This window comes from Poromitra crassiceps, assembly GCF_964638095.1.
Source record: "Poromitra crassiceps genome assembly, chromosome: 3".
Lineage (NCBI taxonomy): Eukaryota > Metazoa > Chordata > Actinopteri > Beryciformes > Melamphaidae > Poromitra > Poromitra crassiceps.
The window spans coordinates 75,767,499-75,839,587 of NC_139625.1; the positions used below are offsets into that span (position 1 = coordinate 75,767,499).

At 42.9% G+C, this 72,089-nt stretch overlaps 4 protein-coding genes and 1 pseudogene across 6 annotated transcripts in view; 3 read left to right on the forward strand and 2 right to left on the reverse strand.

Annotated features, from left to right (window-relative positions):
* Window positions 1-10,578, forward strand: part of LOC310774228 (high affinity cGMP-specific 3',5'-cyclic phosphodiesterase 9A-like) — a gene marked incomplete at both ends in the record, with an annotated part of 17,019 nt that extends 6,441 nt beyond the window's left edge. Inside the window, 7 exons of the mRNA XM_083634278.1 lie at window positions 305-427; window positions 5,448-5,540; window positions 6,841-6,908; window positions 7,215-7,317; window positions 7,926-8,030; window positions 9,368-9,514; window positions 10,486-10,578. Coding sequence (XP_083490404.1) covers window positions 305-427; window positions 5,448-5,540; window positions 6,841-6,908; window positions 7,215-7,317; window positions 7,926-8,030; window positions 9,368-9,514; window positions 10,486-10,578 — 732 coding nt within the window. The remainder of the gene's footprint in view (window positions 1-304; window positions 428-5,447; window positions 5,541-6,840; window positions 6,909-7,214; window positions 7,318-7,925; window positions 8,031-9,367; window positions 9,515-10,485) is intronic.
* A 7,242-nt stretch (window positions 10,579-17,820) lies between these two features.
* Window positions 17,821-32,419, reverse strand: clcn4 (chloride channel, voltage-sensitive 4; the record flags this gene model as incomplete). Of its 2 annotated transcripts, XM_083634350.1 has the most annotated exons (10): window positions 32,255-32,419; window positions 31,155-31,277; window positions 28,040-28,246; window positions 26,745-26,825; window positions 23,712-23,968; window positions 23,177-23,465; window positions 22,438-22,624; window positions 21,138-21,536; window positions 19,803-20,019; window positions 17,821-17,911 (listed from the first exon to the last, which is right to left on the reverse strand). In XM_083634350.1, exons 1-10 carry the CDS (start codon window positions 32,402-32,404, stop codon window positions 17,821-17,823), a joined length of 2,001 nt encoding a protein of 666 aa, XP_083490476.1. In that variant the 5' UTR covers window positions 32,405-32,419. The 2 variants fall into 2 exon arrangements, with proteins under 2 accessions (XP_083490476.1, XP_083490477.1); XM_083634351.1 differs by lacking the exon at window positions 26,745-26,825.
* Window positions 32,420-41,353: 8,934 nt separating this feature from the next.
* On the forward strand, window positions 41,354-42,022 carry LOC310774230 (putative claudin-24; the record flags this gene model as incomplete). Its single annotated transcript, XM_083634280.1, has 1 exon — window positions 41,354-42,022. The coding sequence occupies one exon, from the start codon at window positions 41,354-41,356 to the stop codon at window positions 42,020-42,022; it is 669 nt and encodes a 222-aa protein (XP_083490406.1).
* A 15,164-nt stretch (window positions 42,023-57,186) lies between these two features.
* On the reverse strand, window positions 57,187-60,377 carry LOC310773655 (E3 ubiquitin-protein ligase TRIM39-like). The gene has a single exon (XM_083633580.1). The coding sequence runs from the start codon at window positions 60,374-60,376 to the stop codon at window positions 58,703-58,705; it is 1,674 nt and encodes a 557-aa protein (XP_083489706.1). The 5' UTR covers window position 60,377; the 3' UTR covers window positions 57,187-58,702.
* A 4,662-nt stretch (window positions 60,378-65,039) lies between these two features.
* The window catches only part of LOC310773268 (programmed cell death protein 6 pseudogene), a 15,580-nt pseudogene continuing 8,530 nt past the window's right edge, over window positions 65,040-72,089 (forward strand). Inside the window, exon 1 of the transcript in view lies at window positions 65,040-65,050. The product of the transcript in view is annotated as a programmed cell death protein 6 pseudogene (transcript). The remainder of the gene's footprint in view (window positions 65,051-72,089) is intronic.

The following is a 72,089-nucleotide window of genomic DNA, read 5'->3' on the forward strand; positions in this document are numbered from 1 at the left end:
TTACAGCCTGTTTTTAGCTGAAATCTATACCCTGTGCACCAAGAAGGTGTGTGTGGGGGGGGGGGGGGGGGGATACTGTAGCCTGTCAAGCAGTAACTTGACAACGTGACAAAACCAAATGACACAATTGAAGGCAGGGGGAAAGATAAAAAGTCATATTATATGAACTCCACTTCAGTGCCATGTGATGTCAGTGTATGGGTCTCCTTTGGTAGATGTACAGGCTGTGACTGATGTCAGTGTATGTCTCTTTGTCAGATGTACAGGCTGTGACTGATGTCAGTGTCTGGGTCTCCTTTGGCAGATGTACGGGCTGATTTGGCTGGCAGACCTCAGGAGTAAAATAGACAGAGTGGACCTGTTCATCATGTTGACGTCCGCTCTCTGCCACGACCTGGACCACCCCGGCTACAACAACGTCTACCAGGTCTGCTCCAATCCTCTGTTACTGCTCTATAGGCTCTTTTCACAGCAAGCTTGTAAGGTGGCAAAGCCGGAAGTAAAGCCGGAAGTAACCAATAATATAGCAATATTATATATTACTATATTAATATACCAATAAAGTAACCAATTAAGAAGGGCCCTGGCACTGGAGCACCTAAACGGAATGGAACCATAATTAAGGTCACCTGCTTTACTTCCTGCTTTTACCACCTCAAAACGGTTGCTAAATGGGTCCATAGAGTGCCACAGGAATGAGGAAGTTACCATCGCCTGGTTCCCTTGTCTCAAAGGAAATGGGATTTTTGTGTGAGCACTTTAAATACAGTAAATGCCTGAAATACTGTAATGTCTGTGGTGAAGTGGAGCTGATCAGTTGCCAGCAGATCAGACTGTGGTTGTACTGGTCAGCTTCCAGGTGTGAATGTGTGTGTGAATGTGAACAGGGCGCTCCTGAAAAAGAGAGCATTGCTCTCAGTGAGACTCCCCCTGTATAAATAAAGGTAAAAAGAAAAAAAAAAAAAAAAAAAGGTTTATGAAACTGCGACCTTTGTGTTCAGCAATATAATCTGCAAAAATTAACACCACTTTTATGATGTAAGGTCCCATCACGGGTCCTTGAGGGGGTTCCAGGGGTTCCCCAAATTGGTGAATTATTAAACTTCACAATTATTTAATTCACTAGAAGTTAACACATTTAGAGAATGTAGAATAATTTGCTGTTTCGATCATAGTTCACACTTACAGTAGGAGTAGGCTATAGTCACTTTATCACTCTGTTACCTACAATACAGACAATCATGGGATTCTGTGAAAAATAATCTCTAGCTATACAAATATTGTCAGATTTGGTTCAGAGAGACAGCTCATCATATGGGGCTCCTGATATGGGGAAATGTTGAGAATCACTGCTCTATACATTAACATGAAACAAAGCTCACGTGCTACTGCTTTAGAATCATGACATGAACCTGTCTGTTGTGTGTCTCCTATCCACCACTGAATCATGACATGAACCTGTCTGTTGTGTGTCTCCTATCCACCACTGAATCATGACATGAACCTGTCTGTTGTGTGTCTCCTATCCACCACTGAATCATGACATGAACCTGTCTGTTGTGTGTCTCCTATGCACCACTGAATCATGACATGAACCTGTCTGTTGTGTGTCTCCTATCCACCACTGAATCATGACATGAACCTGTCTGTTGTGTGTCTCCTATGCACCACTGAATCATGACATGAACCTGTCTGTTGTGTGTCTCCTATCCACCACTGAATCATGACATGAACCTGTCTGTTGTGTGTCTCCTATCCACCACTGAATCATGACATGAACCTGTCTGTTGTGTGTCTCCTATCCACCACTGAATCATGACATGAACCTGTCTGTTGTGTGTCTCCTATCCACCACTGAATCATGACATGAACCTGTCTGTTGTGTGTCTCCTATCCACCACTGAATCATGACATTAACCTGTCTGTTGTGTGTCTCCTATCCACCACTGAATCATGACATGAACCTGTCTGTTGTGTGTCTCCTATCCACCACTGAATCATGACATGAACCTGTCTGTTGTGTGTCTCCTATGCACCACTGAATCATGACATGAACCTGTCTGTTGTGTGTCTCCTATCCACCACTGAATCATGACATGAACCTGTCTGTTGTGTGTCTCCTATGCACCACTGAATCATGACATGAACCTGTCTGTTGTGTGTCTCCTATCCACCACTGAATCATGACATGAACCTGTCTGTTGTGTCTCCTATCCACCACTGAATCATGACATGAACCTGTCTGTTGTGTCTCCTATCCACCACTGTGTCTGCATTTACCCGGGAACAAAGAAAAGAAACACTAATGCTGCACAGTGCAAATAAAAGGCTGGACCACAAAAGTTGCTTTAGTTCAGAAACTATTGCAAGGTGCAAGTGAAAACATCTATTTTTTTTCTTCCCCGGATTTTTTATTATCCCATTTTTATCCGCCATTAGTGCTAATTTTAATTTATTTATCCTGGTTGCTGCTCCACCCTCTGCCGATCTGGGGAGAGCCGAAACTGGCTCCATGCTTCCTCCGAGACATGGGCAGTTAGCCAGCCGCTTCTTTTCACCTGACAGAGGAAGCTTCACCGGTGGGACGTAGCACGTGGGAGGATCACGTTATTCCAACCAGTTCCCCTCCCTCTGAACAGGCGCCTCGAATGACCAGAGGAGGCACAAAACATCTCACTTAAGGGTGTAACAATACGCACTATGGCCCCTATCGTTGCATCGGCGCAGTTTCTAGGCCGAGCGGCAGGCGCAGATCAAAGCAGTGGGCGTGGAAAGGCGCACTTGATATCGTCGTGCTGGCGCTAGATGCAGCCCAAAGCATTACAACCACGCCTTTTAGGCGTAAAATTATGCACCGTCATGCTCATTGGATAAGTGCAATAAACGAATCGCACGCTTGCCTTTTTAGCTCCAATTCCAGTGATCCCGCAAAACCAGACGAAAGCCAAACGCTCTGGCCCCCCCCCCCTCCCTTCATCCAGCCTGTCTGTCTGCATTATAGGCTATTATTCCATATTATTATGCTTCTCAAACCAATCTAACTGCAGTTTCAATACTGCAAGCATGTAAATACGCTACACTATAGCAAGATCAAAGTGAAAATAATGTACTAAACGCATCAGCTAGAAAAATATAGCCTATTAGATTGGTGAAAGTTTGTCCAGAAAGATATCGTTTTCTCTCCCCTGCTGCAGGTAGAATGATGCACATAAATATACCCTACATTATGTCAAGTCATTGCATAAATGTGTTTTTATTGTAAAACTAAATGTGGAGTAGGGCGAAGTTATTGGAGCGCACATCACAGTATAGCAGATGACAGTAGAAGCTTCCGAAGCGCGTTCCGCTGTCACTTACCTAAATCACGTTAAATCCACACAGGGTATATATAGGCTCAAGAGGACATATATGTTTCACATAGGGTGGTGTTTCATTTCATGTTTTATTTGGTCCAATATTGAAATGTTCGACAATTGCAGGTTGTCTTACCATTACACATTATTTTAGATCTACCTTTTATATCTATTTCGGCTCTATTTAGTAGCGAAATGGAGGACCCAATTGCATGCTGGGAGTGGACATTCACAGGCAGTAAACTTACAACTGCTATTTCCTATGGGAAGCTGGGTGCTGCTATGTGTTGTGTCTGTTTGAGCGAGGGAGTCAGAGAGAGAGAGAGAAGGGTGACTCAGAGGCAGAAGAGCACTGGCGCACTGAATAGGCCTGGTTTCAGAGAGAGACAGAGAAGGGTGACAGGGGAGAGGCACAAGTGCACTGGCGCAGTGAATAGGCCTGGTTTTCAAAGGCGCAAAGCGCTAAATTTAAGGCAGGTGCCAAGATATCAGTACGCCGAGATTTAAGGCCGACACGCCCACTTTGGCCCATTCTGGGACTGCGCCACGCCCATTCGGCCTAAAGCGCATTTGGCAGCGTAAAGCCATATTGATATCGTCCCAAAACAGGCGCAAGGCACGTTTTTTTGCGGTTAAGGCCCGTTTTAGTGCCGAAGGCCTGTGGGAGAATAGGGCCCTATGGGGCTCTATTCTCCCACAGGCCATCGGCGCTATTACGGGCCTTAACCGCAAAAAAACGTGCCTTGCGCCTGTTTCGGCAAGATAGCAATAGGCTTTAGGCTGCCAAATGCGCTTTAGGCCGAATGGGCGTGGCGCAGTCCCAAAGTGGGCGTGTCGGCGCTAAATACCAGCCTAGTTATATCTTGGGAGCTGGCCTACATTTAGCGCTTTGCGCTTTTGAAAAGCAGGCCTATTCTTTGCCTTCACTGCTTCTTCTCTGTCACCCTTCTCTCTCTCTCTCTCTGAGTTCCCAGCATGCATTGTGTTTCTTCATTTCGCTACTAAATAGCCACCAAATGAGCCAAAATAGATATAAAAGGTAGTTCTAAATTAATGTGTAATGGTAACACAGCCTGCCATTGTCAACATTTCAATATTGGACCAAATAAAACCTCGAAATGAAAACACCACCCTATGTGAAACATATATGTCCTCCTGGGCATATATATACCCCTTGTCGAGTTAACGTGATTTAGAGAAGTAACAGCGGAACGCGCTTCGGAACGCGCTTCTAATGGCATCTGCTATACTGTGATGTTCCTCCAATAACTTGGCCCTATTTCACATTTAGTTTTACAATAAAAACACATTTATGCAATGACTTGACATAATGTAGGGTATATTTATGTGCATCATCCTTCCTGCAGCAGGCGAGAGAAAATGATATCTTTCTGGACAAACTTTCACCAATCTAATAGGCTATATTTTTCTAGCTGATGCATAGAACATTATTTTCACTTTGATCTTGCTATAGTGTAGCGTATTTACATGCTTGCAGTATTGAAACTGCAGTTAGATTGGTTTGAGAAGCATAATAATATGGAATAATAGCCTATAATGCAGACAGACAGGCTGGATGAAGGGAGGGGGGGGGGGGGGGCAGAGCGTTTGGCTTTCATCTGGTTTTGCGGGATCACTGGAATTGGAGCTAAAAAGGCAAGCGTGCGATTCGTTTATTGCACTTATCCAATGAGCATGACGGTGCATAATTTTACGCCTAAAAGGCGTGGTTGTAATGCTTTGGGCTGCATCTAGCGCCAGCACGACGATATCAAGTGCGCCTTTCCACGCCCACTGCTTTGATCTGCGCCTGCCGCTCGGCCTAGAAACTGCGCCGATGCAACGATAGGGGCCTATATCTACAAGTTGCTTGCAGTTAAAGGCTCTACTACGTGTAGCATTTTTAAACAATCATTTGTCAAATTAAATTGTGATACCATGGTATAAAATAAGGTAATATATAGGACTAATAATGATTGATTGATGTTAGTAATTCTACACGCGGCATCTTTAATTGTTAGCTGGGAGTTGAATATGGTTTCTGAATTGTTACTTTATTGTTGTACTTTGTTACATTTTTCTTTCACCTGACAGATCAATGCTCAGACTGACTTGGCCCTTCGCTACAATGACATTTCACCACTGGAGAACCACCACTGTGCCATCGCCTTCGGTATCCTCTCTAAGGTATCCACATTATCTATTAGCTTAGCAATGACTGTAATACAGGATAACCATACTGTATGCTGCTGCTGTGGAAGTAAAACAGGTGTCTCAGGTGTATTTCTGAAATTATACAAGGTGTTTGATCTCAAGGGTCATGAGACTCAACTCAGCCTGGTAAGCCATCCTGATCACATGACTCAGCCTGGTAAGCCATCCTGATCACATGACTCACGCTGGTAAGCCATCCTGATCACATGACTCATGCTGGTAAGCCATCCTGATCACATGACTCAGCCTGGTAAGCCATCCTGATCACATGACTCACGCTGGTAAGCCATCCTGATCACATGACTCATGCTGGTAAGCCATCCTGATCACATGACTCAGCCTGGTAAGCCATCCTGATCACATGACTCATGCTGGTAAGCCATCCTGATCACATGATCAGCCTGGTAAGCCATCCTTATCACATGACTTAGCCTGGTAAGCCATCCTGATCACATGACTCGGCCTGGTAAGCCATCCTGATCACATGACTCACGCTGGTAAGCCATCCTGATCACATGACTCACGCTGGTAAGCCATCCTGATCACATGAACTTGTTCCGTTGTTCTCATTCTGTTTCCTTCTACAGATCAGTCTGGACTTCTACCCGCCCCCAGCGATTGTTTTTGGCATGTTTTTTTTATCGGGGGGTTCCTATCTGGAGGAAACCCCCAGGGGAGCACGAGGAAAACATGCAAACTCCACACAGAAAGGCCCTTTTTGACAACCCCATCTGGGTTGTAGGCACTGAGGACATGGGAATGGGGACACACCCTCAGCACCCACAGCGTCCCAGGCGGGAATCGAACCCAGCACCTTCTTGCTGTGAGGTGACAGCGCTACCACTGCGCCACCATGCCCCTAGCGATTTGCATAAATTACAAAGTGCACGATTCTGCACTTTATGGAGCATAAAGTGTCCCAGATTGGCCATCAGGGACCTGCCTTGTAGTTGAAAACGTAACCAGCCAATCAGGGCAAAACAGTAGGCTGGCAAAACAGTATGGCGGCTCCCGAATTGGATTGGATTTGGCGATGCTGATTGGCTGAAGGAGTTGTCTGTTAAGGCAAGTATTCCCGCCCACTGAAATTGCTGGGGGCAGTTTGGAGTCCAGACTAGTAGTAGTAAACAGAATGTGAGATCACGTCATCAGGATGGTTTTTACAAGGCTACTCAACTCATAGAAAAACATGCAAATATTCAATAAAAGTAAAATATCTCAACTGTGTCATGCAAGACACATTCAAAGGGCCTAAATTGCCTTCCTCTTACAGCCAGAGTGCAACATATTAAAGAACCTGAGCAGTGAGCAGTACAAGCAGATACGAGGAGGCATGATCAAGTAAGAGCACCTCAGCTCTGTATGAGCTGCTACTTAACACTCCTCCTATCCATGTGATATTATATATATTGGATTGTACTTGCAATGTTGTGATTTTGTCTTTTAGATACATTTTTTTTTATTTCTCAATATTGATACGACTGCTACGCTGCATACTTACATTAAGACAAATTCCTCATAAGTAAGCGTGCATATTGTGGCAATAAAAGTGATAGTGATTCTGATTCTGATGATATCTTCATAAACTCACTCAGTCACTTCCTTCATGTTGCTGGACAGCTCCTTCATCCTCTTCTCCATCTTCAGATGCATCCTGGCGACTGACATGGCAAAGCACAACGAAATCTTCAACAAGTTCAAAGTCACGCTCCCGGTGTTCAACTTCAAGAACAAGGAGCACAAAGAAGTGGTAATGACACACCAACACCTTTTGTAAATTGTTTAAAGTGTAAGGTGTTTTCAATCACGTTTAATCACTTGTAGTCACTTGGAGTTGTATGCCTGCCATATTCTCTAAAACTTTGAAAAGACTCTGAAAAGACTTGTAAAAGACTAAAGTCTGACACCCTCTCACATCCAGCTCACATCTAAACACGAGTCATAGTCACTGAGTTTTTAGTCACAGACTATAAAATTTACAACTCCAGAAAAACACTCATGATTTCATTCAGACATTGGAAATGTCTCTGCGACAGTGAAATCGCTTGAAAAGTCCTTTGGTGTGCCGTAATGTCAGCATAGATTAAGGAATCCTATGAGGGGAAAGTTTTCAAAATCACCTAAATATGATACTTACATTAAGACAAATATATAATATAAGTTTTCTGAAATTGTTTAATTGTGCAAATGAGACATAAATATGTGCTAATTGAATAACGGAAATCTGAACATTGGATTAAAGCCAGGTTCTAAATTCTTGCTGACATTTCTGACTTCCAACTCTGAATGGAAGGCATTATTTGTTATGTTACTGTAGAGCTGATGATATGAAGTGCTCGTGCTTCTGTGTGTTGACAGCTGATGAAGATCATGGTGAAGGTGAGTGACATCTCCAACGAGGCGCGGCCCATGGCGGTAGCTGAGCCCTGGCTGGACTGCCTGCTGCAGGAGTTCTTCCAGCAGGTGACCCTCCCACCGCCATAAATGTAATATTGACTCCTCCCCCGAATGTCCCAAGTGCAAAATAGAGGGTAAATTACCCTCTTATTTAAAGCGTAAGTTTACACCCTTGGAAACCACCCATAACCTTAGGTCACATCGTTGGTTTCAATACAAAGTGCCTCCTGTCAGAACAGAGGCTGGTAAAGCAAGTCTGTTCTACTATGGTCCTTGGTCCTGGAATGATCTGCAAGCCAAACTCAAACTCGAGACCCTTATCTCCTTGCATGATTTTACACTTAGAATTAAGGAAGTGGCTACTTTTGGTTGCAATTGTTTCAACTAATATGTCAATACACAATTAAATATTGCTGCCCTTTTATTTCACTGTAGCCATTGTAATTTTAGTTGTTTTATCTACATTGTAACATAATGTTGTTGCTTTTAGGTGCTTTCGTTGTAACTATTGTAGCTGTGTTGTGATTGATGCAGTCCTGTTAATGTTTTGTTTTAGTCCCATCTATGTTGCTGTGTGTCTGTAACTTGATGTTGTCATGTTACGTTTTTTCACGTTGCTGACCCTGTCTTGGCTAGGTCTCACTTGTAAAAGAGGTTTCAACCTCAATGTGACTTCCTGGTTAAATAAAGGTAAAAAAAAAAGAAAAAAAAGAGACGGGTAGTCTCGCCCATTGTCTATGGTCATGCAGGAAAATACAGCATATAGGAGGAAATGAATAACACCCTATAGAGTGTGATCCGCTATACATGATACTTGGGATACCGATTGGCCTTATTACTGATAAATATAAAGGGAAACTCTACAAAATGCTAACATTCTGTGCAAGAAAGTGCATTCTTTTGAACTAAACAGACATGGTTCCTTCCAAAACATATTGGCATAATATGATCCTTGAATATGTATAATTCAATTATCTGACATGCATGTTACATCACAAAGACAATGTATTTCACAAGACGTGGGAACCTTTTGTCATATTGGTCTAAATATCTCTGCTATTCTTACAAGAGGGTTTGTGTAGTATGGGCCTGTGCGATACCTGCTATATAACAATTTCTTTTCATTTGATGTAACTCCTGAGTCATTTGCCTGTTTGAATGTGTGAGTTTATGAGCTGAGATGTAAAATAAACACACACACGTTATACTGCATCGCCTATTACTCACTAATGCTATAATTAATAGCTTACCATAATATTAGTTATACGAATTAAGGCTATTTTCAAGATAATAATGAGAAATAAGAAAATAATAAGACATAATGAATGTTTTCCAAAATGGTTATATAACGTTTAGGAATGAAACGTGTGGAGAACGTCTCCTTTCTGTTTGACCCCCTGCAGAGTGACACAGAGAAACTCAAAGGTCTTCCAGTGACGCCCTTCATGGACAGAGACAAGGTGTCCAAGCCGTCTTCCCAGACCAACTTCATCCGCTTCGTGCTCCTGCCGCTCTTCACCGAGCTCACCAAGCTGTTCCCCTGTCTGGAGGTACAACATAGATAACAGTTTTCTGTTGCATCAGTACTATGCCAAGCCTGTACTGGGCCGATGGGTATTATACAGTAAACAACAGCTGGTATTAAGCTAGATCAGCGGTTCCAAACCTTTTCCAACTCAGGGTCCACTTGAAAATATCAAAAACCTTTCACTGCCCACCTCCGACGCCATGAAAAATACAGAGGTCAAATAATGCGTTCTCAGAGCACTTTTTATCCACAGTCACCAACACAGCATCTGAAACATGTTGCAGCATTTTCAGTGTTACAGTTTTCAAGGAGCTGTCCATCAGCAAGGTTATTTTTTAATTTGTTTAATGTAAAAACAAACAAAAAAACAATTACAGTGTAATGATTTGGCGGCCCACTTGCCACTTGCAATACCACCGCGGCCCATCAGAGGGCCACCGCTCACAGGTTGGGAATCGCTGATCTAGATCATGCATCATGGCATGCAAATATAACATGTCAAATGAACGTTTGCAGAAAATGTCGTAATATGAACCCTGGAACACAAAAAAAACTTTTTTCCCTACTTTGATTGAAAGAAACTTTACTCATTCCATGGAGAAGTCATAGAAACCCCTGTATTAAAGGTTAAAATCTTCCTTAAAACACCTATAAGACTGTAAGAAAGCTAATGATGATAATAATAATAATTAATAATAATATTACAGTAACAACACTGGGTGGGTCTAACAAGGTACACTTCATGATGTACCTTGCATTTCTGGGCATCTTTTGTTGTTAACTGGTGTATTCCCATGAAAAACTGGACAAAGTTGATTAGAGAATGTTTCAGCATTCTAAAACATAAACAGCATCAGTCCTTCAGGATCAAAGAGCGGGGGCTTATCTGCAGGTTGTAGCCTTGTTTGATGTCAACTAGGAGTTCAGGGTAACTTGTGATGGAATGCTACTTTTTTTAATGAATTGAGATTCTCCTGTAATGTCGTTGTGCAGCAACATATTGTGGATCCGGTGCGAAAGGCCTTGGAATATTACTCTGACCTGGAGAGAGCCGGCCAGGAAGATGCAGGAGCAACCAAGCCATGAGGAGGAGGAAGAGGGAGTCTGATCCAAAACATATAATTATTTTAAAGCGGGGGTTTTCAAAGTGTGAGACTGTGGTGGGCCTTCCCCCCAGATGAAGTTTGGAACCCCCCCCTCCCCCTTGAGTTTTTCCCATTTTTCCAGAGTCAGAATCAAATAAATGCCTTCAGACAGACCTTTTTTGTCTGAATTATGTCAAACAGCAATATCAGGCTATCGTGGCTCAATTGTTGAGTGTCTATGGGATGAAATAACATAATCATGATCCCATAGGCATCCAGGAATTGAGCGAGGGGGGCTCCTTTGTCCAAGCTGTCTGGGGGAGGCCCACAGTCTCAGACTTGGAAACCCCCTGAACTAAACTATTTGTAATACAGGTAATCGTGTTTATTTAAATAGGTGTTTTGGATAAAAGCATCCACCAAATTGGATCAAGTTGTCAGTGTGAACTACAGTATGTACGCTTAAATAATTAAAAAGAAAAACGAATGCAATTGAACCGTCTTTATTCAACATCTGAAGAAGGTAAATCGCAAGTATTTATTTTCTGCATAACTTAATTAACAAATCAAAACAAAGTGCAAGTACTGTATCAGTTTTCTGTACTGGCACAGAACAGTAGTGTAATTTAAGACAAAATTATATTACAACAAATCTTCAATATATACACAATTATGTCCTTCAATACATTCTCTTGGCATTTAAGAACAAAAGTTGCTTCTACAACAAGGAGTGAGTTTTGGGTTCCTTCATATGCGTTTTCCCATTAGAAAATTGCAGACTTTTTCCAGACTGTATTTGGAGCAGGAGATGATACAGATCACACCAGTGGGTCTACAAATACAGAAAGAAGTCCTGTACACTGGCAACACAAAGGACACTAATATAATTTTTTGTATTTTCCTTCATTAAGATGCTTCCTCCCTGGAGCAACTACCTGACTTCTGTCTCCAAGTCTCCTTTATTTATTTGTATTACATTTTTTTGAACATTTTAAAAACAGAAATGGATCAAATGAAAAATTAAAACAAAAATAATGTCCAGGTAGAGACAGGAAACCCTAGATGGGCTTATTCTGGGTCTCTACCTCAGAAAATCAAATAACATTAATCCGTACAATACAAGAGAAAGGTAACAAGAAAACAAAAGAGCAATCAAAATGAGTGCGTAGACAGTTAGACATCGTTGTTGGAGCAACAGTTAGCTTTTATGCTGCATTCGTTTATGGTGAGAGGTGGGAAGTTGGAAGTGAGAAACGCGTCATCTCCGACCTACATGCGTTCGAGCTACAAATCGTAAAAACATGGATGCTAATATTAGCATCAGCTATTAGACAGCTAACAACGAATAACAACATTAATGTTTAATTGTATGGGTTTAACCAACTACTGTATTGGTATGCTGATTAGTCTGAAAGCACTACGTTGAAAATAAAAATTCATACAATCTTATTTTTCTCACTGTATACAATGCGTGTGACCATGTTGTAATGATATCAAATGACGAACTGGGAGCAACTGGGGCTTGAGAAATCATACCCGAGTTTTCGACTAGGAACCCCGAGTTAAGGCGCCGTTTTATTTTATTTTTCCTAGTAGGAAGTGGGAATTTCCGACCTCCCAGTCATAATCGAACGCAGAATTAGTGTCACATACAGTAGAGTGCTAGTATTACCACAACAACACAGTTTAGTTGAGTTTAGTCAAGAGTAGTTAGCGTGAAGTCAAAGTAACAGCAGCACACAGTCCAACTGGTGCTAGGGCTAACGCATACAGTACATCAAATTCCTTACTGCTTCTAAAACGATTCTCTCTTCGTTACATTTTGGGTTGGTTGAAGAATGCAAATTTCATTATGTGAAAGAAACCACTGAGTTTTCTGATGAACTTGTGTACAAAGAATATGTGTTTCTGCATATTCCTTTAAACAAAAGGAAAACTTAAGTTCTCATCTTAAGAATTCAACCTCTTGAGGCTTTTCAATACCTTTTAAATTAACCCAAGCAGCAGAAATCCCTACAGTAACAGTATTGATGATTTTTCTATACCCAATTGCTACAATAATAATAATATTGATACAGGTTGCTTGCTTTAGCCTTTTTTAAATAGTAACACACAAAGGATTGTACCAGTATTCAGTCAGTTCTATAGCATTTGTGTCTAGTCAGAGTAACAGGAACATGTCCCATAGTACCATTGGTACTTAAAATTAACATTGATACAGTTAACATAAACATAAATATGGCAGCAAATAACAACTGTTAGTCCAAACACAAGGTGCAGCAGTCCCCAACTCTCCAACGCATCAATAAAATCAGAGGTATACAGTAGATACTAGATTATATACAATATCAGGTTCTCCCCAAAGAGGTGTAACAGTGGCACCTTGCCATCCTCCAGCACCCTGTTTTGTTAAATGTCATAATACGTATTCTGAACCAATCACTAGTGTGACAGATGTATCTGAACCAATCACTAGTGTGACAGATGTATCTGAACCAATCAAGTGACCGACGTATCTGAACCAATCATTAGTGTGACCGACGTGTCTGAACCAATCACTAGTGTGACCGACGTATCTGAACCAATCACTAGTGACCAACATATCTGAAGCAATCACTAGTGACCGACATATCTGAAGCAATCACTAGTGACCGACATATCTGAACCAATCACTAGTGACCGACATATCTGAACCAATCACTAGTGACTGACCAATATACCTGAACCAATCACTAGTGACCAACATATCTGAAGCAATCACTAGTGACCAACATATCTGAAGCAATCACTAGTGACCGACATATCTGAAGCAATCACTAGTGACCGACATATCTGAACCAATCACTAGTGACCGACATATCTGAACCAATCACTAGTGACCGACATATCTGAACCAATCACTAGTGACCGACATATCTGAAGCAATCACTAGTGACCGACATATCTGAACCAATCACTAGTGACCGACATATCTGAACCAATCACTAGTGACCAACATATCTGAAGCAATCACTAGTGACCGACATATCTGAACCAATCACTAGTGACCGACATATCTGAACCAATCACTAGTGACCGACATATCTGAACCAATCACTAGTGACCGACATATCTGAACCAATCACTAGTGACCGACATATCTGAACCAATCACTAGTGACCGACATATCTGAACCAATCACTAGTGACCGACATATCTGAACCAATCACTAGTGACCGACGTATCTGAACCAATCACTAGTGACTGACCAACATACCTGAACCAATCTCTAGTGACCAATATACCTGAACCAATCACTAGTGGCCGACGTATGAACCAATCACTAGTGGCCGACGTATGAATCAATCACTAGTGACGACGTATCTGAATCAATCACTAGTGACGACATATGTGAATCAACCAATCACTAGTGACCGTGTTATTTTCCAATACACTGATGCTGGGCATATTTATTAACTTTCCAAAAACAATTGTCATTTTTGACAAATATTGTATTGCCAAAGATAACACATTGGTTAAGGAATGATTTCAATAAATATTATTCTGATGAAAACCATTGCAAGAAGAACGGTCCCAACTTTAGTCCCGCAAGTCCCCACAAAGCCGGCGCTGATTTGTTTTTTTCCGATTGCCTTTGAAAAGAGCAACACCAAACTGAATTGCAAGAGGAAATCTGAAGAGCGGGCGGGTCACACTTCAGGAGTCTGGAATCACTAAACCCTGAGGAGAAACCCGGCCCTGGGATTGTTCATCACATTTTCTTTCTTTCTTGAAGCTGCAAAAAGGCATTTAAACTTGTCATATCAGGAAAAGCACAGGTTACTGATTACATCAACACGTTCTCACTGCCAAACTCGTACAAGAGCCACGTTTTGTCAAGAGCCTTTTGCGTTGTGCAGACCGCTATGGAAAACCTTAGCTCCCATCCCCCCCGCATCAACTGTTTTTCTAAAAGGGCAAAAAACCACCTCAAGCAAATGTAAGAAGCTTTTTGCGAAATTGAGGATGTTTTCCCCCCAAATTGTGCAGTTTCCATCAACCTTTTCTAATGCGATACTTCGATACATTGATGGAAACACGACTGTAGCACTGGAGTTCACACTGAGGTCAAATAAAGGTGCAGTCTTTGAAACATGACAAAGTGTGGTTTGGTGTGAAAGCTTTTCGTGTGGAATTCTAGAGGCTTTTCAGGGAATTGTGTGAGGCTGTGGTTTAGTGAACAGCTAAGAGGTGTTGCGGTGTGCCTTAAACACTCTTAGCCATTGTAAAATCACTGGCAAACCATGGCCTCTTGGGGCGTATTGCTTCATTTGAAACCTAGCTTATTGCCTGTCAGCTATTGTATTAGCAAACACTGCAACAGGAAGTAAGCTAGGGGCAATTTAGAATGTTTATGTTGTCAAGTTAAAAGCGGCTATTGATCAGGCATAGACTCACTGCCACATTCATCTTGCCTGGGGCCACACCTTCAAATCCACCCACTCCTCAGAGTTGCCTTTTGGCTGCTTCTGGTCTGGCATCGTTATGCCTTTTCCTTGGTTGACAGAGTGCCCAGGGGGACTAATGATTAGCCAATCAGCGTCAATAAACAGCGCAATGGGCGGGACTAAGCCATTATCAAGCGGTTGTCAAGTGCACTGACAGCAATGGCAGCTGCTATAGATGAGAGATGATGCTATCGAGGCTGTTTTAAATCGATTAAGAGAACCACTTACTTTGAAATCCGAATGGCAGTCTGCTTTAAAGCCATATTTTTTTTATATATATTTTTTTGCGTTCTCTCAACTGGATTAACTAACATTAGATTGTTGGTCTCTAGTGATTGGTTCATTGAAATGGAATTCACCTGGAGGATTCCCCTCATAGAAATCACTTAAACAGACTACAATCTCAAACTAGAAGATGGAAATGAAGTTTAACGAGTTGACAATTCAGTCTGATATCAGGCTAAAGGGCACTTTATAGTGCAGTGATTTATGATGGTTGCGACCTACCATGATCAATGTTGATTTCCATTGGACATGATATTCTATCATCAATGTCCATTGGACAATAATAATTGGCGTTCAATAATTGACGTTCAACAATGCATCATAAATTGCTGTACTATAAACTGCTCTTAACATTGATCTGTTAGTATTAGAAACAATATTTGCAGCTGTAGGCATAACTGATGAATGGTAATTGTAGTTTATCCACATTTTCCTAAACAAATCCCCTACTTTCCACAGATCTTCATTTCTTAACTAGGTTTGTTTGATCTTTAAGAAGACGCTTCAAATATCACAATGTACACAATAGAAGTGCAAATGTGTCGCCACAGGGTATCAGGACTGAACAACAATATTTCCCTGTACTTTTCCTGACATATTTAGGCAAAATCCAAACTTTTCAAGATATGGGAATGATCAAATTTGTTTTCTATAGTTTTCCAGACTTAAGTTCAGAGTAGCAGCAACCATCCTAAATCCATGTATGCACTTCCCAGAACTTCCAAGGTATCTAGGCAAAAAAAACATCAGCAAAAATGTCTTAAATCGTTAACACTGCTTACAACTACAGCTGAAAAAGGGTTTAGTGTATTTCGTCTCCAGTGTTTCCTCTTCATATGGTTTTTACTAGGGGTGTAAGGGTTCACAAAATTCACGGTTCGGTTCTATACGACACAGTGGTGTCATGATTCGGTACATTTTTGATACAGCAGAAATGCAAAAGAAATGTCATTGATTTTTATATTTCTAATTATTATAATAATATTTTATTTATTTTACTTATTTATTTTATTATTTTCAAATTTACCAGTTTTTTTCCCCAACAATTTTTGTCTTAAAGCCTCTACATGCTTGTGCGTCAAAGCCCTCGACGAATCCGCCGCGGCTGGCGAACCTGCCGGTGCAGCTGCCGTGAAGCTCCTCGAAAATGTGACTCGACGCAGCTGACGTGAACAGCGCAAGTATAATATAATGTAGATGGGGAGATAACAGGACAGAGTGAAAGCTATTACCAAGTATATGCACTACATTATCTCCTTGGGTCATTGAAATCCTAGTGAAATCACACATTTTATGAATTTTGCTGGGGACTTCCCTGCGACCTCTCCAATGCTCTGTGATGTCCATATGAAATAAGCTTAACCTAACCCCTCGTCAAGCTAACGTTCGAGTATATAGGTCTAGCTGCTGCCGGCAAGGCTGCAAGTCGAGGCTATCGCACAAGCATGTTTTTCACTTTAGTTGACCATGATATCCTTGTAGAAGACTTGTACTGTTCAGCAGTGAAAGATTCATTGGGTTTGCAATGCGTATTGAACCTAAAGCCTCGTACCTAAACGGTTACGCGTATTGTTACACCCTTAGTTTTTCCAGCTGCTTTTTCCAGCCAGCATCACTAAACACATGATTGTGGGAAGCGTGGATCACGGCTACTTTTGGAACTGCAATGCTGCTAAAAACTAGTGTGCCATTCCATTTGTACTGGGAGCTGGGGGTTTCACGGTTCAAAGGTCAGGAACGCCCCATGTGACCCTCGGATTTTCTCTGCCGAAATCGGGGGAGCCTCACCAGCCTCGATCTAAAAAAAATCCAAGATGGCAGCTCTGCCCTTCAACTGTAGTTAAAATTGTAGTAGATACTGTTTATACACAGTACTGTCTAACTTCTATCAGTGGACATGTTGCTACACTGTTTGCACAAAATGTGTTGTTGTTATTGATAACAATGGCTAGCCTGGCTAAAGCTAACCCTGGCTGGTTTCCCGACTGTTTAAATGGAACGCCGACAACTGGGGTGTAACGTCACTCAAGTGGGATATTCCTAGTTCCCACTGCAAATGGAATGGACCATAAGACAGCTGTAACGTCTAGCGCTCAACAGCGCAGAGAGAAAGAAGCGATCACGGTGAGAAGATACTGGCAGACATGCAGCGTCAAACCCCCCAACCAGCTCTGCCTTGGTTTACAGTATGCCCTCTACCTTTTACTCCTCTGAATCACTTGAAATGTTCAAATGGCGATGAACCAAGATGTCTTTACTGCTGACCTAAAAGGAAGTCATCACTCGCTAACTTGACTTCAAAATGTTCCAGTGTGAGTACACAAAAAAAAAAAATCAAACACAGATGCGGTGCCGCCGTTGGCGCTGTAGGGTTGGGGCTTGGCTTGTCACAGGTTGCAGTACAGTAGCATCGCACCTACTTGGTTTATTTACACAGTCTCTGAGGCCGGGGTGAGAGCTGGCTCTGCCCACTAGTTAAACATGATGGACTCTGGGTCCTGGTTCATCATCTGAGCCATGTGCCGGAGCACGTCCTTCTTGGTGATGATGCCCAGAAGACGCCTGGCGAGACACGGGGAGGGAGGGAGAGAGGGAAGGAGGGGGGGGGGAGAGGGAGGGAGAGAAAAAGATATTAACCATGGATGGTTAATATCATTACGAAATCGACTGCCCTGCTGTTGGTGGTTCTCAACCTGGGGCTCTGGACTAAGGTTGTCAAAACTATTGATAGTATTGATACAGTAAGTATCGATAAAAACATTTTTATGGATACAATACTCATTTGCAACAGGTATTGATAATATTGATAAGTACCGATACTAAAATTTGAAACAGATACAACACTCATTTGCAACAGTATTCATACCAGCAGTGCTTTCTCTTTGAAAAATCAAACATACAACTGATTTTTCCCTCCTTATCATTGGTGGGTACCTGTTGCTTTAACAAGCTCAAAGTGTTCTGATAGGCTGATGACTAGAGCAGGGGTAATCTGCTGTGTAAGTGCAAAGTTTGTATTGAGTTTTATCGCGCTTAGATTATGGAGAAGCGTGCGTCTGCGTCTATCTGTCCATCTATCTTCGTTTATTTGTATGCCTCTTCATTCTCTGATTGCAGCTTGTTAAATGTGAAATTTTCTGGTTTCTTTACTCCTCTTTGACAGCAAACTGAATATCTTTGGATTGTGGACAAAACAAGACATTTGAGGATGTCATCTTGGGCTTTGGGAAACACTGATCGGCATTTTTCACTATTTTCTGACATTTTAGAGACCAAACAACCAATCGATTAAGATAATCAAGAAAATAATCGCCAATGAAAATGTTAGTTGCAGCCTTACCAGCATCGTTTTGTTTTAATGGGTTTCATAATAAAGAAAAGGTTGAGAATCATTGACCCACACACTGCACAATGCATTGAATGTGCATTGTGTTGATCCACCACATGAGTGCGCCAAAGTGCTCATGTTCACTAAATATAATTCTGTTGATTCACGATAAGACATTATTTGAAATATATATACGACATATTCTTCACATTTGGAGGAGCTTTATACCAATTGTTCCTTTTTGGGCTCAAATCATATTTAGTCGACAGACTATAATGTATCAAGCTTTTTTCCACTGGTTTAAAAAGAAAGGGGGGGAGAGTGATATTTCAATTTATGTAAATTTTTTCCATTGTTCAAAAAAAGTGAAATTTTTATTTTCTAATACATCTTTTTACATTGAAATGTTGAAAAAAGTGTGTTCTTGATAATAAAATATAAGAATAGTTTATTTAAGACTTTTCATTTTTCCTCTGGTGGTATTTTGGATCGACTGTTGTAGATCTGAAATGATCATTTTTGAATAATCTGACCCTGTTTGGACTCTTCGTTATCAGCAAGATAGACTGTTATGTCTCGCTAAAATCTGTTTTTGTGTGTCTTGTGCTCTTCCTGATGTTTATCTTATATCACTTTGTTCTATGGTTGATTGTTGTAAGTTAGATTTAGACATCTAGTTATGCTCATGCTCTGTACAGTCCTTTGAGTTATGCTGTGATAAAGGCTAAACTTAAGCAAGCGGCTAGCATAAGAGCTCGCCATTTCAACCGACAGCTGACTGCAGCCAATATTCTCTGTGGATCTGAGACAAATTATATGTCACTGCCCGTTTGGACACCCCACATTTTTCATTATTTTCTTATTATATGGAATTATTTATGCAGCGACCAAAACATTGTTAAACAAATCAAAACTCTTATATTTAAAATTCTTAAAGTAGCCTTCCTTAACCTTGATGGAAAGGCAACGGCTTTGGAAAGAAATTAATTCATAGGATCAACTTCCCTATTTACAATTGTCTAAGAAACTCATTTCAAGCATTTGAGCAGAAGCCTTCAATCAAAACGGCTTTAAGAGAATGAGAAATACAGAACATTCCATCAGGTATCCATCTCCAGCTCTTACCCGCTCCTGGTGACCAGACACTGGCGGAGGCCCAGCTTGCGGAAGATATCCACCACGGTCTCCATGGGTGTGTGGTCAGTGACGGTGAAGGGGCTGAGGTTCAGGACACGCCGCAGCTTCAGTGGCTGCGGGTTGCTGGCCGGCAGCTGGGGCGCGTCCTCGGTGAAGTACACCACCGAGCTGCTCACCACACCATCCTGCTTCTGACGGGCGTTCTCTGTGAAGGGGAGTAGAATAGACCTTTTTCACAGCGGCCATTTTGTGTTGAAAAGGCAGGCCGGGTAAACACAGGTGCAAGCAAAACCTTAATGAGGGATTCCAACTTCCATTGAAGGCCCATTAAAGGAATAAGAATGTTGAAAAGTATAAAGAATGTATTTTGTCTTGATGATGCTCACAACCAGCGTTGTAGCCCAGTCTGACTCGACTCGAGTGGGAGTCCTGGACATGTTTTGAGGACTTGTGACTCGACTTGGACTTAGATTCGAGCATGCATGCATTCAGACCAGGAAGTTGGAGACGAGGACTTGGGCTTGTTTTTTTGTTAATAGGCCCTAATAATTTGGCATAAGATATTTATTTAATTTCGTGTAAGGGCAGGCACGTGTGTTCCACCTGCATGTGGATTCACGCTCAACTCAGGTTCAGTTTCTCACTCATCGCTGTAACATGATGATTATGGGCTATAGCCTACTTGGCTGCAGCACTGACCATGTAGCCTCAGTGCCAGCGCGGCGCGCTGGAGGTCTGCCTCGCGGTGCCTCGCTCGATCATGTCTCAGCTTTTGTCTGTGTGCTCTGCAGCCGTGGCTGAGAGACTGTGCATGATGATGCTGCATGATGACGCACTGATCAAAACTGCAGGTAGGCCTATTTGGAACACTGAAAGGCCTGACACATGTCGGCCTCACAGTGAAAGAGAGGGGGTAAATATATTGATGGTGAGATCTTTCTCCACATGTAGCCTAGATCAAGATCTAAAGCTAGGACAGTTTATTTGCTGTGAAGGCAATCCATTATTTCTACAAACGTGTGAAGTTGTCTTTGCACACTTGCTAAACGATGTGTTCACTGTCCACTGGCTGGCGTGTAGTAGGATTAGACTTGCTATGTGTGTGCACGTGATTCATGCGTGTGCATGTTAATGAGCAGAGGAGCACAAGGCCTCGCACCCCTCTTGCGACGGGCCTGTATGTAGTAGATACCTGACAACTGAATCATGTCGCTCTCTCAGCTTTCCTTCTCAATAGACAAACAAAAAGGAAAACAGAAGACAAAGCCCCCTCTCCTTTAATAAACTCAACTCATTTGAAATGACTTAGCGTATCTAACTTACTGATGGCCAAGATCAGATCCCTGCGCTGAACGAAGCCGATGAGCCTCTCCGACTCCCGCGATACGACGACGGGGAAGCCGTTATAATCCGTGTCTTTGATCAGCGTCTCCACGTCTTCCACGGTGGTGGAGTCCTGGGTGAGCAGGGCCAGTGGAGGCTCGCTCCGCCTGGGCCGCATCACATCGGTGGCCAGGGTGCGGTGTGTGAACTCGTCCCGGACATCCAGGTAGGGGTAGCCGTTGAGCTGGATGTGCGACTCGTAGATGCCCTCCTTGCCGAAGGCGTCCGCCACCCACTTGCTGGTGACCGCCGCGGCCATCAGGGGAACGATGTACTCCAAGCCGCCCGTTAGCTCGAACATGATGACCACCAGGGAGACGGTCATCCTGGTCACCCCACCTAGGGGGACACAAGCAGAGAGGAATTTGTCTTGGTAAGATGGGTGGGTAACAATTGACAATAAGTGTAACCAAAATAATGGTTAGTTAATCAGCATTAACTAACCCTTAGTTAATGTTTATTAACTCTAGCCCTAACCATTAACCAACCCTAACCCTTAACTATTAAATAATACCTAGTATATACTATCTATTTATGTTGACTTTTTTGAGATGGATGATTATGAGAAACTTAAGATGTGTTTCAAAAAAGGAACCTTCATAACAAATTTGATTTGTCAGGCCTGGGAACAAAGACAGAACATTTGGTTTAGAGAGTGATGTAATGATTTGTTTGAGCAGTATGTTGACTTACGATTTATGTTGACCTAAATGTACCACTGCAACAGTAATTTATGTTGGTGTCTTGTATGGGCCACCACAATAACCACCACTGGAAAAAGGTGATACATTGTCTTACAAAATGATTGATAGCACAAATGAAAAGAAAATATGTCCCATTTTAGGACGGCAAGTAACTTTTAAATAGCGCCAGATAACAGTGAAATTATCGAATACCGATATCAAGACATGAAACTATAGGCTGCACAATTATCCATATCCATCGATATCAAGAAATGGAACTAGATTATGGAAGACTACATTGCAGTGGGGTGATGCAGTTCCTGAACTTGCCGGGCTGCCCGACCCGGTCTATGGTGTGTCTTGTCCACTTGGTTATTGTACCCATGGTATTGACAATCAGGCTATTTTGGCCATAATATTTGCCAAAAATTTCATTACTTTCATTACTTACTGTGATGCATTTGTTGTCTGTTTTTTATTGTGTAACAGTAACATGTGCATGTATGTGAATGTTTTAGGGCTTTATGGGTGTAACAATAAAGTGCCTCTTGACTCACCCAGACAGGCGGCAGCTCCCACCATGGCGTAGAGTCCAGGCGTGACACAGTCTGCGCCGGGCCGGCACCAGTTCTTGAAGATGATCCAGTCGTGGTGGTGGTACGCCATCTGCTCAACGGCAATGCCCACGATCCGCCCGGCAATCGCCCCCACCGCCATGCTGGGAATGAACAGGCCGGACGGGATCTGGATAGCAAGACATTACCACCGGTGATTTTTGGTCACACCTATAGTGAGGTGGCTTTTCGACCGCATAGTATCGTCTCGACTCTACTCACTTTTGGTAGGACAGAACCTGTTGGTTTTCCACCACAAATAGTAGCCCCTCAATGTGCCCACCCCCTACAACTGGTCATCAAAGAGCGTAGCAACACTGCATGAAACTGCTGTGCCGTGAACTGTGTAAATAGTCATAGCAAGGAGATAGTCTGAGAAGCTGCCTTTTGGACAGCCACCCTGTCCATACATGTAACAATTAAACGTATACACTACTTCACTTCAACGTTGGCCCAGTTACATCATCAACTATGGTTGCATTGAAATGTCATGAAACTGCTGTGGGCTGCTGGAAGTCCAGACTGATCCATGGCGTGAAACAGAATGTGAGGTCACATTATCAGGATGATCTTTACCGGGCTAAATTAGAATCTGTTATCGATACCCAGCCCAAAATTCACTACTGCAACTTTCAAAAAGGTGATTTTCTAATCTAGACAATTCACACTCTCCCGTACCGACCTTCATGCCGAAAGTGAAGATGGTGATGACGATCTTGAAGACCAGGGCGAGGGCCAGCTGCCACAGGGCGTTGTAGACCCCGGGCCCGGCCGGCCGGTCCGGGATGTCGTCCACCGGCCGGCTCATGTTGGGGTTGTTGACGTAGTCGCAGAGCTGGGAGGACTCCAGCGCGCCGCAGTCGTTGAAGAGCTCAGAGATGAGCTCACTGGTACTGCGCCGCGTGTAGGGGTTAGGGTAGGCCAGCACGGCTGTGATGCACGTCACAGCAATGACCTCCAGGACTGGGTACCTAGATAGATAGATAGATAGATATAGATAGATAGATAGATAGATAGATAGATAGATAGATAGATAGATAGATAGATAGATAGATAGATAGATAGATAGATATAGATAGATAGATATTTGTCTTTTCAGAAATGTATCTTGTGTTACAGCACTCATCAGACAAACACAATTACTGTACATGTGCCGTGATGTTTTTGTCCACTCTGAACTGTGTCAGTTTACGCATTAAAAACCAGGCACTGCAGACCTCCCCAGCTGGGTGGTCTTCCTCCGCCGGCACCAGGCGATGTTGGCCCGGATGAAGAGGGTCCCCCAGAGGCCGCCGAACACCCCCAGCAGGATGAAGGGCACCAGCTCGGCCATGTACCAGGGCGTGTGGTACTCCACGTAGAACAGCACCAGGCGGCTGTTGCCGAACGGGTTGATGGAGCGTAGTGTGAAGGCGGCCACCAGGGCGGCGAAGAACGAACGCCACAGAGTCTTGAGGGGGAAATAGTAACTGACCTGCAAGAGAGGAGAGGAGCGGGTCAGTGACTACTGCACAAAATATACTGATAACAGTGATAGTTTTGGCCACTATAACCGTGATATGAAATGTGGATACCGTGTCATCTCTAAGTGGGATATTAGTGTGCGTGTAAACGTACTCAGTGTTAGACAAAATAAAATCAATGGTTCTGTTAGAGAAAGAAAAAAAGAAAACAGAAAAGCTGTAAAAGAACAAACACCGCAGGATCTAAAGGCGGACATGACAGTTCACCTGGAGGGAGGAGGACAAAGGAAGAGATGAGGAAAAGGCTGTAGGAGGAGGAGTAACAAACCATCCTGACTGGAATGTGGGTTTGACTAAAGAGTCAGCTGATAGGAAGTGCAAACGATTTGTCATGCCAGAATATGGAATCTGGGCTTTACTGCACCGCAAGGGAGAATACACTACTGGGATTAGTAAGATCCTTAAAATGAAGAAGGGTCGCCACAGGATCAGAGTCCACCTGGACTATGACATGGAGGAGCTGTCCTTCTATGACTCTGAGGACAACACTCACATCTACACTCACAAAGACACTTTCACTGAGAAACTCTACCCATATTTCAGTGTTGGAGAGGCTGGTGATTCAGAGACCATTGATATAAAAGTTTGTCAAGCTGAGGCTTCTCTGTGATGTTATGGGATGTTAATGAGGTGTGTGTGTGTGTGTGTGTGTGTGTGTGTGCGCACCGATTATTTTGAATAAATTGATCTTCATGAATGTGTGATGGAGCAGAGAATAGGCCTATGAGGAAAGTGGTAAATGTGGTAACTTGGTGTTAAGTAGTGTGGCTCTGATTAGACGTGTGAAGCAGTTTTAGCAACATGGTGATTGTGGGGTCAAATGTGAGCCCTGAAGTCAGTTGAGCAAAAAGACCATTTTTGTTTTAGTGTCATAATTCTAAAGTACAGAACATGTTTAATTTCCATGGATGCCGAACAACCTTAAATATATAGAACAATTATTGTTTGAAATAGACACACATTATTTTAAATGTAAATATAAAAAAAAAACACTCTCCCTGTTCTCTTTCTGTAGAACATTAATTTAACGTCTATTTAACTCAGTCTGTAAATCTCATGTAAATTCAACGTAAATTCATATTTATTATCCCCAGAACACTTCACCACTCATGTACATATTGTATATATTTACTCGATTTGATTACACTTGCAACTTTGTGATTGTTTTTAGTTATCTTCCTACTTCTTATCTCTGTATATTGATGTGACCGCTACGCAAAAGACAAATTCCTCGTATGTAACTTGCATACTGTGGCAATAAAAGTGATTCTGATTCTGATTATTTTACTAAGTTGAGATTGTAATTATTTGAGTCTTAAATCATTGGTTAAAGCTGAACTTTCTGAGAATGTGTGTGAGCTTTTAATGTTTACAAATATTTTTTTTTAAGTAACGCCATGTTTTACTATGCAGGAAGGATCATGGCTTGTCCACGGTTGTCAGGATTTATACTTCCTGTGTACCACTATCATGAAGCATTGAGGTTTATTACTGACTGTAACTTGACCTGTGATTGGCCTGACCTTTACACTCAAAGACTCATACACTATAATCAACAAGGCCTGTACTGTAGATCATTTGAAGTTAATTATCCAAGTCATAAAAATCATAGGTTACAGTTGAATGTCTGAAGACTTGTTCATATTGAGTGCCCTCAGCTTTTAATGCTTATACAGATATTTTTCAATAACATGCCATGTTTCACTATGCAAGATGGACCAGACATGGCATGTTGGTGTAAGGATTTATACTTCCTGTGTACCACTATCATGAAGCATTGAGGTTTATTACTGACTGTAACTTGGCCTCTGATTGGCCTGACCTTTACACTCAAAGACTCATACACTATAATCAACAAGGCCTGTACTGTAGATCATTTGTTCCATTGAAGCTGTATTATCCAAGTCATAAAAATCATAGGTTACAGATTAATTTCTGAAAACTTGTTCATCTTAAGTGCCCTCAGCTTTTAATTTCATTTCATTTCATTTCATTTTTAAATAACATGCCATGTTTTGCTATGTAAGATGGACCGGACATAGCGTGTTGGTGTAATGATTCAACCATTAACTGTTAAGAAAGAGGGGCAAAAGATCAAATGCAATGATTTTGTAGTTAATGGCTGAGTGGAGCCTTTTCTCTACTCTATGTACATGTATTTGGGAGTCTCCTACCACTACTCTGTGTATTTGGGGGTCTCCTACTGTAATAGAAAAATGACTAAAATGCTTTGTTGATTCATCAATAATCATTTGCTCGTTGAAAATGAATAAGGAGGATTTATTCCATGAAAATTACACTACCTCAAGGGATGGGGCCGATCCGATCCAATATCGGTATCGGGTGCCGATATTGGCCCTAATTCACGGATCGGATTGAGAGAAAAAAATCCGATCCATTTTTATTTATTTTTGCAATTCCAGCGCGGGCGCTGGCCGTAATTTGCCCATGTATAATAGTATCATTCTTTGCCTTGTATATTTTCTTAATTTTGTCTGCTTTTTGCAAGGTATATATATAAAAAAAAAAATGTAATTGGCCAAATCTTTGCCGATACTTCAAGAAAAATATTGGTATCTGCATAATATCGGTATCGGCAGATATCCAAATTCAGGTATCGGAATCGGATCGGAAGTGAAAAAAGTGGATCGGTGCATCCCTAACTACCTCTACTCTGTGTATTTGGGGGTCTCCTACCTCTACTCTGTGTATGTGGGGGTCTCCTACCTCTTCCAGACTGAACAAAACTCCTCCAATAGGTGCTCCAAAAGCCACGGACACCCCAGCCGCTGCTGCAGCTGATAACACCTGTAGAACACAGAGAAATCAATATGGATAACGAATTATTACATTTATCCTCATTGAGAAATTGTAATTTCTTCCCTCTTGATGTAAGCCAAAAGTGGCTTGGCAAGAAGACTGTCAGTAAGGTCGCTACACTCTACAGCTTCAGATTTCATCTTAACAATAATAAATAATGTGTAAAATGACACTGGGGTCAACAGTCAGCTACCAATAGTGTTATCAGCACATCCCTACTGTTTGATCATAGTTCCTTTTATAAGCTTGTTTTTTTCCCAGTTACAATTTCGATTTTTCTCAGGGTTTCTGCAGGTTGCATAAATCAAAAATTAAGAATTGAAAGGCCTTTTTACTGCTGCCTGTAATTGAAATAAATAAATAAATAAATAAATAAATAAATAAATAAAAAGTACAGTAAAGAAACAAAGTTGGGAAAAGAAGCCTAGTACTGATTGAACACAGCTAATGAAAGTCTTTAAACTGTACATGGGTAAGATCAGAAAAAAGGTAAGATAAGAAAAGGGACAATATGAAATGAATAGTAAAGGGACATGGAGTCCAACCGTTAAGTAAATCAGACAGGATGTACATTGTACTAGTAACCCTATTCTGTATTCATCTGAGTGGACATGCAGCACAAAGAAGCCTGTGATTGCTTGGTGAAACAAGCCCTCTAATAACGGTATTTAAGACATTTGACTAATTTGTAAGACTTTTGAAAAGCCAGCAGATACCCTGTTTCTTCTTCTTGTAGTGTTTTATCACTTTTTTTCAACCACCGCTGAGCTGAACAGCAGTGTTCGCGGCATACAGAAGCCTACCTCACGCTAGGTGTGGGCGATATCCAAATTTAAATATCACAATATTGTCCCGTTCCTGCCCAAATATCGATATATACAATATTATATTGCATTTTATTTTTCAGGTACATACATTACATTGATTACATGTTTTATTAGTACTATGAATAGTATGAATGAATAAAGGACTGAGAGGTTGATAATATGCTGTTCACTTCCTTTCTTTACCTCTCCCTTTGCAGCAACAAATACAACACTCTTAACAGTACCAATAATGTACAGTAAGCAGTGACATGAGGGTCGGCAGCTGGGCAGACTGTGCAAAACAGTAAAATAATAATAATAATAATAATCAAATAAATTGTGATATTTGGCAAATATCGCAATATTCAATATTATCAAAAATCGGCCCAAACCTACCTCGCGCCGCTTGCCCTCGTTCTTGCTGTACTTGGAGAAGAGGCTGCAGAAGAGGTTTCCGCAGCAGCAGGCCACGTGCACCAGGGGGCCCTCCTTCCCCAGGCTGAGGCCGGACGACACGGCCAGCACCAGAGTCACCGTCTTGATCAGCAGGGTCCACTTCCCCAGGTAGCCCCGGATGATGAAGCCGCTCAGGATCGTCTTGATCTGCACAGTGCCAGTGTCCGTTTACAATAGGGTTGTCACAATACTAGAATTTCTAACTTTGATACCGTTACCCAGGAAAATATCGATACACGATACCATGGGGGTGGGGGTGGGGTGGGGTGGATGACCACACATCAAGAGGCATAAAAATAAACTAAGACAGGTAGACGGTCAGACATGCGCTTCTCCATAATCTAGACCCGATAAAAAACATTAAAAACTTTGCACTTACACAGAAGATTACCCCTGTTCTAGTCATCAGAACACTTTTTTAGCTTGTTGAAGCAACAGAAACCCACCAAAGATAGGGAGGGAAAAATCTGTAGTATGTTTGATGTTTCACTAAGAGAAAGCACTGGTGGCATCAACAGTGTTGGGCAAGTTACTTCCAAAATGTAATATACTGCATAGTACATAGTAATATACTACAGTTACTTTACAATATTACTGGCTGTGTAAAGTAACTTGTTACTTATTAAACTACTTGCATTACTTTCACCAAAATAACAGCAGCAGAATGACATCGCCGCCCCGGAAGCATCCCGAAAAATAATTTCAACCGTCTTGAAGGTTATTTGCATAAAAACACACAATTTGTTTAGCAAATGATCGTATCTTTATTTAAATACTAGGCATGTGCTCGATTCCTAAGCTCGCCGAGCTGGCCCTGCAGCTCGCATTCGCAGCTCGGCCGATGCTCGGCCTTGCCTGCAGCTCAGCTGCTGTGTGACCTTGCCTGCCCTATTGGCGCGTGCACAATGTCTCCCTCTCTCTCTCCCTCAGTCTCTCTCCCCCTCTCCGCTCTGTCTCTCTCGTGACTTTGTGTGTGTGTGAGTGAATTTATGACATCACTGATGATGTCATCAGTGGGATTTATGACATCACTGATGATGTCATCAGTGGGATTTATGAGATTACTGATGATGGCATCAGTGGGATTTATGACATCACTGTAATCAGTGTGCGGCCTTGCCTGCCCTATTGGCGCATGCACAATGTCTCCCTCTCTCATCCTCAGTCTCTCTCGTGACTTTGTGTGTATGTGTGAGTGAATTTATGGCGGGATTTATGACATCACTGATGTCATCAGTGGGATTTATGACATCACTCACTGATGATGTCATCAGTGGGATTTATGACATCACTGATGATGTCATCAATGGGACAGAGAAACAAACAGACAGACAGAGCCCTAGCTCCCATTTATATACTGACTGATGCGCTTTGATAAAAAAAATGTAACTCAATGCAACCTAACGAGGAACTGACAGCAGCTCTGTTTCAATTTGTAACTTGCATTACTTGACAAGTAACTGGTATATTACTGAAATCCTATTGGTAATAAGTTACATTACTGAGTTACTGCTAAAAATAATATATTACCTGTAATGTTACTTTTGTAATGTGCTACCCCCAACACTAGGTATCAATACTGTTGCAAAGGAGTATTGTATCCATAAAAATAAAAATAAATATTGATACTTATCGATACTATCAATACCTGTCGCAAATGAGTATTGTATCTGTTTAGTAACAATAATTCTTGATACTATCGATACTTTTGACAACCGCAGTTTAGAAGGGGCAATGAGTACGAGTTATAGTAATGTCCGATAGCACAAAATTCTAATACAGTATAGATGGTTTTCACGGAATTCTGTTGCTAGGGAACAGTTAGGAACCTCGCTTATGTCCTGTCAGTTATTGTACTAGCAAACAGGAAGTAAGCTGGGGGGAATTTAGAATATTTAAGTTGTCGATTTGAAACCGTCTATAATAGATGCAGTTGTTAATCAACACTGCTGATTTATCGATCACTTGACAAGCTGCTGACCTTTCTGGCTTTTCTGGCCCATAGTCTGTGTTGGAACAGTCCACGCCCACTGGAATGTCAAAACTCTCATACATTTTGTCCTCAAGCCAAAGAAGCACATCACAAAGCAGTTTGACAGTATTTAGCAGGGTGATATATTACCTCTTCACTAGACGTTCCTGCTGGATCTCTGCTCTTATTTGCTAGATTATTCTTCTCTATTGAGAAAATCTGACTTTAATATTTGCATCAGTTGCAGTCCCTATAAAAGCCTGTTTATGCTGTTGCAATTCCTACTGCTCGCAGATAGAGGGCGATAGATAACTTATGAAATCTCATCATTCCTAAAGCACAGTTGCTGATATTTACCACCAGACATGAAATAAATGCAAATAGTCCAAATCAAATCCAGTGTACATAACAGCCGAGATGACACAAAGCACATATTTAGCAGCATCCAGGTCTATGTGTTTGTGCACAATTTCCACTTTAAAGTCAGAAAAATACACATACTGTAAGTCAGAAAAATACACAATAGACATTGCAGATTTATTGTTAATTTATTGTTAGGGCACTTTGAAAAACGACCAATGATATTGACGTTGTTTGTATAAAAGTCTTCTCCCAAACTTTCTTAAGATTTTTGTGTTGCCAATAGCCATTCTTTAAAGCAGTGGTTACCAAACAGGGGTACATGAAGGTACTACAGGGGGTACTTGAGAGAAAGAGGAAAATGGAAAAATGTAAGAATAAATCATGAAAACAAATGAAACCTTAAAATAAATCTGCTCAGGAGGCACTAATTGCAACTCTTTCACTCCATTTCTTATTTTTTTAATGTTATATTCTTCAAAAGGTGGGTTATCATTAATTCATTGCATGCTATAGTTTTATCTTGCAGTTTTCTAAGCAAAATGTTGTAAAGGGGGTACTTGGATTGAGAAATCAGGAAAAAGGGGTACTGAAGCCAACAAAGTTTGAGAACCACTGCTTTAAAGAATTTAATAATGATCATTTTCTCTATTTCACCATATCAAAATGCATCGCCTTTACCTGGGAGCCTGTGGAGTTTTATATTCATGTTCAAGCGCTCACCTCCGGGATCCCCGAGCCGCAGGCGTACGGAGCGAACACGCGCACCAAGGATACGGCCAGGAAGGAGAACAACAGAGCCCAGAGAACATACAGGAAGTAGTTCAACACGTACGCTCCAGCTCCCTGCAGGAAAATAAGAAATCAATCATGAAATATATGACAGGGGCAGCTCCTCGTGCAGCCAACAGCTACGAGAGATCTATGGTACTGGGCCATTTTCTCATTTGTTTCAACTGATTCATGCAAGTGCTACAGTATTAGCAGCACTGCTAGAGAACATGTAAAGTTAAAATGAGCACTGTGATTTCGTTCAGTTTGAAACCATTATAGTACTACAACCTCAACTTTAAACATAACTGAAGAAGATACAGATGTGGGACAAAATTAAATTTAGGCCCCACAGCTGCTTAGATCCACAGAAAGATATCCTGTTCTCATCATTACTGGATATCAGTTCTCCAGAGAATGTGCACTGCCTATGAATCTTGATCTTTATTGTCTTTTTATGCATTTTAATTCTTTGTTCTCTCTTCTTCTCATTTTCTCACTTTAGTCTAAATTTTCTTTTATTTGTCTTATCCTGTATTCTTACCTAATATACCTATACCATATACACCTTGTGAAAAGCAATTTTAATTGCCATTGTATATAATTAGAGGTTCAATACTATAGATTACTATTTAAATAAACTTGGCGTCCCTTTAGATGTATCATTAATCTTAATAAGATTAGTAAGATTAAGGTAGGTTAGTAAGATTAATGTAATATTATAATCAGGTGGCCTTCTGCAGCGCACAATTGCCCAACTGTGCATGCATCAGGAGAGACCATATAACATTTCACAGTACAAAACAAAACAAAAAAAGCTATATATGTATATATATATATATATATATATATATATATATATATATATATATATATTTATTTTTATTTTTTTAAATATATATATTTATACATATATAGGTCAGAGTGAAATGTCCAAGTAAATCCATTTTTATAATAATTTTACGAAATTTGTCTATGGAAAAAAAGAATGGTGGATGAAATCCCTTTGTGCGGATGTCGAACCCGGAAGAGGGCGTGACTTTGGCACTGACCTCGGCATGTCCGGTCATGAGCTCCGCCCACTTCTGCCACTGCGGACACTTGTCGCGGTCGTCGAACGTGGTCTCGTTGGAAGTCCAGCAGCACTGCTCGTGGCTGTAATAGAAGGCCGAAAGACACACGCCCTCCTTCAGGTCCGTCATCCAGTCCACCGCCAGGTCGATCACTCCGGCCAGCGTACCTGAGGTGAGTGACCGCCCACACTTCTCGTTAGCTACGGTTAGCTTCCCTTTGTCCCACTAGGCCTCCATGCGTGCGTGTGTGTGTGTGTGCATACATGCGTACCTGAGAGGAGTCCAATGAGAAGCATCACCACCCATCCTGACCAGGCGTCCAGCAGGCTCTTAATCAGCTCCCAGATGGACTCTTTACTCTTACTGGTGATCTGGAGGAGACAACCAGGACAGCTAAGTAAGCTGTTGGAAAACTCCTCTGTGCTGGAATTATTGCTACCCTGTGTTTGTTGGTTCTGTGTCAACATTTACTCAAGACTTCATATTTTGGTTGCATTTATGAATTCTGAACAAAGTGACACATTCGAAATCATTCAAATTTTGCCAAAAAGGTTGATATCACACCTCATTGGAATGTTTAGGGGGGTTGAATGACGATTCAGAAAAACATTTGCATAGAACAAAATGTAAGGTTCACTTTGGGCTGGAATTGGAGTCAAATTCCTGATGTTTCAATGAAAAATCCTCCTCACACTACTATTGTGCAGTGTGCACCTTCTATTGCTACTTTTTTATCTCCTTTTATATCCTTATATACATACATTACATTACGTCATTTAGCAGACGCTTTTGTCCAAAGCGACTTACAATATCACAATTTGTCAACAGTACAGAAAACCACTATGCAACACAATCAATGACAGCTAAGATATTTTGTAAGATATACATTGAGTGTATAGATATATATATATATATATATATATATACATACATACATACATACATACATACATACATATATATATATACCGTAATTCTTCCAATAAGCACCTCTACTCTAATTGCCGCCCGTCTTCCTTTTACCGCCGGGGGTCCAAGTTGATTTAGCATAATAAAGCACCTGCCTCTTTTTGCCGCCGGGTATTTAGAATAAATACAGTTTGTTTGTACTGTATATTTTTGTGTTGACTAAATTCAGTCACTTACGGTAATGACGTTTTGGAGGAAGTCAGGCGGAAGTTTCTCCTCCTGTCAGACAGTTTTATATTTTAATTATACATGCTGTAACCGACATGTTTCAAGTATGCATACCGCATTGTTTAATGGTACGGATTCCTGTAGGCAACGTGCTGGAGACGCAGTGTCTAACCGAGAGCGGTGGGCAACTTACGCTAACGTAGCGTAATGTTAACTTGTGCCTTGTAAAAGTGCATTTCTCTCAGCGGAACAGCGATCATAAATGCAGTATGGATTATACCCATTATACTGGACATGTATTGGAAACTTGGTGTCTACCTACCGGTATTTGGCAAGTCTGCTTGTTTTGTCTACTGCAGTGCTGTTTGGTTAGCTTGGTAGCTACGTTAGCATACCTTCTACACAGAAGCTCATGCCCATTGTAACTGAGGGGGCAATTGCCCCCTCAGATTTTTGAGAGGTAAAAAAAAAAAAAAAAAAAATTTTTTTTTTTTTTTTTTTTTTTAATAAACATAGGCTATATTATTATAGGCTGTGTATGGTAGTTGAAACATAGTTTCAAGTTTACGTTTATGTATGTTTGTAGTTAAAACAAAAACATAAATACTGTATAGGCTACATACAGTACAACACAAAAGGCTGTTATTTACCCTTTGTCGCCACCTGGTGAGTAAATATATATAACTAAAACCATTAGAATTGACAACCGGTCCGCGACTTTTTTTTCCCATGTATCTACCAGTCCTTGGCACAAAAAAGGTTGGGAACCCCTGCTCTAGAGGAAAGATTTCTACCTTCTGAAAAGGCAATACCAGCCAAAATAAACATTGTGTTACATTGCTTTGAAACATGTGGTCTCCCTTTTTTGTCAAGTCCATTGAGCCTGGGCAGTGGCAATGTACTTAGTCTGGTGATTATGGATCTTTCCAGGAGGCTGAGCAGTTTGGAAAATAGGCTTATGGTTACACCTGCTCAGTCTGTTAATTTAAAATTAGATATTCCTCTAAATCTGGCTTCCAACCCCCCAAATTTTTTGCCGCCCTCTGGGCGGCGCCAGAGTTCGCCCCCTCAGATTTTTGGCTTGCATGACGCCCCTGCTTCTACATTGCTTTGCTGGGAGAGTTTCTTTCCAATGAAACACAAACAACTGAATGTGTGAGCGGTAGGCTAATGTTACTTGTTTAAAATATAGTATGGCTGTTTGGCAGAGGGAGACGAGGAGAGCAATGAACTGATACCGTAACGTTGGATGATGATGATGATGATGAAGATGAAGGCTATCACTCAGTTATTTTCGTTCATTCCAGTCCATTGTACAATACTAGGCATGTTCAAAACTGCCTGTACTCTTGTGTGTACTAAGTACTATCTCACTGGTTTAAATAAGCAATTTGATACTTTCTGTTTTTGCTGAGCAGGCATTTCTGTTAAAAAAATAATAATCGCCTGGCTCGATTATGTCAAAATGACAATAACCGCCTCACTCTAATTGCCGCCTGTCTCCCTTTCCCGCCCGGGGTCCAAGTTGATTTAGCATAATAAGCGCCCGGGCTCTTATTGGCAGTTTTACGGTATATATATGCAATACTGTTTCGAGATTATGCACCGACTTACTATGCCTTGTAATGGAGCAGGTGTGAAACTAATTTCACACCTGTGTACTCATACAACGGAGTGACAATAAATACCAAAGAATATCTTGAATCTTGTTTATCTGCAAATACACAATGTGTAACTGAGCAACAATCATCATATTTTAGATTCACATGCTCACAGGTTCTCAATAGACCCTTCTCACGGGGGCCATTTTGTGTCGAAAAGGCCGGGTAAACACAGGTGCAAGCAAAACACTAATGAGGGTTTTCAAATTCCAATCATGGAAGTTGGAAACCCTCATTAGTGTTTTGCTTGCACCTGTGTTTACCCTGCCTTCTCGACACAAAATGGCCCCCGTGAGAAGGGTCAATTGCTTTCCCCACCCACCACCTCCCAGCAGTCCAGCGATTCAAACTCCTCCCACCAGGCCAGTCATTCAAACTCCTGCCATCAGTCCAGCGATTCAAACTCCTCCCAGCAGGCCAACGATTCAAACTCCTCCCAGCAGGCCAACGATTCAAACTCCTCCCAGCAGGCCAACGATTCAAACTCCTCCCACCAGGCCAGCGATTCAAACTCCTCCCAGCAGGCCAGCGATTCAAACTCCTCCCAGCAGGCCAACGATTCAAACTTCTCCCACCAGGCCAGCGATTCAAACTCCTCCCAACAGGCCAGCGATTCAAACTCCTCCCACCAGGCCAGCGATTCAAACTCCTCCCACCAGGCCAGCGATTCAAACTGATGACACGAGCAGTGACAACCCCGCTCCTCTGACACACCAGAAACGCTTGGAAGGAGAAAGACTAGCGGCAACTAGATCCGATCCATCACCTCATGTCTCCTGTGTCGGGGCTAAAAGGTTGCATATGAACTAGGGCTGTCAAACGATTAATTTTATTAATCGCGATTAATCTTGCGACTAACTAAAGTTAATCGCATCTTTGTATTGTATCGCATGTTTAAAATGCCATTATTTTGCATTTCAAAGCATTTTTAATTAGATATTAATCATTCTTACCAGTGTGTCGTGATTGGGAATCAAATGAATGCAAATAAATGTACTTTGTGATCTTGAATTTTAGATTTATTTTCAATTCAATAGAAGTGGAATGTAGACAGGAGGTAACAATGTCCGGCGGCGGCGCTGTGGAGCAGTCGAAACCCAAAATGACACAGCCGAAGAAGGCTGTGTCTGAGCTAAAAACTTTGGCACTTCCATGTGAATAATGGCTCGGTATTGGAAACTGTGTATTGATAACGTGCATATCGCGTGAAGCCATTGGAGCCGATCTCCCAGTGGTTAGAGGACCCACGCATCCGAGACTCTGAAGGAAGAATGAGTGATGTGTCTCGCGCTAGCTAGCTGGCCGCTAGCTACTTTTAGGTGATCTCTCGCCTCAAACTCGATGTACTTCGGTGATATTTTAATTCCGTTTTACACAAGGTGCAAACTACGGCTCTCGACTTGTCCACTGTGCCATTTGGGGAGTTTTTTTAAGTAAAACGAGCCATTTAGAAGCGTATTGCTGTCGTTCTCTTCCATGCCTGCACAAGCAGGAGACAGGAAACCGAACGGCTTGACTACAAGTACGGGTGCGACGAAGGGACAAAATAGCGGCATGCGATTAACGCGATTTAAAAAAAAAAATGCGTTATGGTCGGCCGTTAATCGAATCGCGATTAACGCGTTAACGCTGACAGCCCTAATATGAACACACCGCAAACATGCCAGTCTACGGGCAACTAGCATGTACGTTCTGCACCTGCGTGAGACCTGATTCATGAAACAATGCAGCGTTTGCCAACCATTTCGCTCACTCAAACGTCTGATAAAAAGTTGCAAATGACACTGGCGTTATGTGACGTCAGCCCTTAGCTGGTCTTTTGCTGAAAGGAAGAGGCGGAGGCAGAAAAATAAGGAGAAACTAAATGGGTGATATCATGCAGCAGGAGGCTCAAGGGACTTTCCCAAAGGCCACGTCGCTGTGAAAATATCCATGTTTTGGAATTATCAGCTACGATAATGTTGGAAAATAAGCAGAGCGTTTTGTGTGTGAAATCAGTGTAAACCCCCCAAAATTCTAAATGTTATCCTTTTCCTTTGTTACTGTCATCTATAGTGGTTATTTGCTTAAAAATAAACAATTTGATTAGGAAATGATTGTATCTTTATTTAAATGTGCTTTGATAATAAATAAATAACTAAATAAATACATAAATAAAGTAACTCAATTTGTAACTTGTTACTTGACAAAGTAACTGGTATAATATTACTGAAATCCCATTGGGAATAACTAAGTTATATTACTGATTTACTGCTAAAAGTAATATATTACATGTAATATGTTACTTTTGTAATGAGTTACCCGCAACACTGCGAGTCAATGAAACATCACTGTGACCACTCAGTCCCCACCAGCCTATCAGCCTCCACAGTGAGATACGAGTCAATGAAACATCACCGTGTATTCGTGTAATGTTTCAAGAAGCAGAAATGATATGAAGTGGGTTTGTCACAACCTTGCGGTGGCGGTCTGTGTCTCTGGACTTCTCCCTCAGCCAGTCGATGGTGTGGAAGTCTTCATAGGTGCTGACGTCGGGGAACGGCTCGTCCAAGAAGTCCATGAGGTTTCCTGCTCCATTCATCTCCTCTGTGGGCGTAGCACTGCTGACACCTGGTGGACAGGAGGACCACATTAAAAATCACATTAAACAAACTAATTGTGTCTTCGCTGCATTTTGGGCTGCTAGAGTAGAGACTGACAGGCTTCTGAGTGATGGTCTTGTTCTTTTAGTAGTGAGTTATGCCAATGTCTCCAAATTAACATAGCAATGATTTTTTCCGCTCCAATTTTCTCCCCAATTGTATTTGGCCAATTCCCCCGTTGCTGCTCCACCCCCTCTGCCAATCTGGGGAGAGCCGTAGACTAGCACATGCTTGCTCCGACACATGTGCAGTCGCCAGCCGCTTATTTTCAACTGACAGCGAGGAGTTTCACCGGCAGTGCCATATTAACCCTTAACGGTGGTATAGAGCTCAAATGGCTCTGTCGAGACCATGGCGCATTGATATGAATGGTGAACAGACCATTTGCCTGGAACTACTTAGCTACTAGCTAGGTGTACATTATCACAAATTAATGGACACCCTGCAGCCAATCAGAATCGAGTATTCACCCAGACCATGGTATAAAGAAAGTTAACTGTATTCGTTTTAATTTGATGTCTACACCTGTAGTGCAGGAACTAAATAAAAATAGGAATAAAATAAAACAAGAAGACTGATTTCTCACTGGAATAACAGCACGTCAGGCAAACCACAACATGTTGATGCCTACAACAAAATGAAAGACCTCAAATGAAGCTTTAAGGCCTTGATTGGCTATTAGTGATATTATTATTAAATAAGGCAGAGGTTTTCAAAGTGGGAGGCGAGCCTCCCCCAGTCCCCAGGGGAACTCCAAGCAGTTTCAGGGGAGGCTCAGTGAATGGAAGGGGAACATACATTAGTTATTAAAATGATATCTCATAGAATAGCCCAAATGTGTGTGATTTGGTTAAAGATATACATGTAGTTCAGAGATGCAGTATTTTGGGGGAATTTGAGACAGTTTTTCCCACTTTCCCCATATTCAGAAACAAATAAATGCCTTCAGTCAGACCTTTTTTTATGTATTTGGTGCGGTGCACCCGTTCTACTATGATCGGGTGTGCAGTCTGAAGTATGTCAAACAGCAATATCAGGCTATCTTGGCTCAAATGTTGAGTATCTATGGGATCAAATAACAATCATTATCCCAAAGGCATCCAGGAATTGTGCGAGGAGGGCTTCTTATTCCAAGATGTGTCTGGGGGAGGCACAGTCTCAGACTTTGAAATCCCTGCAATAAGGCATTTGCTCAGATTTACTGTCAATGCTCAGGACCTAATAACGTTACAGACCCTCTGTTTTCATTTGGTGCAGTGGTCTGCCGTTCACTCGGCTGTGCTGTAACGTTTCCGTCAAAAACAATGCAGTAACAAACCAATCAGGTGTGTTTGACACGTGTGTGTTTATAGTGTTGAACACTAAACTGAACGACAACAGCATTACACCTGTTATGGCAAGCTAGCATCTTGTCATCATGACATGACGTTAGCTCCTATGCACCGTAGCATCTCCTCTAGCTAGCTCTGCACGATTAATCCAGTCTTTTACCTTCGCCGGCCTCCATTGTCCAGGAAGTCCTGAAAACGACGGTTGACAAATATTTCTTTCAAAGTAATAACTTATTTAATATCGACTTGTGCTGTCATTTCAGCTACTATTCAGACAGAAATGCATCTTGTGTCCCATTATAATAATGAGAGGTGGCGTCACTCAGAGATTTCTTCTTCTTCTTCTTCTTCTTCTACATTCAGGTTTCCGGCAGTGTAGACGCTACTAGGCGTATTACTGCCCTCCGCAGGACAAGGATATAACTAACTCAAACACACAGTGACCTTACGACAGTGACCTTCTTCATATTCATTCTGAATGTGAATAATGAATGAATCATTCATATTCAACTCTGAAACATGCAGAAACTATAAAACCCATTTTGTGATCAACTGATGGTTCTCATTCTATCCAAAGAAAAAATTAACAGAAAAAGTTGAAACTAGGTCAGACAAACTTTTATAAAAGGATTCAAAACCATGCTTAACTGTTTCAGGACATCCACACTTCCATAATAGGTAGCCTATGTTTTCCCACAAAGTGCAAACACTGATTCAATCCACAATGTGACCCGAGCCTCAGTCTGCAAATATTAACAGAAAATCTCCAGTTTCTATAGCAATACATGAGTTTTTTAATCTGATGCTGCAAAGAAAAGGAGTGTCTTCATTTGGTCTACTTTTCCCATAAACCCTGCCATTTTCAGAGATTTTCTTGTAAATTATGGTTTTGTGGTCAAAATTAAATGTGTTGAAATATTTAGACCACTGCAACACAAAATGTGTGTAAACCCATGAGGGTTGGGCACTGTGCATGACACAAGAATAAAGAAATCAATCAATACAAGTGTTTTGGTGCATGTGAGGACATCTTGTGGTTAGAAAAATGAACAAAACGTTTCTGGAACTTCCTGCCATAAAATAAGTCCTTAATCAATGAATCATCCAAGCAGTTGTTGGCTCACGGATACAGATACAATCGCAGACAATCTCATCTCACTACTATAATGGTATATGCGTATATGTACCATAGACAGTAATAAATAGTATCTATGCGTGTATGTCCACCCGTATGTTGCAAGGCACACCACTGCTCCGATCGCCACAAGGACCCAACGGAGTGTGGTGCCCAATTTCGGACACGTGCTCTTGGGGACCAAAGATGGTGCAGTGCCGAATTTCGTTCAATTCGACCAATCAGAACATGGCTTTCATCTCGAGAAACGTTCGTCCGATCGACTTCAAACTTGGGGTGTGCGCTGCTGGGGAACCGACAGTGTGCAGTGCCGAATTCATGGTGCATTGACTCCAGAGTCTCTACCCTATAGAAATGAGCACACTTTGGCAGCACGTCACAGGTTTTTATTGAGAGGGAGTGGTGTGTAATGAAGCGACCACAGTCGTCTGGGGTCATGGTGGTTTTTGTCAAGTCAAAGCATGATGTCTTGATGATGTTGCTTCTTTGGTTGAGATGGAAACCAAAGAATTTAACACACAGGGCTTTTTCCTGTTTCCACAAATCGAATCATCTTTACAGAGCCAAAAAGGACGTTTTAGTGCATGTATAAAAGCGACCCGCCTCATCTATTTTTATTCAGCTTGCCTGGCAACACTGCATGGGGGCTCCAAGTGATAAAGATGGAGACAAAGCAGGGAAGCAGAGGGAGCGATGCCATTAACTTCAAACGCCTTTCAGTGTGCGGGTGCAGTAAAAGAAGTCCCCACATTGATAACATCCTGTCTGCATCCTGTGTGTACCTCTCTGTTTACTGGACACAGAGCTGAATGATGCACTTGTTTTCTGCGCCGGCCCCTTCACTTTCTCCCTCTGACCAGTGGCCGAGCGAGCAGCAGGGCCAAGCCAGGGAGGGGAGGGGAGGGACGGGGAGGGACGGGGAGGGCCAAAGCTTGGCACAGCACAGCTCTCCCCTCAGCTGGAGATGATACGACTTGCGTGTGTGTGTGTGTGTAAGAGTGTGTGTGTGTGTGTTTTGAGCGAGCGGCGATCTCTCAAGTCTTCCAAATCCACGCTGGACCCGCCAGATCTGACAGGATATTCCTCAGGACGAATCATGCCCTGTTCGAGGTGAAGCCCTCCCCACCGGACGGTGAGTGAGGCAGAGGGCGAAGCAGAGGGGAAAGGAGAAGATGGAGCCAAGCGTTTGTGCCCTGGAACTGCTGGGGGTCTTTTTCTCCGGGGGGGCCTGGCTCTGCTCGCTGGCCACCACGCTGATGTCCACCTGGCTCACGCTCTCCACTGACCTGCTGCCCACCGAGAGCTATGAGCTGGGGCTGTGGGAGACGTGTGTGGTGCAGGACCATGGGTCCCTGGAGTGCCGGCCCTACGACAGCCTGCTGGGCCTTCCACCAGACATCAAGCTGGCCCGGATCCTCATGTGCCTCACGGTGGCCACGGGTCTACTAGGGCTTTTCCTCGCCATCCCCGGCATGTACATGGTGAACAGCTGCGACAGGCGCCTGGAGGACGTCAAGGTCAAGAGGGTGATGAAGATGATGGGGGGGATGCTGTGCCTGGCTGCGGGGGTCCTGGGCCTCATCCCTGTGTCTTACATCGCCCACCTCACGGTGGTGCGCTTCTTCGACCAGACGCTGCCGGAGGTGGTGCCACGCTGGGAATTCGGGGACGCGCTGTTCTGCGGCTGGACGGCCGGCTTCCTGCACCTGGTGGCGGGCACGTTGCTGCTCACGTCGTCTCTGTGTCTGCAGGAGGAACACTGTAACGTCCCCATCCCCATCCCTATGGCGCAGGTGCACTCAGCGCAAGCCTCTCACAGGACCAGATGCGAGTATGTTTGAAACAATGCGACCTGCACTTTTTCCATCCAAATCCCAGAATCCTCCCCGCCTTTGCCCTTCACGCATGCCAGTTGATGAGCAATTGTGCTCTGCCGCAGACCCCTAGCTCGGCCACCCTGTTATAGTAGTGAGATATATGCAATACATCCAACTATTACAATGTCTGCTTCAGGACAAACACACTTATTTTATTGAAATGCAATTTAATTTTTTTTTGACACTCATTGTTTTTTTGAGTGTTTGGACAAGTCCCCAAATCTCAGGTGGTGCAACCAATCGGAACATCCATTAATAGAACAAACCTACAATAAAAAGTAGGGCTGCAACTAACTATTATTTTCACTATTGATTATTTTCAGGATTCATCGATTAGTTTGATACAAAAATTACTCAAACCGATTAATCGATTGTCAAAATATAGTCATTAATTTAATAGTTGACAACTAATCGACTAATCATTGCAGGTCTAATAAAATGGTTCAATTTCTCCATGTAATCCTTAATCAAATTGTTACGTGCATTTTAGACACTACAGTAGCCTACATTGATTAATGTTTTTAGGGTTTGACTGGTGGTAAATTCAGTTTATGTGCATAAGGGTTAGGGTTTATATACAGTTGCACCACTTGACATTTTCTGGGTAGTAGATCCAAAATCTTGTTAAAAAAAATTATTGATTCCATTTTAAAGGCTACAAAACAAGACATGTAGGCTATGTACAGAATACACTCTATTGGACTTCAAATTGCATTTTGAACCAATTTTGCCAAATTATTTGTCGTCTCTCAAAGGTCACTGTTGCTAAAAGTTTGGGCATGCTTTATCTAATAGCGTCACAAATAGGTAGTGTAATTCCATCCTCTATTTTTCAATCATCCAGATATTTTCTTGTTAAAATCCCGAAGAAATCCCTTTTATGTGCCAAAGAGACTAATGGATGGGAGCAAAACTTCACACCATGCTGCCATGCTGCCATGCTGCTGTTGCCCGTGTTATTTGTACTGTACTGTACCGTGCGGTGAGATGGTGTGCAATAATTTTCTGACAATTCTTCTGGTGAATGTCACACAATTTCCTCTAGCAATACAGTTTAAAGGCTGCTGTCAAGAGAAAGCACTGCAGTTTTTTCTGACTTGAACTGATATTTTCTATGTTTTTTCATTTTATGGGTTAGAGTGAATTTCATGACCCCTAGAAACATGTTATGTATTAAAAAAAATGCATGGATGTCCAGTAGAAAATAAGCATTGCTTTTCTCCATTACTGAAAAATTTACTTTTTACAAATCTGTGTTTTTCATCTGACAACAGCTTTATTTTCTGCTGCATCGATCATCATTGTTCACCCCAAACAATGGTGCTATTGAGCACAGATGCAGAAAAGGTGATTTGTTGCTTAAGAATGGAGAGACACTTAAATATATTCACTTACATTCACTGACAGTTGAGTTGTATAGGCTACATCTATTTGAGAATCATATCATTGCACAGCTGTTGGGCAAGCTATTCAAATGACAAAACTGCAAAATGTATATCCTGTCAAATGACAAAAGTGCAAAAATGTATATCATGTATTGAATGTTGTTTGCTTGCAGTGGCTTGGTGTTTAGAGGCAGGACAGTGAAGAAAGGGGAGATTTGAGTGCATAGAAGATCATCTCATCTTCAATCTCAATCATAGGCTACAGCACAGATATGAAGAATGTATTGTACAGTACCACGTGCATCAAATCACATGTCATTACCAGAATTCCATACTGAATATCCCAATAGCAGATGATTGTAAAGACAGTATCTAAATATTGATGCTACTGAATAAAGATATATCAAGTGGTTCATTTATCTATACTTTTCTTTGATGATATACAACAATATCTGTATTCTATGCATGTTGAGTTGAGCAAATAAGCAAGTGCATCAGAATAACGCTGAGTAATAATGTAACGTACGTGGTTTATCTTAGAATAATATCACAAAGGCAAACAGTGATTAAAATCTCTCATGAATTTTGCTCTGAAACAAATAAGAATTTTATTTGAAACTTTTTTATCACATTTAATTTTACCGCGTATTTTAGTCCAATGAGCATCAATTTGAATATGTAACCTGTGATGTTACATACAGCTGTGGCCAAGTTTAATCTTTTTAACTCCAGTTTTCGTGATTTTCATATTTTAACTCTATTATAATATATTTCAGTTGAAGGATTGCATGCACTAAGACACAGACTGAACAATTTAGAAACCCTAGGACTGATGACATCCTTTCAAACCCCTTTGGTCAATAACACATGCCCAGTGCTACATCAGACATGGGTAAAATTAACTGACCCCAAATGTAGTCCACATTAGAGCCATGGACAGACCCCCAGTTGATTAGATTTTGTTTCTCGGACCCAAATCTGAGAATATCTTTTATTGCTAAATATGATTTTGTCCACAATAGCATGACTAACAGTATCTATTTTGTAGGTAGAGAGATAACAGAGAAACTATGATCAAAACAGTCATTCTTCTGCACTCTCTATGTTCTTATAAATGGTGAAGTTGACTAATTAATGAATTTGCTGGGGACCCCCTGGAACCCCCTCAACCCCCTCTGGTTGTCCATGGACCTCACATTGAAAACCCTTGTCCTTGACAGGATGACAATGTAAAAGATGACACATTATGGAAAAACTCCAAATTACATGCAAGGACAGAGCTGAAGTGGGTACCTGGTGTGGAGTGATGAAGTTGCTGAGTCAGCAGGTGAGGTTTGATGCGAGGTGAGGTGACAGAGCGGTCCAGTGGAAACAGAGCTTAAGTCTGATTCCTCCTGAGTTCCTGCCTGTCCTGGGCTAAGCTCTGCTTAATGAACACAGAGTCCTTACAGCCCATTACTCTGACATTGTTACGCAAGCTTGTTCAGGTTCAATTTGGACACGTTTGTTATATTTTCACTCCAAAATAAAATGTCCACCATGTAAACATTATGTGACACCCACTCTGTTGGGGGGCAGTAAATTCATAACAGGTCCCACCCACATTACATTATAATAATTCAACCATTCATCTATACAAAATAATTTGTTTAAGGAAGACATTGTTAATATGTGATTTTGTTTCAGTTGTTAAATTTAAAGTTAATACATTTTAAAATCCTTTTTTCCAGGTAGTTTCAGACTCAGGAAATGCATCATAACGACTTGATTATGATTAGCTCACTAAAGAGTTAGGCTACTGAAATCCATCCAATCAGACCAGTTTGCAAAATTGAAACCGGAAAGTCTCCACTCAGCAGGTTTACCTATAGAGACAGTCCGCATGTCTGGGAACGCCCACAAAATGTTAAACGGTTGGCGCGCGAGTGGGGTAAAACCGCCGATATATCTCATGGGCTGACTCACCAATAGACGGTGCTGCGGCTCTAAAAACTACATGATGGGGGATTCTAGAGTAGAACACAAGACGTCTGCTCAGATGTGCGTTTACTGCGGTGGTTAAATCCCCGATCGTGTCTGCCTGGGCGGGGCTATCAGCTAAATTCTAACTTTGCTGAATGGATAGAACGGGGAAATTTACCCCACCCTGACCCCGCCCCCAGCAAGGCTGAGCCAGCTAAGCTATTGTGGGCGTTCCTAGAGCCTGTATTCCCAGACATGCAGACTGTCTCTATTAGAGGAGCAGCTGCTGTCGGCTAATCAGGTCCCAGTATTGTGAGGACTAACGCCTTGGACACACCAGAAACATCTCAGCGTGTCATAGAAGCGTCGAGCAGGAGCTTGGCTATTCACACCAGAAGCACTCTGTTTTGCTCCGCGATGGCTCACGTCAGTCTAAGCTATACTTGTACTGACTTCATGCCCGGCTGCAAGCCGCCGCGCGTGTGTCTCGTGTCAAAAACAGACCAGACAAAGAAACTCTCACTGCAGGACGCGATAGGGACACCATGTTAAATTTGCTTCAAGGCTGAGACCTGACGCTGGGTCGTTAGCACTGCCTGAAAGCACAACTGTTTCATAGGAAAATTAGGAAAAAAAAAAAAAAAAACAGCACCAGCACATTTACCCAGGTTTAGTGGACACAGGGCTGAAGCCTTCACATTCATTCAGTTTAACTCATTCAATTAAGCTTTTAACTAAATATGATTATCTGCAAAACATCATGACGAACATGATCCTGATCCAGAATAGAGTTGAAATCAAAATCATGAAAACATAATATGGCACCTTTAATGACATTTTGCAACTAAATTGAATTATTTTGATTGTTTATTACTTCTTTTTTTGTAATTTCGAGATGCAGTGAACTACTGTCAGAGGCAGACAGGCTACATACACCCTCTGCAGATGTGGCCTTGCTTGGCTCCTGCAGTTTTCTCCCTTCCTCTCTGCTCCACAGGGTCACATGTCCTCTGCTGACATTTTCTCTATCATACTGTGACTAACGATTTATTTTGTAGCCTATCTTAAAAAAGGGAATTGCACTTTTCCATAATTTAATTTTCCACTTTTTGAAATTTGAAATTGTGAACATTGTACAAGTCAGATGTTAAAAATAAACCGTATTTCTTCAGTTTGATGCAACATCATGTCAACCTTCTCCACTGTTTGTTCTGTGATGAAGCTGGCTGTTTGGTTTGGGTTCAGGTCCAGACTGAGTGAAAACAGGACACAGGAGTGATGGACATTACAGTAGGTACATAAACAAGAGAACACTTCCTGTAATCAAGCCAGATGAGGCTATTTGGTCCAGAGTAAACTTGACTTTCTGGTGGGCAGCTGCCAGAAGATTACATCCTAATAATCAGTGGTGATTTTTGCAGTCATGATTTATATTGGGAGGAGGCCACGGTACAGACCGAGGACCAGGTGGCCTGGGAGTGCCATGGGATCCCCCAGTCAGAGCTGGTTAGGGAAAGGAAGTTTGGGGTCCTCTGCTGGATCTGTTACCTCCACAACCCGACTCCGGAGAAGCGGATGAAGATGGATGGATTTTATATTAGACTAGTCCAGTGGTTCCCAACCTACGGTACGCTGGTGGTACTTGGAAGGCTCTGTGAAAACAAAAAAAAACAAAAAAACAAAAAATTAGTTTTTTAGTTTTTGTGCAAAATCCATGGTGGTCATTAGTAGTAGTTTTCAAACATGTGAAAGTGAAATAATAATAATTATTATTAATATTATTGGCAGTGTTTCTCAAGGTAGGTGGTACTTGCGCCCCCCCCCCCCCCCCTGCTGGTGGTACTTGATCCCTGGAATCCCAATGTTTAAATTATGAAATAAACCCAACTTTAAAATCAATTGTAAAACATGTTTATCTATCAAAATAATACTACGAATGAAAAAAACTTGTGGTTGTCTTGAGATTTAGAAACAAATATTTGTTTCTGACGGACACTATACCTGTTGCGCATGCTGCACAATTACCTGCCCGCCCCGCATGGTTACACAAGTGGTGAACAAAGACGAGGAGGGATGCTAAAGCGGATCAAAACGGGAGGGAATCGTAAAAGAGCTGTAGTAGAGGAGAGCAGCAACGATGAAGCACAAGGAGGTGAAGACAGCAGTCAACCCAGCACAAGTACAGCTGCTGCAGGTTGCATAGGCTGCAGGTTGGAATAAATTTGTCTCCTGCGTGAACTGTGCATAGCTGAATAGACTGTATTTTAACGTCGGTCATATGGTGGTAGGCTACTTGGAGAGCCAACTACTTTCTCAGGTGGTACTTGGTGTAAAAAGGTTGGGAACCACTGGACTAGTCCATACCCGTTTTGGACTTTTATTCTGAAGGGCTATTCCAATGATCAATGGCCATGTGCAGTTTCAGATCGAGCCGTTAAATTGAGATAAATGGATTCAGAGAGGACTTATGCAGTCACTGATACCACATTGTGATGTCACTGTTGATATTGTGACATCATCAGTGATAAATCATCCCAAACAGGGAAAATGTCCATAAACAGTTTACATTTTGGGAAAATGGAAAAACCATCTCCGTCAGTCCCTGCCTATTCCAATGCTCGATTTGCATGTGACACTGATGACATCACTTGAACCATTGTGATGTCAGAATGTCTATGTGAGTGTGAAGGCCTAAAAACAAAATAAAATGTCACTGTAGTGCCCTCCGTGGCCAGATTTTTTCTTTTCCTTTTCAACAGACCCGTGAAAAACCTGTGAAAAGTGTTTAATGATTATATGACATGGTAGAAGTATATGATTTAGTCTGCAAGTTTGAACTACTTTTTCTAAGTCCACTGCATAAAATGATTGCAATCACTATTGAAGTTATTTGCTATGCTGTGGCTTTTGCTTATGAGAAGATGTTATCAAAAGTATTTTTCCTCATTTCTCAATGAAACAAAACCAGCAAATAAATACATATATAAATAAATACATAAATAAATAAATAAAATGGTACCATTAAAGTATAATTCTTATGGTATGAATTATATTCTTCTTCTCCTGTGGTGTTTTATGTCAGTTGCCATTCTTTATGTTACATTACCATCTCCTTCTGGATTGATCCATCCACTGTTTCCCTGCATTCTGTCCCTCCTCAAGCCAGCATTATATTATGAAAGATGAAAGAAAGTTATTTTATTGGGGATGGGGGTTGTTTTACATTTAATATTTAATTTAATATTTCTGAATTTCTGTAGTTTTTCCACAGCATAGCCGAGGGCATCTCGAGGCAAATTCAGTACAATATGAATGTGAAGCAGGGTGTTGCTATAGAACAACATGCACCTTCGACCGACTTTGACACTGGAAGAATGGGGAATGTGAACAGGAAAATGTAATTTAACATAATGGGGAGGAAATAAAGTTTTGTTTGTTGTTATTGAAACCTCAGAAACTGGACTCCAGCATCCTGAAGTTAATTAGGTTCAGTGCTATGCTAACCCCTAACCCAACACTCACCCGCTAATATCATTAGCCACCACTCTCAGTAGGCCTATCAATATCCCATATGCTCAGTGGAGCACTTTCCCTGGACAAATGAAAGATAAAAAAAATGCTGCGCTCCCCACGGGCGGCCATGTTGCCCGTCTGAAAGCTGTCTTTGTTGTGCCTTTACAATACACTCATTATGGCCCGCCCTCCAATGCTAATCTCCCTATCTATCTCCAAGCAGTGGTTGGCTCCACATCAGTTGACCGCATGGAGACGCCACTGTATGTTAAACAGCAGCCGTCACATGTGACTTCCACACAGGCAGCAGCAGACATGCAGAAGCCACTGTATGTTAAACAGTAGCCATCACATGTGACTTCCACACAGGCAGCAGACATGCAGAAGCCACTGTATGTTAAACAGTAGCCGTCACATGTGACTTCCACACAGGCAGCAGACATGCAGAAGCCACTGTATGTTAAACAGTAGCCATCACATGTGACTTCCACACAGGCAGCAGCAGACATGCAGAAGCCACTGTATGTTAAACAGCAGCCGTCACATGTGACTTCCACACAGGCAGCAGCAGACATGCAGAAGCCACTGTATGTTAAACAGTAGCCATCACATGTGACTTCCGCACAGGCAGCAGACATGCAGAAGCCACTGTATGTTAAACAGTAGCCATCACATGTGACTTCCACACAGGCAGCAGCAGACATGCAGAAGCCACTGTATGTTAAACAGTAGCCGTCACATGTGACTTCCACACAGGCAGCAGACATGCAGAAGCCACTGTATGTTAAACAGTAGCCGTCACATGTGACTTCCACACAGGCAGCAGACATGCAGAAGCCACTGTATGTTAAACAGTAGCCATCACATGTGACTTCCACACAGCCAGCAGACATGCTGTATGTTAAACGGTGGCTAGACAGACACTTAATATTTCTGGTGAATTTTGTGCTTTTATCACAGAACGTGTTTTGTTAGCTTGTTAGCTGTTAGCTATCAAGCTAGCTTCTCAACGTTATTTTCAGTCTGCTTGATTGCATATTGTGCACTGGGATCAGTGCTCCCCAGCGTACCTCCAGCGTTTAAATGTCAGAAAAAGAAGCTATATGGACACACGGCCTTAAACAGTAGGCTAGCTGTCACATGTGACTTCCACACGGCCAGCAGACATGCAGAAGCCTTTGATGCAGACAGAAAAATAAAGGCCTCTGCAAGGTCCAGGTTATGCTCAGGGTCTGCCACTGAAGGGGAATGGGAATTATTATTATTATCTCAATGCAAAATCCTCCAAATCATGTCTAGTCTGTAGTCTCATATCCAGGCTTAAAATTCTTCTTCTTAAAATAAGTGAAACATTCTGTCAACCAGGTGAGATAATTCCACTTTTCCCCACTGCGCTGGGCCAGCAGGTCCCGCAGGGGTCAGAGGACGGCAAAGTCAGGGCACTCAGTCACACTCAGTAACACTCTCTCTCCCCCTCCCTCCTTCGCTCTCTCTCTGTCACTTGCAGCAGGTCACAAGTTAACTGATGCTCTGAACAACTTCCTCTGCTGAGCTGCAGTTGGACTCACATGAGAAAGTCTGACAAGCCTCTTTTGTTCGCGACTGTTACAATACTGGGAGCACTGGTCTGGACTCAGCTTCCCAGGGAACAGCTCCTGCTGTGATGCTCACACAACACAAACCATGTGTTGTAGCTCTCTCAGTGAGGACACACACGCACACGCACTGCACATACAGTACACTGTGTTAATGCATGATGAGGCTGCACACCAAAACATAGATACAGTCGAACACACACACACACACACACACACACACTAGACAGACAGAAAGATTGACACACATGAGCGCACGCACACGCACACACACACACACACATACACACACACTAGACAGACAGAAAGATTGACACACATGAGCGCACGATCACATACACACACATACACACACACACACACACACACACACACACACACACATAGTTACGCTCCACACAGCCGATGCCAGAACACGGAACAGGAGTCCAAACATGAAAGCTGGTTTTAATGGCTCTTTTCCTCTGGCGGACAATAGAGACGTGATTGGTAAAAAGGTTTCTTTGGGAGTGGAGGGGAACATGATGTTTGGTTTGGGTGGTCTCAGCCTGCACATTGTTTGGGGGGCGCGGGCTCTAATCATGAAGCTAAACAGGGAGAGGAACCCCGAACCCTGCCAGGGTCACCAGGGTCACACCAGTTCAGTTCACTTCAAAAACTAGAAGGCCCTCAATGATTTTTCTGACATATCTGATAGCAATGGTTTTTACACTTCAGATCTACTTTTACATTTTTCAACAGTGCAGGATCTACCTGCCTCGCTCACAGAGTTGGCATGCAGCCTCTCCTCTCTCTCCCCAGAGGGCTGGAAAAGCATTCAAGCGGGACTTTTTTAGATGCAATGTCCTCTGGCATGTCAAATGAATATTTGAATTCAGTCAAGTTTTATTGCCTGTGGTATTCCAGTTCTTATCTTATTGGCTTGATTCTCACTTTCTGATCCCGTCAGCGATACTGTGTGAGTCTTATCAGATGGATCATTATCGACCACATGGGAAGTAAAAAGGAATGGAAAGAACTGAGTTAATCTTGTTATTCCTCTTTTATCATGAGACTGAGACGCAGCCTCTGTGGGTCTGAAACTGTCCGGTGGGCTCGGACGCTCTCTGCCAAAACCAATATTTGATTTTAAGGTGAAAGCACCCTGATGCCTCCTTAAAGCTGCTTAATGGACTCAAAAGAAAACAAATTACTCAGGGAGGGGACACCAGCTGACGTGAGACTCCTGCTACCTGAGGCTGTGTCTCAGGGAGGGGACACCAGCTGACGTGAGACTCCCGCAGACCTGAGGCTGCATCTCAGGGAGGGGACACCAGCTGACGTGAGACTCCTGCTACCTGAGGCTGCGTCTCAGGGAGGGGACACCAGCTGACGTGAGACTCCCGCAGACCTGGGGCTGTGTCTCAGGGAGGGGACACCAGCTGACGTGTGACTCCCGCAGACGTGGGGCTGTGTCTCAGGGAGGGGACACCAGCTGACGTGAGACTCCCGCAGACCTGGGGCTGCGTCTCAGGGAGGGGACACCAGCTGACGTGAGACTCCCGCAGACCTGAGGCTGCGTCTCAGGGAGGGGACACCAGCTGACGTGAGACTCCCGCAGACCTGAGGCTGCGTCTCAGGGAGGGGACACCAGCTGACGTGAGACTCCCGCAGACCTGGGGCTGCGTCTCAGGGAGGGGACACCAGCTGACGTGAGACTCCCGCAGACCTGAGGCTGCGTCTCAGGGAGGGGACACCAGCTGACGTGAGACTCCCCCACACCTGGGGCTGCGTCTCAGGGAGGGGACACCAGCTGACGTGAGACTCCCGCAGACCTGGGGCTGCGTCTCAGGGAGGGGACACCAGCTGACGTGAGACTCCCGCAGACCTGAGGCTGCGTCTCAGGGAGGGGACACCAGCTGACGTGAGACTCCCCCACACCTGGGGCTGCGTCTCAGGAAGGGGACACCAGCTGACGTGAGACTCCCGCAGACCTGAGGCTGCGTCTCAGGGAGGGGACACCAGCTGAAGTGAGACTCCCGCAGACCTGGGGCTGCGTCTCAGGGAGGGGACACCAGCTGACGTGAGACTCCCGCAGACCTGGGGCTGTGTCTCAGGGAGGGGACACCAGCTGACGTGTGACTCCCGCAGACGTGGGGCTGTGTCTCAGGGAGGGGACACCAGCTGACGTGAGACTCCCGCAGACCTGGGGCTGCGTCTCAGGGAGGGGACACCAGCTGACGTGAGACTCCCGCAGACCTGAGGCTGCGTCTCAGGGAGGGGACACCAGCTGACGTGAGACTCCCGCAGACCTGAGGCTGCGTCTCAGGGAGGGGACACCAGCTGACGTGAGACTCCCGCAGACCTGAGGCTGCGTCTCAGGGAGGGGACACCAGCTGACGTGAGACTCCTGCTACCTGAGGCTGCGTCTCAGGGAGGGGACACCAGCTGACGTGTGACTTCCGCAGACCTGAGGCTGCGTCTCAGGGAGGGGACACCAGCTGACGTGTGACTCCCGCAGACGTGGGGCTGTGTCTCAGGGAGGGGACACCAGCTGACGTGAGACTCCCGCAGACCTGGGGCTGCGTCTCAGGGAGGGGACACCAGCTGACGTGAGACTCCGGCAGACCTGAGGCTGCGTCTTGACGTTTAAATCTCCATCCTGCAAAGCTCCATGGCTGCCCTCTGCTGTTACATATGGCCCAGCAAAACCATGTGACAATATCTACAGAAGATAGGCTACCTGTAATCGCTGAAAATTACTTGATTCACAAAAACCATTAATTTAAAATTAATTAAGGGGGTTATTAATGGAGGAGACCCCATCAAAACCATATTAAAACCCCTTCATTTTTTACTTCATACTTTCTATTTTAATCTAATTTAACTCAGCTCCATCCATGCGGATTAACCCCTGCAAGGCGAGATCCCCAGCCATGTCCTGAAGGTCTGCGCCCCCCAGCTGGCGGGAGTCTTCATGGACATCCATGTCCCTCTCCCTCCGGTCTGTCCCCACTCCCCCCACTTGCTTCAAATTGGCCACCATCATCCCCCATCTCAGAACAACAGAAGGTAATCTGTCTTAATGACTGGTGCCCCATTAGCCCTCACACCCTATAGTCAGCAAGTGCTTTAAGAATCTGGTCTTATCCCTCACCTGCCCCATGCTCCATCTGCATCTCCAGCCCTGTCTGGTATTACCTCTACACCCACGACTGCACAGCAACTGTGGCCTCAAACACCATTGTGAATTTTTGCGGAAGACACGACGGTGGTGGTGGGGCTGCTCTCCAACGATGACGGCCTACAGGAAAGAGGTGAGTGGCTTGGAACAGTGGTGCCAGGCCAACCACCTCTCCCTGAATGTCTCCAAGACCAACGGGATCATCATGTATAACCCCCAGTCACCATCTACGGGGCAGTGCTGGAGAGGGTGGACCACTTCAAATACCTGGCTGGGAGTCACCATCCATCAGGACCTGACATGGGGCAACCACACCTCCACAGTCATCGAAGAAGCCCCCCAGCGCCTCTACGGCCTCAGACGGCTAAAAAAGTTACAGAGGCACCATAGAAAGCCTGCTGACAGGCAGCTTCACTGCCTGGTTCTGCAGCTGCACCGTCAAGGACTGCAAGGCGATGGAGAGAGTGGTGTGCTTGGTGCAGACTGCCCAACCTGCAGAAACTGTCCAACTGCCTCAGCAAAGACAAGAGGGTCATCAAGGACTCAACCCACCCGCACAACAGTTCTCCCTGTTACCATCAGGGAGGACATACAGGACACCCAAAGCGCACCAACAGATTTAGGAATACCTTCTTTCCTCAGGCCACAAGACTCAATAAATAACACACAGAACACACGCTCACATGCAGACAATACCTGTCTGAGAGCAATAATTCTGTTGTATTGCCATTTGCACATTACTTTCCCTGACTGCATCTTCTACCGACAAACTGTGCTATTTATTTTTATTATTATTCTATCTTATTTCTATTCTATTGTGTTTGACACTGTTTGCCTTACATACTTTACACGTATTGACTTGTTTACCTGTCCACTTGATTGTGTACCTATACTGCTTACTTGACTAATGCACCTACTGTTTTAATTACTTGCACTATGTCCTCCAGCTTCTTCCCAACCACCATCAACCTCACTAACAAAGCCCGGAAACCCCTTCCACGAAGGACCTCACCAACACCTCACAAACTCCACTACCTCCTCCTGAACTCAGCTGAACTCATGTTCATTCAACTCTGTAAATTCATCACCTATTTAACTCTTGACTGTACATTTCATGTAAATTCAATGTAAACTCATATTTAACTCGGACTGTAAATTCACTGCCTATTTAACTCTGAATGTAAATTTCATGTAAATTCAACATAACATATTTAATATCCACGGAACACTCCTCCACTCATGTACATATTGTATAAATTTGATTTAATTTGATTGCACTTGCAACGTTGTGTTTGTCTTTTAGTTATCTTCCTAATTCTTTATCTCTGTATATTGACCTAACTGCTACGCTGCATACAGACACTAAGACAAATTCCTCACATGTAACTTGCATACTATCGCAATAAAAGTGATTCTGAAGTGTAATGGAGCCTCCTAGTATAAGAATTTCACACGTGCGTACTTGTTCAACGGAGTGACAAGAAATATTTTGAATCTTCAGTGACATTTCACTATGCCATAGCCACCTCTCTCTACTGCTTTTAAACAACTAGAGGAACACTAATTATTATAAGATGACGACTATTTCATCATACATGATCAGAGGTGGAAAGTAAATAATTACAATCACTCTCATTACTGTAATTGAGTAGGGTTTTTTATGTAGGCTATGTACTTTTATTAACCAATCAGTAATTTTACTTTTTGGCAAGTTATATTGTAGCTAACCCTGATTTTTTTTCTAATCAGACCTACAACCAAAATTAAAATGAAATAATAGTGCCTATTGCAGCAAATTGTAAGAATAATCCAAAGTTCTGCAACGTTTTCTATGAACTGGCCCTTGTTAGTCTCCAGTTTAGTCCCACAACGGAGGGATGGGGGTTATGCTGTGTGTGATCATCAGGCCTCTCTGGATGCAGAGAGCTTAGAGCAAACCAGCATCAGCCGTACCAAATCCTTTGGGATTGAACACTTCAGCAGAAGTGAGCGACGGTCAGACAGACAGCAACGAGAATACGTTTGTGCTTAACCACAAAGGAGATGGAGACGGATGGGAGATGGAGACGGATGAGTTAGAAAACAGTTCAACACTTTGGACAAGGACACTTGTTCCTTTGCACGTGTATTATTCTTATTTATTTTTTTCTGCAATATAGGTGCATAAAGTTACTGCTAAGTATATCTCTATTGTTGTACATATCATATAGTAGTAATTTATTTATCTTAAGTGTCATGCACTGAAGGTGCCCAGCCCCCTTGGGCTTACAAGACACAATTGCAACATACAGGAGCAATATAAGAGGAAGAACAGAATATGATACACCTCCAAACATAGAAAAAAGTTGTACCTGGGCACTTCACAGACTAAGCGAAGACACTGGAGCACTCTTTTCTTCACGTTTATTAGGGGCTGACTGACGTTTCGACAGATAGGTCTGTCTTCTTCAGAGTGCTCAGATAGATATATATATATATGTTATATAATATACACACTATATTTTTTTACTGCCTATGAGTATTTGTCTAACTGCTGCTGTGACAAAGGAATTTCCCATTGGCGATTAACAAAGTAGCTAAAAAGAAGCTAGTTTAAGCTTACTATGTTTTTTGTTTTTATGTAATCAAATAGGGGGTCATGGCTCTATGCTACACATGGGCTAAATGCAGCCCCAGGGCCGGCCCGGGCCCCTGGACCATCTCAATCCAGCCCCAAACGTCCTAAAAAAACCTACAACTCAATAAAAGGCAAAATTATGTTAGTAAATCTCATCTGCTACAGCAATTGGATTTGTATTACTATTATATCGAGAGATTAATGGGAAATTACCAATAACAGCGGGAGAGAGGGTTAAAAATAGGGAGACTCTCGCGAAAATCGGGAGTATTGGCAGGTGTGAGCTCCAATGTGTGGCCCTTCGGTTACTTGATGTAAGTCAGGATGGCCCTCTGGGAAAGAAATGTATGGGGTCACTGCTGGGCTTTCAGCTGGTGGATGCTGCCCTCTGGCGGCTATATTGGCAGTACACAGCTCAACAATGCCAGAGAAAGGACGAATACACCCTTTTCACTGGGGCCATTTTGTGTCGAAAAGGCAGGAGAAACACAGGTGGAAGCAAAACACTCATGAGGGTTTCCAACTTCCATGATTTGAACCTGGAAACCCTCATTGCACCTGTGTTTACCCTGGCTTTTTGGCACAAAATGGCCCCTGTGAAAAGGGTCTATTGTCTAGTTTAATTCAAACATGTCCAGGGGATGAACTAAAAAGGTGATTATAGCATACTGAGAATTTTAATTCGACACAGAATTAGTGTATCACATTTGATTGAAAAATAATTCTACAATCTACTGTAAGTTTCTCACATTAAAGGAAATTATTACTGAAACAAATAAAAGCCAATAGAAAGAGCTTGTATGGTTACATGACTTATTTTCATGCATATCAATTATTTAATGTTTGGCTGATAAAGGTTTAAAAATGTCTTTAAAGGTAATCAACACAGAGAGTAGAATTTAACCATATTTATTCCACACCAATTAAACAGACAATTCACAAGATTAGAAATAGCCTACAATCAGCTGTTTTCACACTCAATAGTGATTCGATTTCAATCATTTGTATGAGTTTTTATGATCCATGTGTTTGCTGCAACAACAAGCAGTAATACCATACACAACAAAGAAAAACAGGATCTAAAGAAAAATACTGCATTGGGCATATTAACAAAAATCTGGAGTTTAACATTTATTTATTTATATATATATATATGACAAAACTAGAGGGCACTTGGTAGAGTGCATACCTCCACCAAGACGTGGTGTTTGGTGAATCCGTTTGGAACTTAGGAGCCTTTTTGTGATTGGCTACCCCCATATTGCCATGCCTCCTTTTGGCTAGTGGGCATGCAAAGTTAATCACTTCTAAGTTGGGCCATGATGACCTGCTTTTTTGCAAAGTTTCAAATCCGTTAATAACTTTTTGAGATATCCTGCTGACAAACCAACAAACGAGTGAAACAAACTCCTGCCAACTCCGATGGCCTAACTCCTTGGCAGAGATAATCATTGTGCCAAGAAAAAGAAATGTCAAAAGACAAGATACATTAGTAGTTAGTTACTGGGCTTTTTTCACCGGCAGGGAGTTTGTCTAATTCTTCTCTCGGTGGAGAGCTCCATTGAAAGACCAAATCCATCTTCAAATGTGTTTAAAGCCCCCCTCCAATGACAATGTTGATTAGACACTGTTCGCCAAATACTTTTGAGAAACCTATTTTTGTGCTCAAAGTTCAAACATTGAAGCTGTTGTTAAAATGGGACGACAACAATTATGACTATAGTAACACTACAGTAATAGTATGGCAATTTCTATTCTGACTGAAGACTAGTTAGCATGTCTAGCTAGCTAGCCATTAGCTACGTTAGGTAATCCCGCTGCCTGCTGTACTAAGCTACGCCAGGCTCAATACACCACTGAGTGAAACACTAGCTAGCTAGCAAGTACAAGTCACGCTGATTTCATTGGTGAATTCCGTTTTGAAATTTGTTGCTGCCTGCTCGTTGAGAGAAGTGTTTTTACACCTTAGAGGAGCAGCTGCTGTCGGCCAATCAGGGCCGAGTATTGTGAGGAGTAACGCCTGGGACACATCAGAAACATCTCCGTCGCAGCATGGAGCCTGGCCATTCACACCTTGTGGCCAAGCTGCAGCGGAAGTCCGTGATTACCTTTATATACGCAGCAGCCGGTTTAGCTTACGCAAATAGCATTGCACAGAATCAGATTAGGTACGCCTATTAACCAGGCGCCCATAGAATGTTTGAAAAGAATATTAACCGTTAAACAGGTAGTAACGCTGACTGGACTGGAAGTCTGTGAAGTGTTTTTTCGGTTGTTTGATCAAATAAAATTCAACATAAGAATGTTATTGGCTAATGTGGCTATAACAGTTACCTGAAAAAACAAGGTAGGCCTATGCATAAATTGGCTATCTTGACAGTGAATCCTATCCAAGAAAAACAAATGAGTCTAATCCGTGTGAATGAGAGGAGAGATGATCAGAGGGGCGGTTTTATCAAGACTGAAGTATGGGTATAACTTCTCATGTGGGCATAACTTCTCAGTGAAGGTGCAGCCAGTATAGGAGAAGATATGAGGTGCAGGAGCTGCAGTATCTGCGTTATAAAAGCAGACCAGACCCTCCTCATAATCCACAAACACGCCCACCTTCTGAGGCTTGGTCAGCACAAAGAGGGGGATAAAGTGAGGGACACCAGGACTTCTGTACTCTTTCCCGTTGTTCAACGCGACAGCTCTGTAGTCATGTCCGTCCTTCAATCCTATACTCCAGTAGCCATTTGCTGGTCTTGCTGTGATGTGTCCCTTCCTGTTGATGGACCCTCTGGCCACCCCTATATCCCAGTCAGCGCTCCCTTTAACCTGAACCTCGTAGTAAAATCTTCCTGCAGAGAAGCCCTGCTTTCCTAAGACACCGACAGAAGGAGAAAATCTCTTTGGGTCGTCTGGGAGAGTCTTGCATTCATCCCCAAGACGTACTTGTCTCCCATCATCAGACAGGATGAGCTGGCCATGTGCTGTATCAGGATCCAGAGTCACATCCACTGCATAGCGCCGCGCCTTCTTCAGCACAACATCAGTGCTCAGCTTCTGCTTCTCTTTGCTGAGAGTCTCCTCCACCTGAGCCACAGCTCTCCTCACAGTCCCCTCATATGATGAGTGATGGACACCAACCTCTTTCCAGTAGTCGGTGTATGGAGGAGTGTTCAGGGATGGGAAGCTTTGGAGGAGGTGGAGGTAGTCTTCTTCAGTGTGTGAGAGCTGCTCGACCACCTCAGCGCTGCTCTTCATCAGCTCAGAGACCTCCTGTTCCAGCTCTTTGATGAGGCTTTTAGCCTGTTCCTCTGTTGTTTTATGCCTCCCTTGGATCGTCTCAATGACCTCAGCCCGGCCTCTCTTCACAGACTGCATCAGAGCGGTGAAGACCCGCACACTGGCTAATATCGTTCTGTCTGAGTCTTCCTTGCTGAGCTCCACCGAGCGTTTGAGCTCCTGAATCTTCAGTCGTCTCTCCTGGATCATCTTCCCCAGCTTAGCCTTCTGTCCTTCATATCCTTCCTTCAAAGGGACAATTTGATGTCCCCTGTGGACTAAAGCAGTGCAGACCGGGCACACACAGATCTGGTCAGTCTTGCAGAAAAGCTCCAGGGGTTTATCATGCTCTTTACACATCCTGTCTTCCAGCTTCTCCACAGGATCCATCAGCTTGTGTCTTTTCACCCCCGTCATTCTCTGATGAAGCTCCAGGTGAGTCTTACAGTAGGAGGCCAGACACACCAGGCAGGACTTCAGGGCCTTCCTTTTGGACCCAGTGCAGATGTTACAGGGAACTTCTGCTGGTTTGGGACATTGTTGGTCTGGGCAGCTGCTGGCTTTCATCTGAGCTGACTTCTTGGACTGAGCAGCCATCTCAGCTATTAAAGTATTGACCCGCAGCAGAGGTCTTGTATTGAACACCTCTTTACACAGGGGGCACCGGCAGGGGGGATTTATATCCCAGTTCTGTGTGATACAGTCGTTGCAGAAGTTGTGTCCACATGGTGTGGAGACTGGATCAGTGAACACATCCAGACAGATGGAGCACAGAAACTGCTCTTCAGAGAGGAGGCTCCTGGCAGCAGACATATCTAGACTCCGAGACCTAAAGAGAAAGTATGAAATGACAATACTGTAACACACAATAAAATATCAAAGTATCATTGGTATATTATCAACAAGTCATTTTGAGTTATGTAATTAGTTATTGCACTTAGCGGAAAATGTTGTTTGACAAGTATCAGTGCAAAATGTAAACAGCAAACATCCCATCTGGATATACAGCTCAATGATGTGTCCCTGGCCTGCTCTCGGTTTAATTAGTAATAAATAGTATCTGCTGTACTCAGTAGGCTTGGACTGATATTAGGGATGGGCGGCAGTACTCGGTAGGGCTGTGAATCTTCACTGGCATCACGATTTGATTCCGATTCATCCGTCAATGATTTGATTTGATTCAATTCCACGATGCATCATGATGCATCTCGATACAACTCAAACTAGGGATGCACGATAATTATCGGACCAATACATTATTGGCCGATATGATCATTTTGCCTTATTATTTATTTCCGATTACATTTTTGACGATAAATGAACCGATAATATGAGGCCACGAGGCTTTATTTTTGCCTCGGAAGCGGAGCTTATTGTTGTCACACCGCTGCTTAAACATGGCTGACGCCAGTGGCTGTTTTTCATAGATTCAGATAATCGCAAGCTATTGCAATTTTCAATCCCTGTCCGGCACGGGTTCCAAGAGGAGGGTGGACGTCTGAGCTGGCATTGCATTAAACCAAACCTGGCGAGGATGCAGCGGATTTGTTTAGTGTTTACGTTACCTGCTGTGGCTAGTGAGTGTTAGCTCAACTAGCGAGGCCTACACTCAGACAAACCGCTTGTTGTGATCAAAGTGCCCCACATTAAAACACTTCATACTCACAGAGCTGGCGTAGAAACCCCTTTACCCGAAAGGCAACATCCAGGGATTGTGTCTTTAACTCCAAAAATGTCCTGCTAACGTTATTAAGCTAACCCGGACTTAGACCCACTATTGAGCTAACGTTAGCTATATGCAGCTGGACAGAGCTGGAGACCAATAGGAAAACAAACGCGCACATTAAATAAAAAGCATCAGTCAACATCACAGTGTCTTTTCTTGAATCTGGTGGCAGCAATTTTCAATAAAAAGTTAAACGACACAGATGATGGTTTATAGTGGAACTTTCCACTGGAACTTGCCTGCCCCATTCACTGAGAGGTGAGATCAGTAACATGACAACAGATTATATTACTATGCCTTTTGTCATTGTGTTTTATCTGCAGACTAGACTTCATAGGCTTTCGGTTCTATAAAAGCCTTTATTTTTTTGACTATAATTGAGTGATACGCTTTACTAAAACAATCAGGGAGAGTCTGGCAAGCGAGACTATATCAGAAGTGTTCTTTATTTTGTGTTCACAGTAGGCTAGTGATGTCAGTTAGATTTTGTTAGGTAGAGCCATATGAAATACATAATATATATATATATATAATTATTAGCGATAATCAATAATTAATTGTTAATTTTCCCAAATTTCGATTATGGAAATTGATTCAAGAGCACATCCCATAGACACTCAATAATTGAGCCAAGATAGCCTGATATTGCTGTTTGACTTCAGACTGCATCAAATACATAAGGTCTGTCTGAAGGCATTTCTTTGTTTCTGACTCTGGAAGTCACACACATGGAATATTTTTTCACTTCCATTCACTGAGCCTCCCCTGACACGGTTTGGAGCTCTCCTGGGGAGGCTCGCCTCCCACTTTGAAAACCACTCGATTAGGCAGACAACAGGGGAAAATAGAAATGTCGATCCCTTCCCCCCCCCCCCCCCGTCTTTATTTTTGCTCCAGCTTAAATGTGTTATGGTCACTCGCGATTCAGTTTGTCACGGCTTAGCTTGGTTCCAGCCTTAGAACTCAAACTCGTTATAAGGATTTTTCGAAATGTCTATGGAGAAATGAATCAGGAACTCTCTTCCGGGGCAAGGAATGTCACGTGACTGTTCAGTGTTCAGCTCTATTTGTTTGCATTCTGCTCGGTGGTTCAGATTTCTGATATGTGGATTAAAACCTACAATCCGCTACAGAAAAATTAACTTGAGCAAAGTTTACTGGCCGCTGGCCGCATCATGTCATTTTGCAAAAGTGCCCCCTGGCAGAGAAAGTTCAGTAGGCTATCCCTGCTGTATATAGGCTATTCACAGGAGTTTTACAGTTTCTTTCCATTCCAAGTTCATTTAACCTAGTGTATTCTGATAATGCAACTTGGCCCGGCTTCTACATGCACACACACCTGGCTATATAAAATAAGATTTGCGCCTGTGTCTAGCATTTTGACCACGTTTTAACGCAGGAGCATTCGTACAGCTTACCTCTCCTCTGTGCTCAGCAGCCGACAAAGAGACGAACGGGCGCGTACAGGAAGTGACGTAGCCAAACTCCTTTTCCTCTTCTTCTTCTTCTATCCGATTTCCGGCAGTGTAAACGCTTCTGGGCGTATTACTGCCCTCCGCAGGACAAAATAAACCTAACTCAAACACTATTCTCGGATACAGCTCTGAGTCATGCAGAAACTGCAAAACTGTTTTTTTAATCAGCTGGTGGTTCTTATTATGGCCAAAACAAGATTTAAGAGTAAACGATAGGCTACTACTCCTAGACCTGACAAGCTTTTATAAAAAGTTTCCCTTTCTGTCCTATATTTAACACATTCTAGGAAAACATGCTTAACTGTTTCTGGACAGCCACACTCACATAGTCCATTCGGATGTTTTCCCACAATGTGCAAACACTGATTCAGGCCACAATATGCCTTTGTCTGCATATTTTTACACAGTCTCTCCTGGAACCATAGCTGTAAGTGACTTTTTTAACCTGCGTGGAAAAGTAGTGCCTTCTGTAGTGGGTGGGACTTAGGATTGGGTGCACTGGGAAGATAATGAGGAAGTAGGAACAGGTGTGTCAGTGGGAGGTGCTTAGAGTATAAAAGGCTAAGCTTGGAGTGTGTCTGGCCTTTGCCTTGCACCTCTTATCAAAACACATGTGGAGAAACATCCTGAGACCTATCCACCTTATTTTTGGCGGCCATTTTGCCTTACGTTAAGTATGGGTTCTATTTCCGGTGTAACCAATTTATTATTATTATTATTATTATTATTATTATTTAAGTATGTCAGTGTTTCCCCCTGAACAGCTGAGAAAGTGGACACTGTAAATAGCACTGTGAAGATGATAGAATGGTAATGCAACAGTTAATGATAACAACCGCCATAAAACACCAAAGAAGAAGCTGAGAAAACTGAAGTGCTGTGGGGTTGCAGCTTGTGAAAACCGTCTATAGGGTAAGCCATGCAGTTTGGTGAAGTTTCTCTCTCACACCAGACACGCACACACACATCATGTAGAAGGTTATTTATGTCTATGTCCTTCTTTTAGGACAGCTGCTTTAATACAGCCCTCCCCACTCAAATACAGTCGAGGTAATACTTTACTGTTAGTGGGTAAGTCATTGTTTTGTCTACTAAGCATCCAGGACTATGCATGTATTTTCCCCTATGCTGTGTTTGAATTATTTGTTTGTTTGTAGAGTGACTGGTCATCTGGTGCTGTGCCTGGAGCCTGGAGAACACATCCCTATAGCTGCCTGGGTTGTGTCAACTTATACCTTTGGTAGTTATGGAAAATTATGAATGTCTACAAGGCAACAATTGTCAAATTTATTGTTGATTTGTTATATGAATGTGTTCCGGCTAACTTGTCTCTTTGTTCTTTTAATTCCAGTCAAGCGCCGATTATTATCCACTTGTTTTAATTGTTTGTTTATTGATGCTGCCCGATTTTAGTGAATGTAACCGTACCTTTGGAACATTTTAACAATACAGTGATAATACTGATTATTCACTATAATCGTAAGGTGTAATTTTCTTATACTTTAATCTCTAGTGTGCGCATGTATACAAACGTAAAAAGTGATAATAGAATAGATAAGGTTCCAATCGGAACTCTTCTGGCTCTAGCTCCTCCCCTTCCCCATCAGGAACAACAAAGCCTTCATCTGTGGCATTCAGTATTTCCAGAATTCTTTGCAGGGCTGGGTCTTCCTTCTCTTGGCAGAGCAGCTCGATGCTCCTCAGCTTACCAAAATAAAAGTCCCTTTCTTTCTCTATAGCACCAATTTCCGATTTGAGATTGTCGATCTCCTCAACCAGGTGTGCTTTTTCAACTCCGTGGCACAGTTCGCACAGACTTGGAGGCCGTCCGGGTAGGATTTACTGTGGCCGCGATTTTAGCAAGTGGTTTGCCAGCAGGTTGAGCGTTTCAGTTGATGGGACCCTCCTGGGGTTTGAGACCCTCTTGGGGTTTGTAGCAAGTGGTTTGCCAGCAGGTTGGTTGAGCATTTCAGTTGATGGGAACCTCCTGGCATTTGAAACCCTCGCCGTCTCCTGTGACTGTCCTTGGCGAGCTGCAACTGCATCAGACCCGTTTGAAGCATAGTTTGCATCAAAGAGCTTTTTGAACCACTGCAAAAACTCAAAGTTGTCCTGGAACTTTGCTTTGATCAGTTTGTTCACAGGGATGGTTCTATCAACCCCAGCCTTCTTGAAACTTGTTTCTAAAAGTTTGAAATTATGTATGTATTCATGTTCAAGTTTGGCTTGGAATTTTACTTTATTCAAGGGAAGGCTTCCGGGAAACATCATAACCATGAACTGGCAGTAAGCTGTCCCTGAACACAACTGCTCAATCTTGGTGTAGCTCGTGTGCTCAATCTTGTTGGAGCTCATGTCCAAGGAGTAGTTGATCCATTCAATCATGTTCTGGCGACTCATGTTATCGCCGGACCCAGATGTGGAGTGCACGTTAACAGCCATCTTTACACCGATTGTCAGCAGCTTTGTGTGTAGTGGGTGGGACTTAGGATTGGGTGCAATGGGAAGATAATGAGGAAGTAGGAACAGGTGTGTCAGTGGGAGGTGCTTAGAGTATAAAAGGCCAAGCTTGGAGTGTGTCTGGCCTTTGCCTTGCACCTCTTGTCAAAACACATGTGGAGAAACATCCTGAGACCTATCCACCTTATTTTTGGCGGCCATTTTGCCTTACGTTAAGTATGGGTTCTATTTCCGGTGTAACCAATTTAGATAACCCAGCCCCTGACAAAAAAAACGTCTGAGGATTTTACCCTTTTACAGCAGAGCCATTCTGCTCTACAACCATGTCGTTCGGGTGCTGGGATAACGTAATGCATTGTGGGTAGTCGGCTACTAACTGTGGCTAATGTTAGCGGCTAGCTATGTTACATGGCAGTAAAACGCCACCAAATTGATTTAACTTTTAACCATTTCGAGTAACACACATTTCGAGTTTCCATACGGACCTCCAGCGTTGGTTAGTTGTTTATAACGTGACTATATTTATAACTTTTATAACGGACTCCAGCTTCCGGTTTATAATTCGGGTCTGCAGCCAGAGTATAACAAAGGAAATGGCAAGCGGCAACAATGAGTCACGTTAAACCGGACCTTGTACCCACGCTTCTTTTTTACAGTGGGGCATTCAAAAATAAGGTGGATAGGGTAAGCCATGCAGTTTGGTGAAGTTTCGCTCACACCAGACATGCACACACACATGTAGAAGGTTATTTATGTCTATGTCCTTCTTTTAGGACAGCTGCTTTAATACAGCCCTCCCCACTCAAATACAGTCGAGGTAATACTTTACTGTTAGTGGGTAAGTCATTGTTTTGTCTACTAAGCATCCAGGACTATGCATGTATTTTCCCCTATGCTGTGTTTGAATTGTTTGTTTGTAGAGTGACTGGTCATCTGGTGCTGTGCCTGGAGCCTGGAGAACACATCTCTATAGCTGCCTGGGTTGTGTCAACTTATACCTTTGGTAGTTATGGAAAATTATCAATGTCTGCAATGCAACAATTGTCAAATTTATTGTTGATTTGTTATATGAATGTGTTCCGGCTAACTTGTCTCTTTGTTCTTTTAATTCCAGTCAAGCGCCGATTATTATCCACTTGTTTTAATTGTTTGTTTATTGATGCTGCCCGATTTTAGTATTTTAAATAGACTTAACACTGGTCCTCTGTCCTTCTGTAGGGTTTCCTGGTGGCAGTCAGGGTGCACTGGGGGATGTGTGGTGTGGTACCCAATGGGAGTGGTGTGTTGATAGTTTGGGTGTGGTCACTCTTAAGTTGTGAGTGTACTGTTTGTAGTGATCTAATCTCTTCCTAATGGTTGTAGTGATTATTCTCTTCCTATTGGTTGTAGTGATCCATTCCCTTTCAATTGTTTGTAGTGAGTTATTCTATTCTCCCTCATTGGTGTAACACTGTGCTGCCGCCTCCTCACCTATCTTCTGTCTCTTCAGTCTTTCCCAGCAGGACCAGCAAATAGTCATTTTATTCCTTTAATAAAACTGCTTTGTAACAGCGCTTGAACTGGTGACGTTGACTGCTGTCTGTTTATTTAGAACTAGATGTAGCTGTATTCATTGTATTTTACATATTCGAGCCCCTGGCTACACTTCCTTTGGTCTCCCTTTCCCATAAAACCTGCCATTCTCTTTCAACTCCTTCCTTGATTTTCTCTCTAAGTTCTACTCTCTCCCCAGGGATATATTTACCATAGCCAAAATCTTCTTCTTCCTTGGGTTTTAATGAAACGTTATATTACCGCCAACTACTGGATTTAAACTGAATTAGCACCTTCCCGTCCATTTCCCATTCGAGAGCTATTTTATTATTATTTTAAGCTCTCAAACATCTGAAAAGCATACCTTCTCCAGACACCTCCACCCAGTGATGATGTCATCAGTGTGAGGCTATAAAGTGATGAGAGTATAAGTAGGTAGACTCGGGAGGAACCACACGGAGGCGATGGCTTCTGTCCCTGGGCTGTGCGGGTAGTCTACTGTGTAGGTGACCTAATGGTGCCAGATTTTTTAATTAGGTGATTGCCCTAATTCAGAATCAGAAAGACTTTAATGATCCCTGGGGGGAAATTGGGACAAGTTACAGTAGCTCGCTCACATAACACACATAGCATAAAATAAAATACACAGTAGTAATGCGATAGTAAAATAAGCAGAATAAGAAGAAAGAACACAACATAGCATGGGGTAAACAGTATTAAATGCGATAGGAGCAAAATAGTGGAGTACATCTAAGTGGAGTGGGTGCGAGTCATTGCTCATAATGGAGCGTAGCCTGGATAATGTTCTCTTCGACACCGCAGTCAGAGATCCCAGATCCTGCCCCACAATGTCCCTGGCCTTACGGATCAATTTGTTGAGTCTGTTGGCATCCGCTGCCTTCAGCCTGCTGCCCCAGCACAATAGCATAAAGGAAGGCACTAGCCACTACCGACTCATAGAACATCCTAAGCATGGTCCGGCAGACGTTGAAGGACCTCAGCCTTCTCAGAAAGTAGAGACGGCTTTGCCCCTTCTTGTAGAGTGCATCAGAGTTCTTAGCCCAGTCTAGTTTATTGTCAATGTACACTCCAAGGTACTTGTAATCCTCCACTATGTCAACACTGACCCCGTGGATTGAAACAGGGGTCACCGGAGCCTTGACCCTCCTCAGGTCCACCACTAGCTCCTTTGTCTTTGACACGTTGAGCTGCAGGTGGTTCTGCTCACACCATGTGACAAAGTTGGCCACCACATCCCGATACTCATCGTCGTCGCCATCTTTGATACATCCCACTATCGCAGAGTCGTCAGAACTTCTGAAGGTGGCAAGACTCTGTCTGGTAGGTGAAGTCCGTGGTATAGATGGTGAAGAAGAAGGGGGAGAACACCGTCCCCTGTGGTGCTCCCGTATTGCTGACCACTCTGTCTGACACACAGTTCTGCAGGCGCACATACTGTGGTCTGCCAGACAGGTAGTCCACAATCCAGGCCACCAGGGGGGCATCCACTCGCATCGCCGTCAGCTTCTCACCCAGTAGAGCCGGCCTGATGGTGTTGAAAGCATTGGAGAAGTCGAAGAACATGACTCTCACAGTGCTGGCCGGGTTGTCAAGGTGGGCGTAGGCGCGGTTGGTAAGGTAGATGACCGCGTCCTCCACTCCCAGTCGGGGCTGGTAGGCGAAATGGAGGGGGTCAAGGGATGGTTTGACCATAGGCCTGAGCTGCTCCAGGACGAGTTTCTCCAGGGTCTTCATGATGTGGGACGTCAAAGCTACCGGCCTGTAGTCGTTGGAGCCACTGGGTCTTGGCTTTTTCGGTACAGGAATGATACAGGACATTTTCCACATCACGGGGACCTTTTGGAGAAACCTAAGGGACCGGGGGCCGGACCGTTCCCCGAGCCAGTACACTTGACACAATGCGCCACCATATTTTCACAGCTGCGCTGGAACTATTATTAAGTAGGGGGTGCTGTAAGGAATGGAATCTCGGCAGCGTCGAAGAAAATTTTATGTTTTTTGGACTTTTATCCATATTTAGAAGAATATTTAATTTTAAATTAACATTAGGATTATACTGTTGTGATGTCATTATTCAGTATCTTCTCCTTTTCTATTATTAGTATTAGTATTAAATACTGAGTATCTCATGAAAAACTATTAATATTGCATCTTTTGTGTTTAGCTCCGTCTCACAGCAGGCCCGGCTCCAGAACCAAATTACAGAGGGGGCCTGCCCTAGCTTGGGGGGCCAAGCTACCCAAGGGGGGTCCGGGGGGATTCTCCCCCGGAAGAAGATTTTGTACATTTTAAAGTAAAATTCGTCAACCTGGTGCATTTGAGAGCAAAATGAAGAGGCTAAATCTATGAAGAACTACACACATCTCTAATGTGTTGTGACTTTACAAATAATTAGGCCTAAACAATTAATATTAAATGTATTTACACATTGTGCACAAATTGCATTCATTGTGACAAATTTACAATAGTTAATATCCAGTCAGAATCATTGCAAATGGAGGTTCAAAGTAACAGTTAGCAATAGCATTCAGTTAATCAATGCCTAATGACAGCCAGATTCCGTTTTAAACTTTAAAACAGAAAAACGGAAAAACGTTTTTAGCACACGCAAAAAAAAAAAAAAAATTGAATGGGGGGGGGGGGCAGTTTAGGGAATGGCCCGGCCCGGTCAGGCCCCCCTCCAACGCCGGGCCTGTCTCACAGCATTGTAACATTGTAGTGCAGCAAGAAAGGAAAACTACTGTAAACATTTGAACCATATTTCTTGTTTAGAACCTATAGCTAGCAACATCGCCATCTCCTGAAAAACATTAATATTGCACCTTTCTTGTGGCTACATCACAGCATACTGAAAAACATTTATAGTAGATCTGACTTGTTTAGTTCACTTTAGATTCACATCACATCTGAAAAACAACCAGTCGAGTGTAATAAGTAAATGAGGTTTAATTGTAAAAAAAAAAAAAAAAAAATCTAATTTCTTTTTTTTGGGGGGGGGGGGGGGGGGGCGAGAGTGAAATGTACCCGGGCCCGGGCCCGTGTGGCCCGGGCGGTTCCGCGATCCCTGCTTTTGGAGACTCAGGCTCTTGTTGAAGATCAGCTGTAGCACATCACACAGCTGGGGGGCACAGGCTTTGAGCACCATGGGGCTGACGCCATCCAGGCCAGCTGCTTTCCTTGTGTGTAGTCTCATAAGCTGATTCCTCACCTGGTCCGCTGTGATGGTCAGCATGGGTGGGGGGGAGTGGCATCATCAGCTCTGAAGCCCTTCGGGGGAGGGGGGGGGTGTGGCCTCGTCACTGGGTGGTAATTACGATGTCATAGAGCAGGCGACACCGCAACACGCAGTGGTCATCAGTGATGTCATAAGAGCAAGTGAGCTACGGGCGAGGCCGTGCAGCGGCTGAGCCTACACGCGCGAGATGACTAGTATTATTATTATTTATAATAAAATTGAGTATGTGGGCAATGTTTGTTTGTTTGTTTCAAGTTTTGTGTTCGGCCACAGCTATGCTGTTTTACGTGCGATCAGGCTGAAACTTTCAGGGTGTGTAAAGGGCACACAGGGTGACCTGACCTGACGGAACCAGATTTTTTAATTAGGCTAATTACCTAATGATGTGATGTCATCAGTGATGTCATCAGTGATGATGTCATCAGTGATGATGTCAAAAGTGATGTCATAAGGGCATGCGCACACACACACACACACACACACACACACACTGATGATGTCATCAGTGATCGAATGAGCACACACACACACACATACACACAGGAGGCATTGTGACATCACTGGTGCAATAACATTTATTGGGCAAAACACACACACACACACACACACACACACACACACACACACACATACACACACACACACACAAACCTGAAAATGGCCAGTAAATGGCCAGTCAAAGTAAATTTCCCCTTCAAAGATATCCTCATGATTTTCTACCAGTTTAATCATCACATTAAAATAAATATTTTTTGTATTACACCTTTTCTTAAAAAAAAAAAAATGCAATTTAGGCAATATATCATTAAATATGCATAAATTAGTATAACTGAATTGCCATATATTTATTAACCTTTTTGGACTTAAAGCAAAGTTAGAACGTTTGTGTCATCTAATTAGGAATTTGAACAATATAGTAGAGGACCTGGCTCAGATATGTATGCACTTCAGTTAGGAGAGAATATCTCAACTGTTATAGACTAAATTATGACTCATGCGAACAACTTGGGGCATGTGCCAAAATCTCTATAGGGGGCGAAAAACCTGAAAATGGCCAAAACTTCCCTTTTGACACTACAGGTGAATAGGATGTTTTTTTAGAGTTGCATAATATTTTCTTAATTTTTTTTAAGAAAAAGTGTAATACAAAAAATATGTCTTTTAATGTGAAGATTAAACTGGTAGAAATTCATGGGGGTATATTTTAAGGAAAATAAAAACTCCCATTTACTTAAAAAAAAGAAAGGCAATTTTGGCCATTTTCAGGTTTTTCGTGCCGAAGAGAGATTTTGGCACATATTCCAAGTTGTTTGCAGGTGTCATATTAGTTTATAACAGTTGAGATATTCTCTGCTAAATGAAGCGCATACATATTGTTTTCAGCATGTAGCAACGAGCTAGCGTTGTTGTTGTTTCACAGCGGCGCAGGCATTTGAGATCGTCATTCGTTTTTTTTGCCCCATCAAAAAAATAGCACTGTCACTGTCAGTAAAAAGGTCCTGGGTTTGATTCCCACATGGGATGCTGTTGCCACTGGGGGTCTGTCTCTCCATGCCTTCGATGCCCAGTGCCCAGGTGGGCTATCTCATGAAAAGACGAGCCAGGAGGGCAAATTTCATGGCGCCTCCAAAAAGCGCGTGTATGTGTGTACTGGCTGCCGTGCACATGTGTGCATGCGTTGTGTTGTCTGTGACAAAATAAAGACTACTAGGGGTGGCCTTCCACGGCGCTGCCAACCATAATGTCTCAACTGAACATGCTCAGAAGTTCAGAATCTGCCCTATATTAGTAAACGCCACCCTATTTGCTCAAGTGGCATTGCTGATCATCACTGATGATGCTATTATAGTAGTGTTGTAATTGCTCGAGTGAGATCACTGGTGACATCATCATCGAGTGGTGAGTGACATCATCATTCCATACAGTGATATCATTGCTTTATGACAGATTAGGCTCTTTCACACCGGCCTTGAAAGCCGAAGAATGCATGGAAAATAGGATTCGCGCCTCCGATGTGAAAGTCGTGAACGCGCTTTGGTGGACAATTGTTTTACGCCTTTTGTCCCGCGACGGTAG

Bases quoted from the DNA above. Each gene is read 5' to 3' on its own strand.
- LOC310773655 (XM_083633580.1), bottom strand. From the start codon at position 60,376: ATGTCTGCTGCCAGGAGCCTCCTCTCTGAAGAGCAGTTTCTGTGCTCC.